The sequence below is a fragment of the Pezoporus occidentalis genome, unplaced genomic scaffold (genome assembly GCF_034315485.1).
Source record: "Pezoporus occidentalis ecotype Australia unplaced genomic scaffold, CSIRO_AGI_Poc_V1 ctg319, whole genome shotgun sequence".
Classification (NCBI taxonomy): domain Eukaryota; kingdom Metazoa; phylum Chordata; class Aves; order Psittaciformes; family Psittacidae; genus Pezoporus; species Pezoporus occidentalis.
The window spans coordinates 110,046-182,134 of NW_026915147.1; positions in this window are offsets into that span (position 1 = coordinate 110,046).

Sequence of the window (72,089 nt, forward strand, 5' to 3'; positions counted from 1 at the left end):
ATGAAGATATTAAATCAGGGTCACCAGCAAGAAGCAGGGCTCTTGAGATTTCAGCTGGGGTCAGAAGCCTGGTGCCTCTGTCCTCAGTTCCCTGAGTTTCCTACAGGTGTCCCATGACCTTCCTCTTCCCTGCAGATGTTACATTCAGATAGCTGGATCTGTTGAACTCCCTGGTTGGTGCTGCCCATCCTCACAGGTGACCAGGGCACTATGTCTATGTGTCCTGGGTTCAGCAGTAGCAGTCATGTTTCTCCTTCTGGTAGCTGGTGCAGTGCAGTGTTTTGACTTTCGGCCTGGGAACAGAGCTGATAGGAATATTTTGGTTTGGCCAAGGACTTTGTGAGCCTCATGCTCTGCCAGAGAGGAGGGGAAGCCGGGAGGAAGCAGAGACAGGACACCTGACCCAGACTGACCAAAGAGGTATTCCATACTACAGCATGTCATGCCCAGGATGTAACTGGGAGTTAGCTGGAAGGGCTGGGAGTCTGCAGGGTTGGAGGAGGTATCGGTCGGTGCTTGGTTGGGCTTGGGGGGCGAGTTATCGGTCAGCTGGTGCTGAGGTGTTGTATTCTCTTCCCTTGTTATTTCCTTTATCATTATTATCATTGGTGGTAGCAGTAGTGATTTGTGTTATACCTTAGTTACTAAACTGTTCTTATCTCAACTCGTGGGAGTTGCATTCTTTTTGACTCTCCTCTGCGTCCCTCCGGTAGTAGGGGGAGGGAAAGAAGGGGGGGAAGTGAGTGAACAAGCTGTCTGGCTGGGTTTGAGCCACGACAGTTCTTTTTGGCACCCAACGTGGGGCGTGAAGGGTTGAGATGGTAGCGGATCGGACTGGATTGATAGTCATTTGTCGCAGTGCTGATTTGTTGGCTCTCGGGGTTGTTCCTCTTGGTCTCACGGTTTCAGAGTGTAGTGCATTGCTTGGACCCGGTGTTTGCTGTGTTGGTGTTTATCAAGTGTGGGGCCTGGGCTAAGGTTCTTGTCTCACTGTGCTTTATGGCAATGGCTTATGGTGCGGGTGGGCTCCAGCGGTGGGGCGGGACGGACGTGGCCGTTGACTTGTACCTGGCCGTCCGGCTGCTCTTCACCGTCCTGGCCCTCGCCCTCGCCTCCATCTTTGTGAGGCCGCGGGGAGCCGAGGGGGAGCGGCCCCGGGAGCCAGCGGCTGTGGGAGCGACCCGGGAGAGCGGCCCCGGGGACCGAGCGGCGGCGGGAGAGGGGCCGGAGGCTGCGGGGGGACGGCTGCCGGTGGAGGAGGTAGAGGAGCAGAAGGAGGCAGCTGCGGAGCAGCGGGAGAAGGCGGCGGAGGAGCCGAGCCCCGCGGCCGAGCCCAGCCCCGCGACGGCCGAGAGCGTTTCCCGGAAGCCGCCCGCCGAGCCCCAGGAGGATGCAGGAGACCACGCAGCATTTCCCAGCAAGGCAGAGGAGGAAGAGCTGGACTCAGGAAAAGAGAAGCTGGCGGTGGGAGAGCCGACAAGCACAGCAGCTACACCAGCCCCAATGAGAAGTACAGCAGCATCAACTGAGAGTTCTGAAGGTTTTGAATGGCCTTTGGGTATCCTTGGGACCTGACTGCTGATTGTGATGGGGATCAGCATGTTGGCACACACACAGGCTGTGTTCTACCCACAACCATTTTGTCTGATATCAAAAGTTAAGCAGAGTCAGGTTTGGGTCTTGTCTGGGGTTAGACGACAATATAGGGTGACCAAGAGATTTTCCCCAAGGCTGGACAGTGATGAGTGGACAGGGTGTGTGGCACAGTATGGGCAAGTATCTAGTCCACTGGGCCCCTCCAGTGCTTTGGAAGCGTTGGAGATGGAAGGCAGCTGTATGGAGTCCCCAGCAACAAGCTGCAGAAACTGCTGAAGGGGACAGTGAATTATTTTGAGCCTGGTGGGCCCATGGCACTTCAGGCCATCAGGGCAGAGATGCAACACAGAGATGGACTCATGAACGAAGGGTGGACTTAGCAATGGACACTATTGCCCAGGTTATTCACAAGTGTAAACACTGCACACAGTCTCTCCTGCTCTGAAAGACTGTTACAAGAGATGGAGCCTGACATCATGGACCAGATGGATGCAGCAGCTTTATAGCTACTGGTCCATGCACTTTGATAAGAGTGATGGTATATTGAAAATGTGGGATCTGAGCATGACGTGAATGGTATGGAATAAGGGGTGGATAATGTCCTGGGTTCAGCAGTAGCAGTCATGTTTCTCCTTCTTGGTAGCTGGTGCAGTGCAGTGTTTTGACTTTGGACTCGGGAACAGAGCTGATAGCGATGTTCTGGTTTGGCCAAGGACTTTGTGAGCCTCATGCTCTGCCAGGGAGGAGGGGAAGCCAGGAGGAAGCAGAGACAGGACACCTGACCCAAACTGACCAAAGAGGTATTCCATACCACAGCACGTCATGCCCAGGATGTAACTGGGAGTTAGCTGGAAGGGCTAGGACTGCAGGGTTGGAGGAGGTATGGGTCAGTGCTTGGTCGGGCCTGGGGAGTGAGTTATCGGTTGGCTGGTGGTGAGGTGTTGTATTCTCTTCCCTTGTTATTTCCTTTATCATTATTATCATTGGTGGTAGCAGTAGTGATTTGTGTTATACCTTAGTTACTAAACTGTTCTTATCTCAACCCGTGGGAGTTGCATTCTTTTCGACTCTCCTCTCCGTCCCTCCAGTAGTAGGGGGAGGGAAAGAAGGGGGGGGAAGTGAGTGAATGAGTTGCCTGGCTGGGTTTGAGCCATGACACTATGCTGAAGCTGCAGGTCTGCAGGTGCAGTAGGAATAGGCTTCCACCATCACCTGCATAGCAACTTCTGGCTGTCCTTGCTGCCTGCCCACCCCAGCTCTGGATCTGCACCCTGCCACTACCCTGGTTATCTCCTCATTCTCCTGGTGATGCACACCTGGGCCCACAGGTGCCTCACAAGCACACCAATATGTTTCAGTTTGCTCCTTGCAGAAGTCACAAACACCAAGGCTGTACAAGGGCTTTCTCTAGTGTCAGTTTGTACTTGCGCCATTGTGTCTTACCAATGTGCTTTGTCCTCATCCTACCCAGGTGGAAAACAGATTCTCCTTGGTGATCTCTCCAGCCAGCTGCCTGCACTGATTTGCTGGCTGGGGTCTCTAGCACGTTTGCCTGCCCAGAGGCTGTGCAGGGGCACCAGGCTGGAGTGCTACTCATGACAGCATTTGTAAGTACTAGATTTCATAGTTTTGAGGAATATCTTCAGTTCGCAGAAGTTTGCTCAATTAAGCTTTTTATATCCAGCGTTACTGTGGGACTTAAGAGCACAACCCAGCCTACAACCTTGCAATCATGCAATCATAGAATGCTTTGGGTTGGAGGGAACCTTAGAGCTCATCCAGTTCCACCCCCTGCCATGGGCAGGGACATCCTTCCACTAGACTAGGTTGCTCAAAACCCCATCCAACCGGGCTCTGAGCACTGTCAGGGATGGGGCAGCCACAGCTTCTCTGGGCAACCTGTGCCAGTGTCTTGCTGCCCTCACAAGGAAGAACATCTTCCTTCTGTGCCATTCGGAACGGTTCCAGGGAGATACCCCCCAAAAGGGCAAGGACCCCCTGCCCTCTCACACAGAGGGGGATGGCCCGAGACAGCCCCTGCCCTGTAGCTGTTGCACAGAGGTAGGGGACCAAAAAGACGACGAGGGTTGGAAGCGAGTTCCTGTTCGACGTCGTGGGAAACCCTCCCCCCTTCCTGCCCTGCTTCCCCAGGTGTCCCTCCGTAATAGGTTCGAGGCCCTGGATCTTGAAGGAAAGGTAGGTGAGAATGTGGGGCAAGGCCAGCCCACAAGGCCACATAGGAAAAGGCGATCGACTTCTCACCTCAAGACTGCGTCTGATAAGAAAGAAAGAAGGGTCATTGTAGTAGGGGATTCCCTTCTGAGAGGAACAGAGGGCCCGATATGCAGAGTTGACCCTCATCATAGGGAAGTGTGTAGTCTGCCTGGAGCCCAGATCAGGGATATCACTGGGGTGCTCCCCAACCTGGTGCACCCGACAGACTACTACCCGCTGCTGGTCTTCCAGACAGGTGGGGAGGAAGCTGCTTCCCGCAGTCTGAGGGGGATGAAGAAAGACTACAGGGCCTTGGGGCGGATGGTGAAAGAGTCTGGGGCTCAAGTGATCTTCTCCTCACTCCTTCCATCTTCCACTGATGATGTGGGAAGGAATGGGAAGATTCAGTTCATAAACGATTGGCTTCGAGACTGGTGCTACAGGCAGGGCTTTGGATTCTTTGATAACAGCTGGTTTTATAGGGCACCAGTCTGGACAATGACAAGTGAGAAAGGTTTATCTCACAGAGGCAAAAGGATGCTGGGGCGCGAATTAGCAGGGCTCATTTGGAGAGCTTTAAACTAGATTCGAAGGGGGATGGGGTTGTAGCTGGGCTTGCCCCAGTGGGGCAGCGCTCCAGAATTAATGAAGACTGGGAGGCCTCCTATAATCCTAGGGTGAAATCGGTGTGCTCAGCTCGCTCCCTGGAATGTCTGTACACCAATGCGCGCAGCATGGGAAATAAGCAGGAGGAGTTGGAAACCTGTGTTAAGTCAGGAGACTGTGATCTGGTGGCAATTACAGAGACGTGGTGGGACAGCTCACATGGCAGGAATATAGTCATGGAGGGCTATGTCCTTTTCAGGAAGGACAGGCCAGCCAGGAAGGGTGGTGGGGTTGCTCTTTATGTACGGGAGCAACTACAATGCACCGAGTTCTGTCCAGGGGCAGAAGACGAGCGAGTTGAGAGTCTGTGGGTGAGAATTAAGGGGCAGGCTGGCAGGGGCGATACTGTTGTGGGTGTCTGTTACAGACCACCAGATCAGGGTGAGGAAGTTGACGAGGCCTTCTACAGGCAGCTGAGAGCGGCCTCACAGTCACAGGCCGTGGTCGTCGTGGGGGATTTTAACTTCCCTGATGTTTGCTGGAAGGACCACTCGGCAACCCAGCCGCAGTCCAGGAGGTTCCTCCAGTGTGTGGATGATAACTTCCTCCTGCAAATGGTGGATGAGCCGACCAGGAGAGGAGCGCTGCTGGATCTCATCCTCACTAACAAGGAGGGTCTGGTTGAAGCAGTAAGGGTTGAGGGCTGCCTTGGTTGCAGCGACCACGAGATGGTGGAGTTCAGGATCTTGTGTGGTAGGACTAGTAGAATAGCAAGTAGAATTGCAACCCTGGACTTTAGCAGGGCAAACTTTGGCCTTTTCAAGCAATTGCTAGGGGAAATCCCGTGGGCAAGGCTGCTTGAAGGTAAAGGGGCCCAAGATAGTTGGTTGGCATTCAAGGACTGCTTTTTCCGTGCTCAAGATCAGAGCATCCCGACACGTAGGAAGTCAAGGAAGAGGGCCAAGAGACCTGCGTGGCTAAATAGGGAATTGCTGGGTATGCTTAAGTGGAAGAGGAGAGTTTACAGGTCATGGAAGGAGGGGCTGGCCACTTGGGAGGAATATAAGGATGCTGCTAGAGGATGTAGGAAGGCAGCTAGGATGACTAAGGCCTCCTTAGAATTAAACCTGGCGAGAAGGGTCAAGGACAGCAAAAAGAGCTTTTTCAAATACATGGCAGACAAAACTATCACCAGAGGCAATGTAGGCCCACTGATGAACGGGATGGGTGCCCTGGTGACAGAAGATACAGAGATGGCAGAGTTACTGAATGCCTTCTTTGTCTCTGTCTACTCTGCTGCAGGCAGTCCTGAAGAGCCCTGTACCCCTGAGACCTTAGATGAAGTCAGGTCAACGGAGCGGTTTGCCTTAGTCGATGAGGAATGGGTTAGAGACCAGGTGAGCAATCTGGACATCCATAAATCCATGGGTCCAGATGGGATGCACCCGCGGGTGCTGAGGGAACTGGCAGAAGTCATTGCTAGACCATTCTCCATCATCTTTACCAAGTCTTGGGAAACGGAAGAGGTGCCTGAGGACTGGAGGAAAGCAAATGTCACTCTGGTCTTCAAAAAGGGCAAGAAGGAGGACCCGGGTAACTATAGACCGGTCAGCCTCACCTCCATCCCTGGGAAAGTGATGGAACACCTTATCCTTGCTGCCATCTTAAGGCATATCAAGGATAAGAGGGTTATGAGGGGCAGTCAACATGGCTTCACCAAGGGGAAATCATGCTTGACCAATCTCTTAGCCTTTTATGAGGAAATAACACGGTGGATGGATGATGGCAGAGCGGTGGATGTGGTCTACCTTGACTTCAGCAAAGCATTTGACACAGTCTCCCACAGCATCCTCACAGCTAAATTGGGGAAGTGTGGACTGGATGATCAGGTAGTGAGGTGGACTGTGAACTGGCTGAAGGAGAGACGCCAGAGAGTTGTAGTCTATGGGGCTGAGTCTAGTTGGAGGCCTGTAACTAGTGGAGTGCCTCAGGGGTCAGTACTGGGACCAGTATTATTTAATATATTCATCAACGATTTAGATGAGGGAATTGAGTGTACTATCAGCAAGTTTGCTGATGACACTAAGCTGGGAGGAGTGGCTGAGACGCCAGAAGGCTGTGCTGCCATCTAGCGAGACCTGGACAGGCTGGAGAGTTGGGCAGGGAATAACTTGATGAAATATAACAAGGGAAAGTGTAGAGTCCTGCATCTGGGCAGGAACAACGCCACGTTCCAGTATAGGTTGGGAAACGCCCTGTTAGAGAGCAGTGTAGGGGAGAGGGACCTGGGGGTCCTAGTGGACGACACGATGACCATGAGCCAACACTATGCCCTTGTGGCTAAGAAGGCCAATGGCATCCTGGGGTGTATTAGAAGGGGGGTGGTTAGTAGGTCGAGAGAGGACCTCCTTCCCCTCTACTCTGCCCTGGTGAGACCCCATCTGGAATATTGTGTCCAGTTCTGGGCCCCTCAGTTCAAGAAGGACAGGGAGCTGCTGGAGAGAGTCCAGAGCAGGGCAACGAAGATGATTAAGGGAGTGGAGCACCTCCCTTATGAGGAAAGACTGAGGGAGCTGTGTCTCTATAGTTTGGAGAAGAGGAGACTGAGGGGTGACCTTATTAGTGTCTATAAATATATAAAGGGGGAGCGTCACGAGGATGGAGCCAGGCTCTACTCAGTGGCAAACAATGATAGGACAAGGGGTAATGGGTACAAACTGGAACACAAGAGGTTCCACTTAAACTTGAGAAGAAACTTCTTCTCAGTGAGGGTGATGGAACACTGGAACAGGCTGCCCAGGGAGGTTGTGGAGTCTCCTTCCCCGGAGACATTCAAAACCTGCCTGGACACATTCCTGTGTAACATTATCTAGGTGTTCCTGCTCCAGCAGGGGGATTGGACTAGGTGATCTTTTGAGGTCCCTTCCAATCTCTAGCATACTGTGATACTGTGATCTTCTTAGATCTCATCTCAGTCTCCCCTCTGTCAGGTTAAAGCCATTCCCCCTTGTCCTGTCCCTACAGACCTTTCCCCAGGTTTCTTGTAGGTGCCCTTTATGTCTTGTAAGACTATTATAAGGTCTCCCAGGAGCCCTCTCTTCTCCAGGATGAACAAGCCCAGTTCTCTCAGCCTGTCATGTATTTATTTTTTTTAAATGAATTTACATTCATAAAACCTCCCAAGGTCAGGACTTAACTGGAGGTTTTACAAATTCTCTGTGAGAATAAAGTTGGTATTTTGTGTCCATGTGTGCTTTATCCCAAATGTTTTGAATCTCATAGCTCTTTGAGAAAATGCTTATTTTCTGAAGCAGACACTCTGGATAACACAAGGAAATACCAAAGCAATTCCTAGAAAAGGAGAAATTTCCTAGAAAAGGAGAAATCTCCTAGAAAGGAGAAAGCCTGAAGGACTTGCTACAGCAAAGCCAGTGACTAGTAGGAGTGTTTAGAAACAGAAAAATATTTTCTCAGCTTTTTGAGCTTAGTTTTTAAATCTTAGAATGTGGAAGATTAGGAATAAGGTAAGAATTGCTGAAAGTTGTGATTGATTTTGCAAAACAGGTAAACCAAAATCCTTGCTGTTCTTCAACTTCACCAACAAAAAGGAAGGGAATGTACAGGGAAAGAAAAAAAGCTACTATCCTGTGAACTTAAAGATTTGGAGAAGTCTAGGCAAAGCCCTAAAACTGGGTTGAACCTTTTTGTCTCTCTTCTTCTAGGACAAGAGTGCTGAAAATAGGCATTAATCTACAAGCAGTCATGGAGGAAAGTCTCGAATATGAAAATTGCTCCATGTGGGTTGGAAGTAAAACTCAACTGAGGGTTTTCAAATTAAATAATCTAACCTTTTCCCCTGACCACTAAAAGAAGCTCCTTATGTTTCTTCACCACCTTTGTAGGTGTGAAGTTGTGAGTGATATCACTGTTAAGTGATAGTATTTCAGAAGAAGAGCACATAAAAGATTCGGAGCCCTTCCCCGCATTTTCATTTTCCTTAAGAAAGTGAAGATTTCTGAGTAGTTTTAAAGCTTTCATTAAAAAAAAACAAAACCTTCAAGGACCCTTCTAAATTATAGTGTCTTGTAAGGAAAAGAGCAATAATAGCATTAGCCTGTTCTTAGCTGTTTAGAAGTTTAATAAAACCTTTTAAGAAAAGGGAAAATGCAGGCATAGAAGTTGTTGACTATGGATTCAAACACGTAACAAAACAAAACAAATCACAACACCCCCCTCCCCCCCCAAAAAAAAACCCAAACCCAAACCCACCCACCTCATGGACTTACCTTAAAAAAAATGAAAAATTTCTGTGAAAATATATTTTTTAAAAACTTTTAGGTGGTAAAAGAGGAAATTACATTGCCCTGCTCTGAAAAGGAAATTCTCAAGTTGGAGGAAAGTTACAGGTAGAATTGTTCAGAGGTCAGTTCTGGGAAGAATATAGTTTAGTATTTTCATTGCAGTCTTTGACAGAAGAGTGCTAATGAGGCTTGCTGATAGAATAAAGCTACTCAGCGCTATCAAAAAAAGGGATCAAAAAATGGGTCACCTTGGGGAATGGTCTGCAAAGTATGAGATGAAATTTAGTAGTGCAACTGCTTGGTCATATCTTTAGGGAGAGGTAATAAGAATGTTCATTATTAACTGAAAGCTATTTAGTTGGAAATGATAAAAGATGAGAGGTATATAGTGCAACAATTTGTAACAGAAAAAGCATGTCATAGAGCCAACAGTCATAGAAAAGGATGTTTTCAAGAAAAGGGACAATGAGATCCCAGGATTCCTTGCTAACATACCATGTTTTTTTTTTCCTAGTATAGCAGCGTTTATTAAGCAGTGTTTAAGAAAAAGGAATTAATGTCTGACACAGGTATGGGTGATGTGCAATCTTCTGTGAGCAAACATGAAAAATTTATGCATTGTTTTTTCTGCTAGCAAAGGGAAGGTATGACCTCTAGAAAGGCAAAAGGACTAGTTAAGCTATATAAAAATATTAGTAAATGAGCAAATAATCTAGGTTTAGAAAACCAGGAAAAATGTCAAAGCAGCAGAAACAGTGGGAAATTCTAAAAAAAAAAAAAAATTCAGTAAGGCTGGCGGGGGTGTGGTGTTGACAATCTAAGTACATTTTGGGCATTCTAATTACCTTGTCACCCAGCAGAAGGTGTTACAGACTTTCTAAACATGATGAAGTACTACAAGAAATTTTTTGTTCAGGCTTTACATCTATTAACTGATTTGAGCTTTGTGGAGAACCTGAATATCCTCCTAAAAATGTTGCTGTAGTTGTTTCTGTATTTATAGCCATTTTCACATATTTTCTTTAATGGTAATTTACTTATTACCTACTTTTGTACTTGTGGATGGATTCCTTTTTCTGCCCCAAGAGACTAAAGTCAAAAAGATGTCAAGAGAACCAAATCAATGTATGCTGTGCTACATTTTTGACATCATAACTGCTCTTGAATTCCTTTTTATAATTTTTTTTCTGTTTCCCTCCTCCTCCCTTTTCAGTGACATTCTTCTTGCTTTTTCTTCCACTAATCTAGTTGCTGCTCTGATATGTTCATACTTCCATTTTTCTCATCTCTTCTTAACAAATCAGCAGTGAAATTGTTAAAGTCTCAGGTTTTACAGGTTTTGCCCTCAAGAGAAACCAGGCACATCACATCTTTGAACAGAATTTTTCATCTTGTTTGAGGTCATGGTGAGTCTATGCTAGTTCACACTTGGTTTACATAATAAATCAATTTTTTTAAACATGAAGATTAGGTATTTTACTTTGCAAGCAATAGCTCAGTTGTTTAAAAAATTGTGGCATGTACTTAAACAGTAGCAGCAGTTTTTCTGATCGTAGCAATGCTTTTTGCCCAGTTGAAATTCATGAATCTACACTATATGCTACTTCTAGATCATACATGAACAAATCAAAGTGGGTGAAGTTTTCAAATATCACAGAAGAGTAGTATACATCCATCAGAGATGGGATCCTGACTTTCTGGAAGTGGCATTCAGAACCTAAAGTATCTCAGACTGGTGGTCATTTTACTATATGAATAGCCCTAACAGATCCCTACCTTTCCATAAGGCATTCTTACAATTTATCTTTTTCAGACTGACTATAACTCTTCGCTTGCATTTTTGGAGGTTAAAGATAAAAGGAGATATTTTAAATATTCAGCAGCATCCTCTTTTGGTTAAGAGAGATAGCATTGGAGGGATTGACAAGAACTATGTTTGGGCAGTGCTGTCTGTCCACCCTGACATGCTGAACTAATAAAAAAAATATGGAAGAAGAGATTAAAGGGAGCTAAATGGTGCATGCCAATTCAAAGAACACCAAAGAGTTACACTGGCCATCAACAACCATTTACCTTGGAGGATGGCATTTGATTTTCATTCATATGGAAAAGAATATGTCTCTCAAAAAATTGTGATTTTTCTCAGCATGATCATGGAAGAAATAAAACAGCTGACACAGCTGCTGAGCTTGGTACTGAAGGCAGTGATTTAGGGAAACAGTCAGCATTTAGAAAGAGAAAATTAGAAAATAAAATAACTCTTGTTGTCCCATATTTTTTTATGATATACTACTGTAGCTCTGATATGCATGGACATGATCTCATTTAAATCTGGGTTGTTTGAATATTGTTTACGCCTTAGCAATATGCAGGGTTCTTTTTCCTAGAAGTACTTAAATGCTTTTTGCATTTTGATAATAAAACACTGAGATTTTGATAATAAAACACTGACTTAAAGCTTATAAGAATGACTATAAATCTGTGCTAACATACTATACTAAGTTCTGTAAATCCATGGGCTCTAGGCAATGAATCTGTTAGTGAGAATACTGTTGAATGACTGCATATTCTAGTGTTATTCAGAATTCTGAATGAGGATATGCTGACAGTTGTTGGCTGTTGAATAATTCAAAATTCTGGTTGCATATGTCATTCATTCTGATGATCTGAAATAGTTTGCAGGGATCACACTTTTGACTTGATGTGTCTCTGAAAATACCAAGGAAGCATCTCCTTCATATTAAGATTTGTAGGTTTCCTCTTGACCCAAGACAATCTCTATTGACTGCATCTCTGACCACCATCTGAAGTCAATGGGAGATTTGCTATTGGTTTATGTCAACAAAATACAGAACACAGAGAAGAAAACTCTGCACAAATGTCTGACATTGTCCATTCTCCTAGTGGTCTTTCATCAATGGGAGGCAGTTTTTTCAGACCTCATAAGGTCTTTTTGAAAATTGAGGGACTGAAACCTAGCTCTATTTAGAGTTTGTAGGAGTGTGCTCAGACTCAGTAGTACTCACTACCTCAATGGATTCTGGAATAAAATATTTCTTTGAGTGAGATTAATGGAGATTTTGCTATTTTTAATAAAGTAGATGGTTGAATAACACTGCATATTGTATAATTATTTATGATGATGCAGTGATAGCTAACTATTTATAAATAGGAAAAAAAAGCTATTGTTTTCTAGAAAATACACTGCAAAATAAATTCCAAAGATGTTCCTTATCTCCACTGGCATTCTTTCAAGGCCAATAGAAAGAAGTCACTGTTTTTTTCTAAACAAAAATACAAATAAGTTCTTTTTTTGTTTTCTTTTTAGAATGTGCTCTCATGAATCAAGATTCATGAAGTATTTGGAAATGTTATTTAAGTTGTCCAGGCTGCAAAAACAATCACTCTCAAAGTATTTTTTTAACCTCTTTCTTTCTTGTTTTCCCTGAAACTAATAATTGATGTGCTATTATCTCTGGAGAACAAGCAAGACCTGCTTTTCATTTTCAAGTGCTTTTTTCCCTGAAACTTACTGGCAGTTTTGTTGGCTTATTGCAGGCCTTTAAGATGTTGTTTGGGAAGGAAGGTTGCATTTCCTTTAACTGGTTGATAGCTTGAAATCCTGTCTGCTAAGAGTTTGTGAAGCATTTTAAAAGGAACCGGGTAGTGCTGTTTCCAGTGGTTCAAATGAAGACCAATTACACAGGATTACTATTTTTACTACTTAATATGAAAAAGTACTTACAACAGTGTGCCTAAATGAATTAGTGAAGAGAGAAAGAAGCAAAAATATTTCAACTTACAAAGTGGTGCATTAAGCATAACCGTCACATTTGGACAAGGAAGATGCTTAGGGATGATAGAGGACTTTGTCAAGATTGCCCTAGCAATCTGACAAACCTGATCTTCCCACTGAAAGCACACACTTGGCTCCCCTCCTTTGCTATTTTCCATCAGCAGCTATTTGCTCCTTCTTCCTCTCCAGGCTTTGTGACAGTTAGTTCCAGATGACCTAATGCATCAGAAAAACTCTTCACTTTTGACACTGTGAACAGCAGTGGCATGGTCTCTGTAGGCCGCTTCTAAGACATCCCTTGTAATTTTGTAAATTAGACACACATCTGCTCCTCAGGCTAAATTGTTATCTAGGAGGTTATGACTGCAGAAGAAGCTGCTGTAACGCCTGGGGCCAGATCCAACATTCAGCTTGACTCTAGTTAATCGTCCCTTTTCTGGAAAAATGCCTTCTTCTTTTGAGAACAGAAAATCTCTCCTGCTGCTCCTGCTAACTCATTTCATTTCTGAAGACCATGTCTGATCCAGGCCACAGCAGAACTGTAATCTTAGGGACTCTGTTTCCTTTCTAAAACTGCATATTGAATAATGATTGTCTTACATTTAATGCTTGCAATTCTAGGTATGAGGAACGGATGTTATTTCCAAGTATATCCAATGGATGCTATACTAAAACGTGGGGACACTTTTCTAGTGAACCTCAAATGCATAATTTTACAACTCTATTTTACATGTTTTATACTTTTAAATTGTTAGAACAAGAAGAAATGCTACTTTTTATATCTTTTTCACTCAACACAAGGAATGTATTATTTCTACGCAGTGTGACTGTCCAAATACTCTGTGTGAGAGCAAAATCAAAGGCAGTAAAACGAAAACTGCAACTGTGTGTTGCAGAACATGCAGAGATGACAGTGAAAGTATTAACAGAATCCTGTATTTTTAGAAGGCCAGAGACGTGACTAATCACAGACCATTTTTTGCTTTTTATGGAAAAGACTTGTTACTCAAAAACAAGAATCATGGCATGGTGATGGAATAAAGTGACAGGTGAAAATTTATAGGAAGAAGGGGGTTGATGGATATATTGATGGTTGGACACGTTTGTTACTGCAGTTGATGCCCCTTCAGCTAATCAAGATTGAAACCAGGGAAAATTACATAATGATATCAATAACTATAGTTAATTTAACACATTATTTCGGGCATGCATGGAGGAGATAAGAACGTTTTATTGCCACGGGTTTAGAAACCTATGTTATACCCAAATGGCAGCGCCATGAGTGGGCTAATTCTCTCAAATACATGCTGCTAAGCTCCTGTTCACATAGTACTATATATTAAAACCTTAGCATATTGCTTCTCAGATACAGACAAAACTTTATTACAGATAAGTGTTGTCCTACTGTTCTTGTATTTCCCGTTATACACTCTCATAAATTCTCAAGGTATAGTTGTTGTAGGTTTACAAGATATTTTCTAAGTGTTGGAAACCACTGTTCAGTTTTCCAAAGAGAAGAATTAATGCTGCAAATGGCTGAATTTTTCAAGATCATAAATTCAGGTATAGGTGCGTGTATGCTGAGTTTTTTCTGTTTAGATACCCAGCTTCATTGTTGACCACTTCCATAACCCATGGGGTGTTCAGAATTGAAACAGGAAGCTCCGTGACATCAGAAACCCAGAATTTATGAGGAGCTTTACCTTCAGGGTTGCTAAAGGCTTTCAACACAACCAATAAATAACACTAATATAAGGCCTGAACAGATTTCATGGATGTCGCTTAAGTCTTATTGGGATGGGAAACAGGCTGTCAGGGCTAGAAATTTAGTTACAACTATACATACATGTGCTAACTTTACAGTTGCCTGCTTTATAACAATTTATGCAATGAAGGATCCCCTCAAGACACCCAAGTCATCATAAGCTAATATTTAAACTGTTTTTTAGAACTAAAATGTTAAGTAAAAGTTTCCAATGTGCTTTTTGTCTAGTTATTCTTGGGATGTAAGTGGGATGGAAGGAGGCCTTTAAGCAAAATGCAGTCTACACTGGACATTGAAATTAAGAGTTTTCCTAAGGCTAGCAAAGACTGCTCCATTAGAAGATCAGTCTAAACACTACATTTGAGAATGTAGAAAGACATTTATGCTACCTGTGTGAGCCTAGATTTAGGGTTTGAATATATTTAATGACTTGTTTAGTCAAATGTAATTGATGAAAAGGAGACTAACTTCTGTAGTAGTATTTAGGAGTAGAAAACTTTAAAGGGACCCAGTTGAACCCATTATTGCTACTTATTTTTAGCAGAATGTTCTTGTCCCTTTCCCCTTGTTTCCCTCCTTTCTCCATGCTTGCAAGTTACATGAGCTATAAGTCCCTCTCATCCCTATGTCAGAAATTCCTGTGATGGGAGCTGTCCCATAACAACTTAGCCCTAAGCCTTCTTACTGCGTAACAAGTGAGTTTTCCTTCATCCTTCCCTCTACCCATCAGTCTCCTTGCCCCAGCTTCGTGTTCTCCCAGAGAAGGACTGAAATTCAGATTTCAAGCTGCAGGTTCGTTTTTTTTTTTAATGACAGACAGATGAGCAGCTTCAAGCCTGGGCAGGCAGCCAACTTCCCTTATCATTGAAAAAAAAAAGAACACCTGGTCCAAAGGAGAGGAGAAAACTGAGAGAAAGGAAAAGAGACAACTAGGCATGTCATCAATTAAATGTCCTGTGGATATACAAATGGAGTGCTAACAGACCTAAAAGATCCCAGGAACAGCTAAACATGTACAGATTTAGAACCTACTGCCAATCTTTGTCAAACTTGGCAGCTATACTGATGACTTGATGTCATCGACAGGTTAAGTTGTTGAAACTGCAGAAATTTGGTCTTGCTAGATATGCTCTTAGTATCTCAGTACAAGAGCAGTATCTGACTTTGGTATCTGATGCTGACAGAAAATAGTAGAAATCATGTCTAAATAATATGTCTAAGCTTCACAAAGGACAGTGTCTAAAAGAAGCACACTATGTATGTCCCAGCTCTGATTAGCTCAGAGAAGGTTATGGGAAGAACTAAGCAATGGAGCAGAAATGTATCAGATCTCACCAGGAAGAAGAAAAGAACAGCAAAAATTTATGTAATAGCACTGTCTTTCATGACACACTTTCTGCAAGTTGTCAATATACAGTGAAACCATACTGGAAAATGTTCTGAAAGAGGCAGTGTTGTAGCCAGTACTGAAAGGAGATGAGGCTGGTACTCATCTGAAATACATGTTCATTTACTGCTTCAGAAACTCAGAAATTTTTCTCATAGCGATCACTAGTTTTAACACCATGTATGTGATGGGTTAGGGACAGCAGTGCAGCAATGTAAAAACCGGACTCAGCCATATCCTCTTGAGCTGAAGCTCACATGCTTGTTTGGTTAGAAAAGCTGCAGGAGGGAGCTTTTAGAGACACACCTTATTTGTGCATAATGTCTTCCAGTCAGCACTGATTCTCTTACTGCCCTTTGTCATCCACAGACTAATTTGAAGTCAGTTTTATGCCTAGCCATCAATATTTCCATCAGTAAACGTATAGTCATTTCTGCATGGCAATTATGTGGTTGTATTTCACATCTGTTTTAGGAGCTGTAAATGTGAAGAACTGATTAAATGCAAGTACAAAATATCTCAGCAGTGAGGAAGCTGATATACTTGAAATTGCATCTCAGTATAGTTTGCAGAAAAGGATACCCAAAGGCCATTCAAAACCTTCAGAACTCTCAGTTGATGCTGCTGTACTTGTCACTGGGGCTGGTGTAGCTGCTGTGCTTGCCGGCTCTCCCACCGCCAGCTTCTCTTTTCCTGAGTCCAGCTCTTCCTCCTCTGCCTTGCTGGGAAATGCTGCGGGGTCTCCTGCATCCTCCTGGGGCTCGGCGGGCGGCTTCCGGGGGATGCTCTCGGCCGTCGCGGGGCTGGGCTCGGCCGCGGGGCTGGGCTCCTCCGCGGGGCTCGGCTCCTCCGCCGCCTTCTCCCGCTGCTCGGCAGCCGCCTGCTTCCCCTCCTCGACCGCCCCGACCTCCTCCACCGGCAGCCGTCCCTTCGCAGCCTCCGGCCCCACTCCCGCCGCCGCTTGGTCCCCGGGGCCGCTCTGCCGGGCCCCTTCATCAGCCGCCGGCTCCTGGGGCCACCCCCCCTCGGCTCCCCGCGGCCTCACGAAGACGGAGGCGAGGGCGAGGGCCAGGACGGTGAAGAGCAGCCGGACGGCCAGGTACAAGTCCACGGCCACGTCCGTCCCGCCCTGCTGCTGGAGCCCGCCCGTATTACAAGCCATTGCCATAAAGCACAGTGAGACAAGAACCTTAGCCCAAACCCCACACTTGGTAAACACCAACACAGCGAATACCGGCTCTAAGTAAGTTACAGCATTCTGAAACTGTGAGATCAAGAGGAACAACTCTGAGAGCCAATAAATCAGCATTGTGATGAGTGACTATTAATCTGGTCAGATCTGTCGTTATCTCAAGCCCTCGAGCCCCACGTTGGGTGGCAAAAAGAACTGTCATGGTTTAAACCAAACCAGACAACTCGTTCACTCACTTCCCCCCATTCTTGCCCTCCCCCTAGTCCCAGAGGGACAGAGAGGAGAATCAAAAAGAATGCAACTCCCACAGGTTGAGATAAGAACAGTTTAGTAACTAAGGTATAACACAAATCACTACTGCTACCACCAATGATAATAATGATAAAGGAAATAACAAGGGAAGAGAATACAACACCTCACCACCAGCCAACTGATAACTCACCCCCCCCCCCCCCCCCCCCCAGCCCGACCAAGCTCTGACCGATACCTCCTCCAACCCTGCAGTCCCAGCCCTTCCAGCTAACTCCCAGTTACCTCCCGGGCATGACGTGCTGTGGTATGGAATACCTCTTTGGTCAGTTTGGGTCAGGTGTCCTGTCTCTGCTTCCTCCTGGCTTCCCCTCCTCCCTGGCAGAGCATGAGGCTCACAAAGTCCTTGGCCAAACCAAAACATCGCTATCAGCTCTGTTCCCGAGTCCAAAGTCAAAACACTGCCCTGCACCAGCTACCAAGAAGGAGAAAAATGACTGCTACTGCTGAACCCAGGACAATTTTGTATGGCATTATGGGAACATACCTGAAAGTCAAATTAGTTTTAAATTAAAATAAGTGTATTTTAAAATATTTCTTTGTTGAATTCACTTCAGAAAACTCTCACTGTAGTATGTAATAACTTCAAATGTGATTTATCTCAGGCCTTCATAAGTAGAAATGCCCACCTTGTTTAGCATTTTGACTAAGTTGCTATATAGAACACAATATTTTAATTTATCTAAAAATTAAATAATGGAGATGCTATTAATTTGTGTCTAAAATCACACAAATATGTCACTGAAAATTCAGAAGTCTGAAATAAGAGATTTATAGAAGAGGCAAAGGCTTTGGTTCTATTTAGAATTTTACTGTGACTGTAAGATATATATCCTTTTTCTAACGTACAGCAGCTATTTTTGAACTATGTTTGAAATTGAACAGATCGCTTTACAAATGACTGCACCTACCAAAGGAAAATGAAATACTTTGTATACTCCTGGAAAGGCTCTTCAAAAGTATGCCCATCTGGCTTTTTTTCAAACTTTTATCCTTAGAACACTGATCACACTTTGTGCATGTTGAACAGTCTTTTCATGAGACCCAAAGACTTTCACAGATAGTCTTTCCCTTACATTTTTAACCTCTTTTCTTCTTAAAGCGTGATATTATATTTCAGTAGTAACGTGGGATCTTTTAATGTCTATTTGTTTAAGGAAATTGCTAATAGGCCATCAAGAGTAATGTAAGAATTCTGTTGTTACCATGAAGAGACAGACTTCTACAGCTACTGTTTGCAAAGACAAATATGGTGGTGTGCTCTTTCTACTTCCTGCTCTCTTTTTGATGGTCATTCATATTGGTGTACTCAAACTAAAATATAGACTTCTTTTTCATTAATCCACAATGATTTTTTTTAGCTTTGTTACGGTTTTATTATCAATTTTTAATATTTAGTTGCTAATGTGATCACTAATAGTATGTATATTATCAGTGTCTGTGTTAATTTTATTATTTGGACATTCAAGCCAGAAGAGGGCAAAGTTAATCTTGTTGCCAACACCTAAAGTTATGTTTAACTGCATGTAAATAACTGTTTTCTTTCCCTTAAACGTTATGTGAATTATGTACCTTTGGGCCCAGTCCTGCTTTTGTGTAATTGTGTGGCTGATCTGCTGATGTGCACAGACTTACACATCCAAGCATGATCTATTTTACTCATGCAATGGTAGGGATGGCTTTAACTGTGTATTAAAGAGACCCTGCTCCTCAGAAACATGCAGAGTCAGGTGTGTTTACATACTTAGGTTACAGTGCTTTCAAACTCGAAAGTGAAATAGTAGCCTTATTAAATGGGAGTGCTAATTACTGGTCTTGGTTGAATCAGGTTCCCACCAAAGTTCTATGTTAAAAGTGAAATTCTCAGAGGCATTAATTCTCTTTGCACGCAGATACAGGAGTCCAGTAATCTATGACTTTCAGAGCAACAGGGAACCATTCACAGATTCCATATAACACAAAAAGGTGAACTCCAGTTCAATACCTGCATGAATTCTTTGTTGCTTTGTCAGTTTATAAACCTAACTATAATTAAAAAAAAGCTACATAGAACATTATTTTTGTGAAAATTGTGTCATTGTGGAACACATGAATAGGCTTGAAACAATATGAGCTATTATCAAGTTCATGGTATGCTGAGTGATGAACTGGCTGAAGGGTAGAGCTCAAAAGGTTGCAGTAAATGTACTTGCATCTAGCTGGTGACCAGTCATCAATGGTGGTCCTCAGGGCTCAATTCTATGGACAGTTCTTTTCAATATTTTTATCACTTGGAGGCAGGAGTTGAATGCTTGCTAGTAAAACAAAGCTTGAGGGTGCAGTTGACTCCGTCAAGGACCTTGCAGAGGGATCTGGGTAGACTGAGCATTGGGCAACCATCAGTGACATGAAATTTAACAAAAAGAAATGCAGAACTCTGCCTCTGAGATGTAGGAATGTTGGATACAAGTGAAAACTGGGAGATAAGTGGCTGAAGCACCCCTGCAGAAAGGGATCTGGGGTGCTGGTCAACAGCAGGCTAAGCATGTATCATCAGTGTGCCCTGGCAGCCAAGAGGGCAAACTGCACTTTGGGGTGCATAACACACAGCATGGCCAGCCAGCCAAAGGAGGTTATCCCACTGTATTTAGTGATGTTCTGACCTCATTTTGAGTGCTGACATAGTGGTCAAACATTAAAAGGCTTCCCAGAGATGTGGTCAATGACCAGGCCTATTAGTGCTTAAGACACATTTGGACCACATTTTTACATGTTTTTACCACACAGTAAAGCATAGTAAAACTACACAGTTTTATTTCCATCTTTTCTCTCATTCTGGTAAAAAGAATGTTGGATACTTTGAAAAATGAAAGTTATGACAATAGGACCTTACTCATCTCACCCTTACAGGCTGTCAATGCCTACAGCTGAATAAGTAAGGGAGGACAGGTTTCAATTCTTGAAAATGTTTGCATGTTGATGGAATTCGGATAGTCCAGAGTAGCTCTGCATATTAAGTAAATTCAAACTTACCCCTGAAGATCCATTATAGAGAGGATGTCAAAACAGAGCCCAGAGCTGTGTACCTACAGCAATTACACATTCAAAACTTTTCCAGCTCTGGTATCTGAGACTGAATTAATTTAATATTTACCATTTCTCACACAATCTAGACTGTGCTGAAATATAAGAGCTCCATGCACCACTCAAAACTACAGATGGATTACTGAAAATGCGACACATTCAGCCTTTATTTGTAACAATTGTTTCATTTTGTTTACTTTAATTTTAATCTTCCTTTACTCTAAACACTCTGCATGTGCTATTAGCTCTATTTGTAAGTAATAAGCATATTTCTGTCCCAGTGCCCACTTTTAGAATATCAGGCTACAGCCAATATATTTATATGAGACACACCATGCAGGATGCATAGGTGCAACAAAATTAATGTTTCAGAAACACAGAGCATGCAGGCAGAGCTCTGAGAGTGATTTCAGATGCCAAACCCAACAAGTCCATCCTTAATGATAGAGCAATCTATTTTGAAGAACATAAATTGAAACTGACCTTTCTTTAAGGGAAAAGGGAAATTTGTTAGTGAACTCAGTGTGCTCAGAAATGCTTTCTGCCTCAAACAGTCTTTTTTCCTATCAGATTTAGGTTGACACTAGATAAAAAACATACAATATGAAAACTGACACATAGTTAATCTTTTTCTATTTCGTTCCCTCAAACTTGATTATTTCTTCCCATGTATTTTTGTCATTCCAGATCCTTCCCATTTCACACCACTCTCTAATCCTTGTGTGCGCATTATCACTTCACAGGAACAGGGCTGCTGCCAAAAGCTTTAATCCTTAAGAATACAAGATATTAGAGACCTCGACCCCATCATGCAATGATGCAGAAGGTGTTAAAATCTGTCAGCTACAATCAGAATTCAGCTAAGCATGGAAAGCTTTGACAAAATGAGTCAAGCAAGCAAGCATTTTCTTCAGTTCTGCATAATGGAGTGCAAACTGTCTTTGATAAAGCTATAGAATATGATACATAATTATTTTATAAAATATAAATTATCATACAATTTTTTGTAAAGTAGAATATGATGCATAATTTCTACAATTTCTTTCCTGCAAGACATGTTTGAATAATTGTGTGGGCTAGGAAGAGTGTAATCAATAAAGCCACATCTTTGCCCTCACTGATATTATATGCTATTTGGTGACTTGAGTATTCTGTGGAAACAACCCATTTGGTTAAAAGGATTAAATCTTTCATCGTGCACTCATGTTTCACTGATCACTCCCTACATATTTGACTTAAAAACTTAACTGGCATGGAACTGGGAATCACACTTGAGTAAAATAGTTGGCTTATTTATAATCTTGAGTAGCTGTAATAAGTTTATTAGCAAGTTCTTCATCCTTTTGTCAGTAGCATGAAATAGAATCTCAATGAGTCACAGTAAGAACTTCTCCTTACGCAAGGGAACTCATCAAGCTACCAGAGGAGCTCTGTCAGTTCCAGTACTGGCTCCTATATACATACTTTATTGACAGATTCTGTTTGATGCTCCTCTAAGCAGGAGGATGCTGTGGTTAGGTTTGCTTGGAAATCATATTTAAGCCTTGTAACTATACCAGTTGTTCTAGCTCTTCTCAACCTACTGCACTTTTTTTTTAATTTTATTTTTGAGTTCTTGGGACACCTGAAGATTTTATTTCTTGTCGTGGTTTAAGCTCAGCTGCAAATCACACAGTCGCTCTCTCAATCCCCCCCCTTTCCTTCCCCCACTCCCAGAGGGATGGGGAGGAGAATCGAAAGAATGTAACTCCCACTGGTTGAAATAAGAACAGTTTAATAGCTAAGATATAACACAAATCACTACTGCTACCACCAGTAATAGTAATGATAAGGGAAACAACAAGGGAAGAGAATACAATACCACCCACCAGTCGATAATACCCAGACCTACCCCAGCAGTGATCCAGTCCTTCCAGGTAACTGCCCCCAGTTTATATACTGAGCATGACATGCTGTGGTATGGAATACCTCTTTGGTCAGTTTGGGTCAGATGTCCTGTCTCTGCTTTCTTCCGGCTTCCCCCCTCCCTGGCAGAGCATGAGGCTCAGAAAGTCCTTGGTCAGACTAAACATTACTGAGCAGCAACTAAAAACATTGGTGTTATCAGTGCTGTTCCCAGGCTGAAAGTCAAAAACACAGCCCTGCACCAGCTACTAAGAAGGAGAAAAAATGACTGCTACTGCTGAACCCAGGACATTTCTTTTTTTCCTTATTTCTTTTTTTCCTTTTCTCTTTGTTATGGATAGTACAACTGATGTTCTTCTGTGAAGATATTTCTAAACACGTACAGACATAAATTCCTTTTAATAAACTAAAAATTTTACAATTGGGAAAAACCAGAGAAAGATAGTGAAACTATTTTTAAGTGTGTCAGCATGACTTGGAATGACCTTTGATTAGGTTATCTTTAAGCCATGTTCTCTTGTCTTCTATTTGTCTAAAGATAGGGTGGCAAAGATTAGCTTGGAACACATCATTTTCAGGTGGTATAATATAGACATATGGGTACTTCAGTCTTCTGTTTTTATCCTTAGTGTAACATAAATATCCAAATTGTGCTCTTTTGAAAAATTTCCTCTGTTGGAGGTGCACAGAAGAGTGAATGAGTCAGTGGCTTATTAACAGTGCCTTCATGATGATTGTTTGCTGCTGGGAAATCATGGATCTCACATCACAAATGTTAATGTGGTAAACTATTATAATGACTTTTATAATACTTGGATAAATCAAAAGCTACTGCTGGTGCACTGCACTTTAACCATTCTTAGTGCTAGATGCTTAATGGCCTTTCCATAAGGAATAGGGAGAATGATATATTGGGCATTTAAATGACAGAGTTTTAAAAGATTTTTTCAACTGTTTAGAGGAAAAGCTAACTGCAGTGCAGAAGCTGACTTCTGTTGCCAGTAGTGATGCAGTACAATTGGTGATGTAGTTTTGTGATCAGTCAAGACACTGACACCTTGGAAAACTCTCGATTCATTGAAACACAAATTTCTTCCTAGGTATGTACAATTTTGAAAAGCTTTAAGTGGCAATACCAAAATTTTTGGTCAAACTTAAAGGGCAGTGGATACTGCAAAAGAGTAAATACCATCGTGGCCTGAACACTCAGCAGGAATAGGAGACCTACATTTAAGTCTTTGTTCTGTCTAATTCAGAACAGTTACCTGTACCTTTTTTTACCATTATTGCAAGTGCGGACTTTGGCTACAGGACTGTTACGTCACTTGTGAATCTCCCTTTTTGTTTCTGCCATTTCCTAAAGGTGCTGGTTCTGTTTCTGTTTCTGTAAAGAACCCTAATGTTTTTGATGGTTTGGATGGGACTTAGAGCAACCTGGTCTAGTTGGTTGGGGGTTGGAACTGGATGGGCTTTAAGGTCCCCTCCAACTCAAGCCGTTCTATGACCCTATGATTTTCTAATAGCAACTGTGGGTTGCTGGGGACCCACATTGGAGCAATCTGTTCCTAACAGAGTGTACCCCACGGTGAGGATCCACGTGGGAGCAATTTTTGAAAATTTGCAGCCCATGTGAAAGACCCACAATAAAGCAGTTAGTAAAGAACTATATCACATGGGAAGCACTCCACACTGGATATATGTGGGTCTCTTCTGGAAAGTCTTGGGAAGGGCTGGCAGAAATGCAAGTGTGTTCTTGACCATGAGAAGAAACTCTGTAATGAGTGCATTAGATCTGGAGAATATTTTTGTCTTCCTCTTGAACTAATGTGGTGTCAGCAACGTTCTTCTCTTTCCCATCTTCAAATTGGTTGACTGCTTTATTTAGGAGTGTACTTAATCTGTTGGGATTCCTCTTCTGTCTTTCACTCTTTCGCCATGAACTCAAAATTTGGGTGAGTTCCTCTGGACTTTTTCTGGCTATCCTATAGTTCTGCATTAAGATTCATAAACAGCAAATACCTTGCTTGCCAAAATTCCTGTGCAGCTTGAATGAGGTGTATTAAATCAGATAATAAAGATGTTGCCTGCAGACTGCCTAGAATTATCCCCTGGAAGTGCCAAAATGGTTATTGCACAGTGCAATCCCTCCTGAAAGACTTGATCTCTTTCTGCAGCAGAAGCAATGAATGTACCTCCTCTCACACACTCAATTCTTATCAAAGTTATGGCATATATTTATGTTTGGCAAAGGTTTTTTTTCTAGAGGATGGCCTGGATGTTACAGTTAGCCGTATTTTCAGTGTTGAGTAAATATGACATCTGAATTAAAAAAGAATAATGTGTATTGTTTTGTGCAGCCATTTGTTTGAAAAAGTATTTTGATTATTGCTTAGCAACTAGCGCACTAGCAATATGATCCCTGTGGCTGCAATCTCCTTATCACTGTCAGCTCCTGAGGTCTCCCTTTCCCGTATTTCAGTCAGATAGCTGGTGCAAAAACATGAGACTAATGCAGTGCTGTTCTGTGGCTGCTAGCTAAGACTGCTTCAGTCCCTAGTTAATGAAACACTTTATAATAAATGTCTATGGGTTAATCAACTTGAAGATGTTCAGCCTCATACCAGCAGTCTACCACCTGCAGTCTAAAGTTTGATATATCATCATTGGAAGATTGAAATTTCTCTCATGCTGCATATGGGGCAATGCAATTTTGAATATGACACAACAGATACGAAACAAGTGTCTGTTGTCTGTTGTTAAATCAAACCAGGCAGGAAGATGCAGCAAAAGGCAAGCCTAGAAAGTGTATGTGGTGGAGTAGTTTGGCTTTCATTCTGGAAGCCACTGTCTCCAGCTTTTATCACCCTGAGCTAATGGTCCATGCATAGCTGAAAACCTCTTTTTCTGGTCTTCTGAGGAGTCACATGAGCTAGCAGGCTTAAACATACTCTGTCACCATAGATGTTAGTGTCAAGTGAGAATTTATGGCGCTGCTACACCTGAAAATACAATGTTGCAGAGAAGAGATCGCTTTTCTTGGAATAGCCAGCTTTGCATAGACCACCTAAAAGTCTTTCTTTCTGAAAAAGAAGCAGCACATAAACATCTCTCTTTCAGATGGGCAGCAGAGGTGTATAAAATAGTGTCCTGGGTTCAGCAGTAGCAGTCGTGTTTTTCCTTTGTGGTAGCTGGTGCAGTGCTGTGTTTTGACTTCCAGCCTGGGAACAGTGTTGGTGAAGCCGATGTTTTCGGTTGTTGCTAAGTGATGTTTACCCTGACCAAGGACTTTGTGAGGCTCATGCTCTGCCAGGGAGGAGGGGAAGCTGTGAGGAAGCAGAGATGGGGCGCCTGACCCAGGCTAGCCAGGGAGGTATTCCATACCACAGCACGTCATGGCCGGGGTGGGGGGTAACTGGGAGTTACCCGGAAGGACACGGGCTTCCGGGTGGGACTTGTTTCTTGGCGGGTGGTATCGTATTCTCTTCCCTTGTTATTTTCCCTTATCATTGTTTTAGTTGATAGTAGCGGTGGTGATTTGTGTTGTACATTGGTTGCTGGACTGTTCTTGTCTCAACCCGTAGGAGTTGCACTCTTTCGATCCTCCTCCCCGTTTCTCCGGGAGCGGGGAAGGGGAGAGCCCCTGGGGGGGGGGTGGGGGGGTGGGGTGGGGGGCTGGGGTGGGGGAGTGGGGTGCTCAATTGCTGTCAGCCCGGAACCACTCACTGGGAGTGAGTGAACAAGTTGCCTGACTGGGTTTAAACCACGACAAATAGTACCAAAGCTATAGCATCTTCCTTCTGTATAGAGAAACAGTCAGTTTCTAACTGACTTACATATTAAAACTTTAGTATCTATTACAAGAAACCTGGAATGGGGTGTTTGACAAGTGCCTGTAGGGACAAGACAAGGGGGAATGGCTTTAACCTGACAGAGGGGAGACTGAAATGAGATATTAGGAAGAAGTTATTCACTGTGAGGGTGATGAGGCCCTGGTGCAGGTTGCCCAAAGGGGGTGTGGCTGCCCCATCCCTGGCAGTGCTCGAGGCCAGGTTGGACAGGGCTTGGAGCAACCTGGTCTAGTGGAAGGTGTCCCTGCCTGTGGCAGGGAGGTGGAACTGGATGAGCTTTAAGGTCCCAGGCAATTCCATTATTCTATGATTCTGTGATATATGAAATCATTTTCAGAAAACTATGCAGGTTGAGTAATCACAGACAAGTACTACCACATGGTGCAGTTTTCATAGTACAATCAGAAGCCCTTTTCATTCTTTCATCTTCATAAACTTTGCCAGGACAATTCTTATTCTTACAGCAATAAATAAATTCTTTCTCTGCTGCATGCAGTAATCAAACCAGCCAAGATATTTGTGTGAATTTTTGACTAATTTCTTCCTCGTTCTTACATGAAATACTTTTTAGATACACTTGAGGTGTGGTTTAAAATGAATCATAATAAAAAATAATTTCCAGATGAGCTCTGGAAGTTAAAGTTTCAAAGTCTAACTGTACAGGACAATGTTAACTTATATAACTGTTTCCCTGTTCTCATGACAAGTAATATCTAGTATGAAAGGGATGAAAAATTACTCAGAAATCCTGATTTGTTTGCCTGTTGACTGAAAGAAAATTGGCCCTTAATACTTAGTTGTCCATTGGAAATGTTCATAACTGCAGAATATGTGGGCAAAATCACAGGTTGGAAATAATAATTGCCTTAAATACTTACAACACACAGTCTAAAAGAATGTTAGGCCATTTGGAATTATTAAATTCCTTGTAGGTTAGCAGTCCTGCTGTGTGTAAGTGCTTATTTTTAAAAATAGGCACTTGTATAGCACAGCTGGATATGAAGAGGAAAAAAGACTTTCATGTTCTAAACAACCTAAAATTTCTTCCCTGTGATTTTCTGAATATTAATTTTTTGTGTGATGGATGTTGTATAATTTTTTGATGTAGCTCCATCACTTGAAATACTGCAGCATGAATAGGCTTTATAGTAACGTGATATTATTTGCAGCATTACTGGGGTCAGAAGTATTTTATAAAAGGAAATTATTGTAGACAATTAAAATGTGCTAGGGATCATACTGAGGATGGAAAGGACATATTTTCTTTCAAATTTTCCCAGATTTTATTCTGTGAAGGGTACGTAATGACTAGCTACTGGATGATGAAGTCATTGCTTTATATCAAGTTAGTCACTATGCCACAGGACTTGATGGGCTTTGGACATCTAGATTGTCCTTATGAAACTAATATCACAGTATCACAGTATGCTAGAGATTGGAAGGGACCTCAAAAGGTCATCTAGTCCAATCCCCCTGCTGGAGCAGGAACACCTAGATAATGTTACACAGGAATGTGTCCAGGCGGGTTTTGAATGTCTCCAGGGAAGGAGACTCCACAACCTCCCTGGGCAGCCTGTTCCAGTGTTCCATCACCCTCACTGAGAAGAAGTTTCTTCTCAAGTTTAAGTGGAACCTCTTGTGTTCCAGTTTGTACCCATTACCCCTTGTCCTATCATTGTTTGCCACTGAGTAGAGCCTGGCTCCATCCTCGTGACACTCCCCCTTTATATATTTATAGACACTAATAAGGTCACCCCTCAGTCTCCTCTTCTCCAAACTATAGAGACCCAGCTCCCTCAGTCTTTCCTCATAAGGGAGGTGCTCCACTCCCTTAATCATCTTCGTTGCCCTGCTCTGGACTCTCTCCAGCAGCTCCCTGTCCTTCTTGAACTGAGGGGCCCAGAACTGGACACAATATTCCAGATGGGGTCTCACCAGGGCAGAGTAGAGGGGAAGGAGGACCTCTCTCGACCTACTAACCACACCCTTTCAAATACACCCCAGGATGACATTTGCCTTCTTAGCCACAAAGGCACAGTGCTGGCTCATGGTCATCCTGTCGTCCACTAGGACCCCCAGGTCCCTCTCCCCTACACTGCTCTCTAACAGGGCGTTTCCCAACCTATACTGGAACCTGGCGTTGTTCCTGCCCAGATGCAGGACTCTACACTTTCCCTTGTTATATTTCATCAAGTTATTCCCTGCCCAACTCTCCAGCCTGTCCAGGTCTCGCTGGATGGCAGCACAGCCTTCTGGCGTGTCAGCCACTCCTCCCAGCTTAGTGTCATCAGCAAACTTGCTGATAGTACACTCAATTCCCTCATCTAAATCGTTGATGAATATATTAAATAATACTGGTCCCAGTACTGACCCCTGAGGCACTCCACTAGTTACAGGCCTCCAACTAGACTCAGCCCCATAGACTACAACTCTCTGGCGTCTCTCCTTCAGCCAGTTCACAGTCCACCTCACTACCTGATCATCCAGACCACACTTCCTCAGTTTAGCTGTGAGGATGCTGTGGGAGACTGTGTCAAATGCTTTGCTGAAGTCAGGTAGACCACATCCACCGCTCTGCCATTATCCATCCACCGTGTTATTTCCTCATAAAAGGCTAAGAGATTGGTCAAACATGATTCCCCCCTGGTGAAGCCATGTTGACTGCCCCTCATAACCCTCTTATCCTTGATATGCCTTAAGATGGCACCAAGGATAAGGTGTTCCATCACTTTCCCAGGGATGGAGGTGAGGCTGACCGGTCTATAGTTACCCGGGTCCTCCTTCTTGCCCTTTTTGAAGACTGGAGTGACATTTGCTTTCCTCCAGTCCTCAGGCACCTCTTCTGTTTCCCAAGACTTGGTAAGGATGATGGAGAATGGTCTAGCAATGACTTCTGCCAGTTCCCTCAGCACCCGCGGGTGCATCCCATCTGGACCCATGGATTTATGGATGTCCAGATTGCTCACCTGGTCTCTAACCCATTCCTCATCGACTAAGGCAAACCGCTCCGTTGACCTGACTTCATCTAAGGTCTCAGGGGTACAGGGCTCTTCAGGACTGCCTGCAGCAGAGTAGACAGAGACAAAGAAGGCATTCAGTAACTCTGCCATCTCTGTATCTTCTGTCACCAGGGCACCCATCCCGTTCATCAGTGGGCCTACATTGCCTCTGGTGTTAGTTTTATCTGCCATGTATTTGAAAAAGCTCTTTTTGCTGTCCTTGACCCTTCTCGCCAGGTTTAATTCTAAGGAGGCCTTAGTCATCCTAGCTGCCTTCCTACATCCTCTAGCAGCATCCTTATATTCCTCCCAAGTGGCCAGCCCCTCCTTCCATGACCTGTAAACTCTCCTCTTCCACTTGAGCATACCCAGCAATTCCCTATTTAGCCACGCTATATATATTAGTTATAGGTGAGCTTCTTTGTTGTTCACCAGGCAGAAGTAATATTCTGAGAAGGATGCATTATTTTCAGTATGTTTTGGTTTTCACTGTTATTCTTTCAGTGTGAGGGTGTAAAATCTAACAGCATCTAGAATGAAAGAAAAGTAAATGGTTTTATTTCCTAAGTATGATTATATCAGATCTTTAGATTTACATGAAAAAGGTGTGCTTACACATGTACTTATGTTGGCAGCACTGGTGCCATATCCTGACTATTCTAGAATTTCATCATCATTCTTGCAGCCAACAGTGCTGTTGTTTTGTTTTCGTTTTAAACCTCTTCTGACAGCCCTAACACCTCATTTCTTTAAGTAGCAACTTCACTATTTACACATTCTCAAAGAGCTGTGGCTGTTAGAAATTGCTTCTTCCTGGCACTGAAAAGCCCTAATGGTTCAGTCGCGCAACTTCGGTTACAAAGGTGCTTGTCTTTTATCCCTGCCCAGCAGATGGCAGCATAATCAGTTCCAGTAAGGTACAAATAATTTTCTAACCATATGAACTGCAATGTGCATGTTTATTTTAGAGAGCATACGGAATATTTTTAACAACTTGATCTAGTAGAAATTTTCCCTTCCCATGGTAGAGGTGTTAGAACTAAATGATCTTTAAGGTCTCTTCCAACCCAAACTGGTCTGTGATTCTGTGATTCTGTGATTCTAGGATAACATACTCCCGTCTGCCTGTGTAATCCCCCTATCATTCCAGAAATTTTATTCTTTGTACTGCAAAAATACAGAATACTGCACAGTTTTCTCCTACTTTAAATACTTCTGATGCCAGAGATACAATATTTTAATGAGTAAGACAGGTTTACCTTTCTTATTTTTCATTGGGCCTTTTTCTTCAGTTATGAAGAAAGATGAAGTAATTACATGTACATTATGATTTTTTGATGCCAGTACTGATAGTATTTTGCCTTTTGGGCTCTTTACCCTCAAAGGTCTGCCTTTGTTTTCTCACTCAGATGCTCCCCGTTATCATGTCTACCTGTTTTTTTCCCTACTCTTTCTTTTTGGACAGTTCCTATTCTGCCACTTGCTCATATTCCTGTTCACCCTGCCTACCTCAAAACAAATAATCTTAAGCAGATGTCAGTTTATCTGTTTATCTTTGTAACAGTTTATTTTGTGCTTTGATTTTGTCTCTTGCTATTAAACAGCATTTCTCTCCCCACTGAATGCTGAGCAACCACTCAGCAATTGTTTTCCTTTGCTCTAAGTAAGTGTGACTTTGGGCCCAAATTTATGGGATTACAGAATTTTTCTATATGTGCCTTAAGATGAACTCTCAGAATAAACTTATTGTCAAGCTCTGCAAAATGACTTCTTTTGAGATTTCTTGATGATTCGTTCTTAGCAGACACTGAGAAAGTAATGTGAGAGATCACTCACTCCAACTTTCATAAATAACAGATTAATACAGTCATAGAAGCATAACTTGGGGGAGTGAACACAAGGAAAGAAATAGAGCACTAACTGTTCATTATACACCAAGAGGGGTAGTTTTCAGCATTGAAATTAAAAATAAAGGGTGTATTTAAGACTTATAGAGAAAAACTGACGCTTTGTTAAAAGAACAGATACATGAGTAGAAAAGGGAAAGATTTTTATAGAATCCACAAATATTGAAATTTCTTAGAAATTGCCTGAAAAGTAAAGCTGTAATTGAGAACTTGGACAATACTGGTTCAGCCAGCAGGGACTGCTGATCAGAGACTGTATTAGGAAAGCTTCCATTTTCATAAAGCCACAGAAATCAGAATTGGAAAAGGGCTCTTAAGTCATTTAGTTGCCTCCTGTCAATACTCTCTAATGTATTCCTGATCTTGACTGCTTTCTCACATCTAATTGGAAAAGATTCAAGTGACAGAACTCTCACTGCTTCCCTGGGGGTACAGGGTTTAATTGATCTCATGGTGTGAAAATTACTTCTTAGGTGCAGGAAGCAGTTCTTAAGAATGTGTCTTGGAAACTGATAGAGATTTGCATAAAATCTCATTGAGAAGGCAAAGCTATTTAATGTAATTTTGCAAATTCAGTACTCATGTTTCCTCTCTGTTTCACTTTTACCAGGAGCTCAAAGCTAGCATTTTAATTGAGCTGGCTCTATTATCTTACGCAGTCTCTAATATGTGCCATCTTACCCAGCTATTTTAACACTCACTTTTGCAGGAGGACAGTGGCACTATTTTGTCAAGTACAGAGGTATATACCATAAAACCATAGAATGCTTTTAGTTGCGAGGAACCTTAAAGATCATCTACTTCCAATCCTGTTGCCACAGGTCCATTTAGATTTCCAGCAGGGACTAGCCAGCTGCATGCTGTTAGGTTTTGAACTTAACTAAGCTCATGCTAGAGTCTATAAATTAAAAAACTGTATCACACTGCAATCACATTCAGTCCTTACTGAATGCAGTGTATTGCAATTTATTAACATAAACTTCTACTCACTGATTCACCTATGGAGAAAAAGAGAATACACTAACAAAACAAAACCAAATAAAAAAACTCCACCCAAACAATTAAAGAAACACTTAAGGAGATGGATTTCCTCCCTTTTTCCCGGGCTCAAACATCAGTCAGATGTTCAGTCAAACATCACCCCTTCTTAGTTTCATGTTCCCATATCTTCACCATGTGTTACACTTACCTATCCCAATCCCCATGATGTGGCAACAAGCAGTCTAGGGGGCTGGGGTTGCATGTGTATGTGTATGTATGTGTACATGACAGTCCTTGCTTCCTACTCATTTTTCTCTTCTTCAGAAAGGGTTATCCATGTACTGCAGTTCCTCTGTGGATGATGTAGAAGTTCCGGCTCCATTGAAGGCACACTACAAGCATATTTTCTACTATATTATATACGTATACTACAGCATATATCTGCTATGACACATGGAATTCCAGTTCATATTTGTAGTTGAATTGCTTTGAGAATGTCAGTGTTGTTTGATGTTGATAAGTTAATTAATTCTAATTATATGAGTGACTTCCTCATGTCAACTAAGAAGTGATCACTCCTTAGGTTTCAGAATGTCTCCCTTTTTTAACTGGCTGCTTCAGAGACCTACTTGGTGTTTCAAAGATTACGCAGTTGAAGGGAGATTTTTTTCTCTTGAACTGGTGTCTGTGGCAGTAGAACCCCTAAGCTTGCACTTTGTCTTAGCTTCTTAAAGACCAGATCATGCAGTATGATTTAGTGTAGTTGGTTGAATCTCAGCCTGCTACTTGCAGAAGGGCCATTATGGTTTTGATTTCTTTTTAACGACATTTAGAACATTTTCAATTAAAAGAAAAATTTGGGTTGATTTTGTTTTCTAATAAAAGTAATGGGTGTTTTACAGCTAAAATACAAAGAAGTGAGCAGCCTGGATCTTCCAAACCTCACTGATCTTATTGTTCACCACACACTGAACTTTATAGGCCTGTTAAAAGGGTTAGCAAAAATCAGTTTATATCCACTTTAGATACCTACTGTAGTGCAGATACTGGATATATATATATGTAGTTCTGATGCAGTTCTGATGAGATGATGTGAAGAGCTCATTACCCTCCCAGCCAATTGATAAGTGGTTAGTTCGTATTGTTGAGATGCCTGTGCAACTTGGTACCATGTAGTTTGTTTTCTTTTGAGAAATGTGTTGCATACAGTGGGATGTCAGATACATACAAATGACTGTGTTTTCTTCAAAGTAATGCTGATGAAGAAAAGCTGCAGCACATTCATACCATGATAACCTGTGAATCCTATGACTCGTGAAGGACTGGTCACGCTTGTCTAAGATTTTCAAATGCATAAAAAGGAATGTCCCTGTTAAATTTCTAAGAATTTTTATGCATTTTTTTTTTTTGTTGTTAAGTGGCATGTTGCCAAATAAACCAGTTCTTGTGGTTCTGCAATATCATGCTTTGAATATAAATGTCTGCTAAGGTAATGTATATCCATTAGGTGGGATCTGTCTATGCATCTCAATAGTTTTTCAGTATGATAAGACTGTGCAAAAGTGGGATTGTGATCAGCAGGATGCTGTTCTGATATTTCAAGAATTACACTGTGCCTTTTGGCATCAAGCAGGACCAGACTACAGTTTTCCTGCCAAAGCGCTGAATTCACTGAACAGAATCGGCATGGGATATGGACAAAAAGACTGCAGCCTCCCATATGATTAATTTATAGTTCTGTCTGACCTGACTGTCTGTCCTTGGGTAATTTAGAATTAGGAGATTTTCTTGCACTCCTTTTCTTGCAACAGTTTAATAAAAGATATTTGCTTGTGCTTGTTAATTTAGAACCCATATTGCTTAGCTGGTCACATGCTTTATTATTTATCCCTTTAACTATTTTCTTGATGATCTCTCAGACCTCCCTGAATTTGTGAAACTTATCATCTCAAAACCTGCAACAACCTAGCCAGAGAGCCTAAACTGATAAACTCAATCTGTGTTGCCTTATTTTATACTTCAATGTGAAAAGTGACAAAAAAAATACCTGAACCATGTCTTCATTATGTACACACATGGAGAGTTTTGCAGACTTTCCGAAAGAATAAGAAACCCCTCTGGCTGAAACAGTAACTTGTAAAGTCTGGCTTATCATTTAACACAACCCCGCCCCCCCTCCCCCTTCCATCACAATGTTCGTATTTCACTGAAAATACACTGTGGTCAAAAGAAATCTTTTCCACAGGTCTCAAGAAAGTCTTGCTAAAATCATGTAAGGAGACGGCTGACAGGTGATCTTTCAGTACCATAGAATCATACTCAGCTGACAGTGGTTAGAACAACCCAAAATATGGAGAGAATCTGCTTTGTGAGGGATCATGAAGGTTAAAGGCAAGAAAGAGAACCTCTCTGGCTGAGCACCATATTGGAAATATCCTTATTGCCTGATCTATACTTCAGTTTTCTTCTTCCCACTTTTAGTGGTAACAATCTGGACTAGAAGATATGTGACAAGAAATGACTGAAATTTGGGGCTTTAAAAAATATTGCTTATGATTTTTTGGTCTTTCTGAGTTTTAGTGATATACAACGTTATTTTTCTTCTTTAGAAATGCTTCAGATGGAAAAAAATACTGGCAATGGCTGGCAGTAAGAAGAACAAAGTCTACTGAAAGCTTTTTCTTCAGTTGCAGTTCAGGGAGGCTGATGTAATGCATAAGAACTCCCTCTCTCCTGTAATCACCTCAGCAGTTGTGCAGGTGCAATCATCTGTGGGGCTTTGCTAGCATGATTCGCATTAAAAGTAGTCTCTTTTCTCTGTGTTTGATGCTGCTTTTTTTTTTACCCAGATAATTTCAATGACACAGCTGAACGTGTCATCTTACCCTAACCATTTCAGGGACTGGTGGGCTGGGAGGAAATTTTTTGAACTGGTGTTTTATGTTCTTTTTGGCCAGCTTTGAATCAAATACATGTCTGGTACAACTGCATAGATCTCTAAAGTGATGTATATAGGAGACTGGTTTGGACCATAGTCATTTCTTTCTCTGATAGTAAGGAATCATAGAACTTACCTTGCTTTTTGTTATATCAGAAAGTTCTTTAGTCTTTTAAGTCATCTTTCCTTTCTAATAAGTTGTTGTACTTGTTAAGAACTAGTATAAATTTCTTTTCTTGCACTATTACAATGCCAGTGTAACATAATCTTGGCCATAGAGATTAGTGGAAAGACTAGCTGCCCTGAGTACATACAGCTGTGTATTACTGGTTGTGTGCGTTGCTCATTATTTCCAAAGTTGAAAAATTTTGAATAGAAATTAAATCACCATGAAAACTGGGGATAAGTTGGATTTTGGATTCGTAAGATGATGTCATTCATGATATGGTTACCTCTGATTCCATGTTGAAGTTATGGGATGTTCTGTCTGTTTTTTTGCCCTTGTAGTGCTTGGTGATTGACTTTCTTGAACTGTATGTTTTACTGTTTGATTGAATCAAACTGTGTTTGATTTGGGTTCCAGTGCTTCACCACACTCACAGTAAGGAATTTCTTGCTTATATCCAACTTAAATTTCCCCTTTTTAAGTCTGAGCACATTACCCCTTCTCCTATCAGTCCTGATGAAGACACAGTTAGTTTCTGGGCTGCAAATGTACACTGCTGGTTGCACATGTATGAATATAGAATGTGTTACAAATACAGCATGATCTCAATGCTACTGATTTCAAATCTCTTTACAAATACAGCATGATCTCAATACTACTGATTTCAGATCTCTTTACAAATACAGCATGATCTCAATACTACTGATTTCAAATCTCTAAGGAACTTGATTCTGTGTTTTAGTTATTATTGTTAAATATAACAAATGGCCAAAACATGGGTTTAGCTCATGAAAAGAAAAGCAGATTTCATAGATACTGAGGATCATTTGAGGAAACTAATATATACTCATCTTTGATAGATTCCAATGCCAGTTTTAAACAGGCATATTCCCCCCTTCACAGTGAAAGTAAATTGTAACAGAAGTTTTATTGTCTACATAATAGCAGAATCTTTTGATCTCCTACTCTTTTATGACAGTATTAGCCCCTTCCTTCATATAAAAGTAGTGGTAGAACTGCCTAGAGAAGTGAAACATAGGATAAAAGTAACATTTTGGAGTTGGAGACTGAATTCCACCTACATATTGATCTGAAAAAAAAATAAAATAAAAGGATCTGAGCAGAGTAATTTCCTGCAATAAGCTCTGGAGACATTTTTTCTAATAATTTTGCTCTATGTATCAAGCAGCAATATGGAAGAGGAGAGCTCATGTCCTGCTGAGCATAGTCTGTATCTGATATTCAAAATTTTCCATTTTTGAAGATTCAAACTATTAAATGAATACAAGCAAAATGGTCTTAGCTAGCTGTGGTAAGTAGATGCCTGCAGTAATGCAGAATATGAATTTAAGAAACCTGAGATTCAGATAATTCTTATTTACCCCTTTATTGGCAAACCCAAGATCAACATATGTTAGTGCCTCTATAAAACATTCCTGTAATATGCAGTGCTGACCATATGTTGTTGTCAAAGAAAATGATCTCTGAATTTTCAGCTGAGAGGCTCAAACTGAGTTTGCTGATTATTATAAGAGTGCTAACTTGCTTCTTCAGCAGAAAGATGAAATACAGCTGTGCAGGTCATCTAAGCTATTGCAAGTTCTAAACTGTGTAGCAAAAAGAAAGGAAAAAAGAGGCAAATTGCTTATGTTGTCTGCTTCTCTCACATTTTAGGTATGATTCAAAGCTTAAAGGAATAGTAAGTACCCCATTGACTTTCATGAAATTTCATCCAGTGGTATTACAGAAGTCACATGAATTTTGGAAAGTCAAGGTTATCCATCTCAACAAACTGTTTCATGGACAATAAGACCAAAATAAAATCAGAATGTTAATTCTTCATGGAGCAGATTAAGCTCCATGGAAGTATTGCTTGTGCTAATATGGAGGAAGATTGACTACTTAAGTTTGTTAATTACTGTATTTGTTATAAAGTGTTAATTTTTTTGAACAGATTATGTGTAAAGTAAAAAAAGAGAAACTTTTGTATAAATATCTTTCCTGATATAAAATCTTCTATTTCTATAAAACTTCTGACACATGATTGAATAGTAAGGCAAAACCAGCTGATACTGTAACAACCTTTTTGCACCTTCAAAACCAAAATGCATATATTTGCATGCTGTGAAATACAGCACAAAAACTACATTTTTTAATTAAATTAGTTTTATGACTAAAACAAATACCTCAGTGTTCAGATGCGCTGAAAATTAAGTAAAGGAAAGAATACATTTAAAGTCAATTAGCATACCATCTCTAAGCATAGAAACTAGGTTTCGGGGACTAGGTCAGTCTGGGTTACTGAGAAAAAAGGCAGAGAGGAGGAACAGTACTTTCATTTCTATGGCCAAGGTGCTTAGATAGCTGCATATGTATAGCTTTGCTCTTGAAATGTGATAATGAAAATTTTCTTTTGGAAGACCTAAGCTCCTCTTCCAACTGCTATTCTTCAGTTCTCTGTTTTATTTGATAATATATATTTCATAATATAAATAATTTTTTTAATACTTGTCCTTTTTATACTCCTCCCAGTCCAGGATAAAAAAAAGCTTATTTACAGAACAACCCTGGAACTTGTAATTCTGTCTGAGAATATACATCCAGTTTATGATGGGCTAAGGGCTCCTGCCCATGGAGTCCCATAATTCTGTGAAAGCGAGTATTATCTAGCCATTTTTTGAGATGAAACAGTAAGACATTATACACCTGTTTCAATTTTCTTATGCTTTCTTTCTGGTTTGCCTATTTTTATTTTTTTTTTTCAGTCATTAGGAGATTTATGGTGTAGCAAAAACTGCTATTTATTTTCCTTCTTTACCCCTGTCTTCCAGAAGACTCATGCAAAAAAAAAAGGCTGGAGAAATTAAGATAAAATTGCCTTAATTAATCAGGTATTACCTTAAGATAATTTCCAGTTTCACTAAAGTAACTTCTGCTCATGAGATACCACAATTGCACTGGCAGTGTCTTCTTACTATCAGCTATATTCTTCTATGGCTAAATAAGATTTATGCTTGGGAATATCATAGAGTCATAGAATCACAGAATGGTTTGGGTTGGAAGGGACCTTAAAGCTCCTCCAGTTCCAGCCCTCTGCCATGGGCAGGGACACCTTCCACTAGACCAGGTTGCTCTAAGCTCCGTCCAACCTGGCCTTGAACACTGCTAGGGATGGGGCAGCCACAGCTTCTCTGGGCAACCTGTGCCAGGGCCTCACCACCCTCACAGGGAATAACTTTCTAATGTCTAATCTCAATCTCCCCTCTGTCATTTTAAAATCATTCCCGCTTTTGTTATTACTACAGACCTTTGTAAAAATATGGATTTATATAACATCCTGGAGGTCTTTTATTTCATAAACCTTACTCAGCAAGTTTTTGCTGAACAGATGTTCAACTTTTGCAGTCGTATTCCCTGTTACATTAGAACAATTTTCCCCAGAATGAGTGCCTGAAACTTCTGAGGGTAATTCTCAGTGTGAATCTACTAAAATAGGAAATTTGATTTCATACAATCCTGTAAGCAAAGCATATTGCAACAATATTCATCACCTTTTTTATTAATGTTTCAGTTTTCTTAGCCTGAAATCTCTATGAATGGCTACTTAACACTCTAGAGGTTATCAGCTTGCAAACCCCACCATAAACATTTCACAAATATGTGATTTGTGGAATATTCTAAATATGTTGGAGTACATAAAAATGTACAGTACCTGTGATGATGCTGTATTTAAAGATACAGACATAAAGAATTTTGCTTAGACAGTGTGTAATTTGAACTTATTTTTTTTTTCCTTTTTCTTCACCTAATTCTGGCTAGTCTTCCCAGTCAGAGCTGCAAATAAGGATCTGCTTTATGGAAATCAAAGAGTAGCACTAAATAGAATGGGAAACACATAGTAAAACTTTTGTCTTAAGCACTCTTCTTCAGCTGCAAAGGGCAGCATCTGGCTGAGTGTGCTCATGTCTGCATTGCAAATTGTACTTTAGGGACTTCTTTATTAGAATTTATCATTCCAGGCACAGGGATAAACATCCACACAGGGCACTGAGAGTTTCATGCACAAGCTGCATTTCATTAAAAATTGCATCTTCAGCTCCTCATAGTTCACTTTGAAAATGCATGTATAATGTAACCTTGTGTCATTGGCTTCACACAGTATGTCATATCAACTGTTTCAAATGGGAATTGTAAATAAAGGTAAAAGAAGACAGTATTGTGGTACATTTGTTCAATGCCAAATACTTTCAACATTTGTCTATGTTAAACCTAGGGAAAGCCAAGCTCAGAAACGTAACCCTTAGTTAGCAGAAGTCTGGAACTATAATTCAGGACTGGATAGATGTATTTTGCAAATTCTGCAGATTGAAATCTTGACACTGAATTGTGATGTGCAGCTTACTAAAAGTCCATTTGTGGTGGCAGTTCACTATAGGATGTTGGCTGGGCCTCACAAGCCCTTCTGGGAAAATACTTCTTACTGCAATATTTTCTTTTAAACAAATCATTTCCTTTGAAAGGCCTAATACCAGTCCCTGAGGAGCACAGTTCATCACTGATCTTCATTTGAGCATTGAGCCACTGACCGCAATGCTTTGAGTGTGACCATCCAGCCAATTCCTTATGCAGAGAGTGGTCCATCTGTCAAATCCATGCCTCTTCAGTTCAGAGACAAGGGTGCTGTGCAGGAGAGCGTCAAATGCCTTGCACAAGTTAATGTAGTTGGTGTCAGTCCCTCTTCCCTTATCCACCAGTTCTGTGGCCTCATCATAGAAGGCTACCAAATTTGTCAGGCACACTTTGCCCTTAGGGAAACCATGTTGGTTGTCACCAAACAGCCTCTTATTGTCCTTTGCACAGTTTCCATTAGGATCTGCTCCATCATCCTGCCAGGCACTGAGGTGAAACTGACCGACCTGTAGTTCCCTGGGTCTTCCTTTTTTCCCTTTTTAAAAATGAGGGTTATGTTTTCCCCATAAATCAAACTTGCAGTTTCTTCCCAGTGTAAATTTCTTATAATACTGTGCTTTTCAGAGGAAGGATTAAAGTGGGACCATGACAAATGTTTCCCTGAAACAAATTTTCTTCCCCTTTGAGGTTAATCACTAATTATTTTTTTTTGTTAGGTATTCTATGAAGTCATGTCTTCTTCCAAATGAAATGCTTTCTCTAAGGCAATTTACTCTGCCATTAAATAATTCCCTGTAAGAATTGTACTGTAAGATATTTATAGCTTCAGCTGAAATTGTGCTTAGCTACTTTTGTTATAATTTACTGTGGTAGTCCTTACATATATTTAAAACTTACCATGATTATGAGATTTTCAGGTTTTTTAATTTTTTTTTTTTTTTTTTTAGGCAAACTTCAGGGTTATTGAAGTATTAGGATTATTTCCCTGTTTGTGAGTAGAAAATATATGAGATGATACCATAGTAGTAATAGTGTCTGGCTTGCAAAGAAAGATTAACAACATCATTTAGCAAAACAGGATTTTGTATAATCAATGCATCCCTTACCTTGAAACACCTTAACCTTGAAAGAAGAGCTACAGGGCTGATAAAAGGGGAACTCCTGCCCCAAAAGACAATTACTAGACAAACAAGAAGGCAACAAAAGCAGCAGTACCTGGGTGAAAGATGAAGGTGGCGGGAGATCAGACCAGTGACTCAATTCAGGACCAAAAAGGCACATTTAGGAACTTTTGACCAGTGAAAAGTAATTCCTTTCTTTTCTCTGAAATATACATAACCTTATGTGTGCAGAACAGAGGTGTGCTAGCTTTTTTGGAGTTCCAACCTAGCACCCTATCTTGTGCAAAATGCCAGAAAAATAAAGTACCTCGACTCTGTGTATATATTGGCATTTTGTGCACTGGGACAATAATAAGGTTATTTCCAACAACTTCTAGCTGTTCTCCTGCCAAATTCCCTAGACATTTTGCTAAAAAGTCCTTTTAACCTGCACATCTGCACATAAACCTGCAAAGACTTTCAATTTCAGCAGACAAATCATTTTGCTATTCAACTACTTTGTTCCCAAATGCTCTTTATTATGGCTTAATTATTTTTGGTGATTCTTATGCCACACTTTCATTTTGAACTTATCTAAACATAAAATTTCAGATTTTAATGTAAAATAAGTTACCTGTCTGTCTTGCAATAGGAATGGCACATCAAGGCGTCCTGGCACATCTTACAATAAATATATGCTTCATCTTTATTGTAACCTTGCCAAACTGTCAAAGCTGGTCCTTAAATATATATTTGGGCTGCCTGATTTCTTCAGACTGATTCTCTCTGTTTTCTCCTTCTGTCTTTGCCTCCTAGGGTCTCAGTGCAGAAAGATGGCTTTTCTTGGAGCAGTTTACACTCAACCATCATATGTCAATTTTGCCTATGTGTAAAGCTGTGTGACTGTTTTATGTAATCCCTCAGAACTTATATCTTTAGGGAAGTATGTGATGGGAGGGTGAAATATCATTTCATGCTTGATAGAAGCTCTTGGGCCTAAAGCTCTTTGAAGATACTTTAGATATATAGATACTGTATATCTCATATATAGATATAGGTTATATAGATACTATATATAAATAGATATATAGAAAGTATTTTGAACTACAGATAGTTTTAAAGATGGTATTTTCTTGTGTTACCGTTTAAAAGTTGTCAATCAACAGAAAAAAACAGGTCTAAGTATGCCTGTTTAGTCTTAATGTATTCCCATTTGTATTCCAGTCTTTAACTAGAAACTGGTTTCTTTTAGATGGTAACTCTACTTGGAGCATAGAAAAAACAAAGTGAGAAAGTTAATGAGCAGCTAAAACCTGATTTAGCTCACTGTCTAAATGTGTGATGCCATGTTTTCTGTGCTGACTTTCCAATGGGCTTATCTGTCAGCACGATTCACAGATATTTGTTTTCTCTTCCACATGAAGAAAGAGACATTGTCCTCTGCCCCATTTTTAAGATTAGGAATTGAGACAGAAATATAAAGATCAGCAGTATTTGCTAAACTTCGATGCTTCAATTTGAGCCAAGGAGGACCTGACAAGTCACAAATTCTTTTCCAAGTTTGAATCATAGCTTTTCTTCGTCTCAGTACTTCAGAAATTCAGGTTACAACTTCACAGGTCAGGCATTAAGAGAAAGTAACCCATAGCTACTGACAATTTGAGCAGAATGTCATGGATGTGATTTACTTAAACTTTTTTTCTTCCCTCTTAAGAACTTCTCTCTCGTTCACTTTTCTGATTAATCAGAGAGTAAAAAGTCATATTCAAAATGCTGACAGGGGTTATAGTCTGAATTGAGCTTCTTCCCAACTGGCAGAATTTGCTGCCCTGAGAAGAAAGATCTGCAGAAAACAGGAAATTGAGCAGGGACCTTTGGAGTGTCTCACACTCAGATGCTGTCTGAAAAGGTGAGGCAAATGCTGGTGATAGAAAAAGTCAGAGAAAATGTTTGATGTATCTTGACTCCTCTGTTAGCAGCAATAACAAAATGGCAACAGGGTTAAAGGCAAAGTGTTGGGCCATGGTAGTTTCCTCTCCTCTTTGCCTAGTTAGGGAAGGTTCAAGTCTGGAAAGATGCTGGTTCCAACAAAGAAAAGGGGTTTCAGTTACGTTAACGTGAATTTGTATAATTCACTGATTACTTAGCCGGATCTTTAAGTTTGCTCAGTTGCCTGCCTGTCTGATTTCAAGGAGCTGAAAGGTTTTTGTTGGCATGAAAATTTAGATGCATATTTACATCCTATATGCACATCTAAGGTATCAGGATTAAAAGGCCAACATTTTGTTTTGTTTTGGGAGGATGTTTTTCATGTCTAACTATTGTACCTTCCTTCTAGTCCATAGACAATTTTTATTCACCTAAGAATATTAAAATTTTTCTAGATTTTAAAGAAAATCTCTGGTTTCATATTTGGATCCTGGTTTGACCCTCATCACCCTCAGATTAGTGAATTTTTCACTTGTAAGAATCCACTTGAATATACAGATAATGATAATAGCATTCCAAAATCAGGTATCATTTATGTAAGACACTGCCTGTTACTGATGATCCATTTGTAGTACATGCCACATACTGATTCAATTACAATGAGTTGGAAGGAAAGCTATAGGACTAGCCAAGTAGGCAGCTAAGTAAGACTCTTCCCACTCCCCCCCCCGGTCCCCTCCCCCTCCCCCCCCCCCGACTTTTCCCCTCTTTTTTACTCCTTAAATGCTGGCTTTACTGATGGCTGCTGTTGTAGTATAGATGAAAATGTGATAACTAATTTGAAAGCTGACTATAGGTTTTGAATGTAAGCTGTTAGCTAGGGAGTCAGGTACAATTAACTGTTCTGCATAGAACTGTTAGTAGCTCCGGGGGATCTGGATTAGACCTTTTGTATTTTACTGAAATTATTGAGAGGGAGGGGCAAGAAGCTTCTATGAGGAAAACCACATAACTTAAAACATTTCTCTAATACAGCCAAGGCAGATGATAGTCAAATTCTGAAAAGCATATTTGTTAAACAACCAGTAACAAATATTCTGTAAGCTTTATCGAATGTGACTATCAGGTCAGATAACTATTTGATAATAGCAAGGTGTGAAAAGAAGTGCATTTTCGAGAGAGCAATAATTTTCTGAATTTAGATAAACTGTCTATGAATTCAATGTTTATATGTGTTTCTAAGCATGTTAAATTCTTTTTACTTTATTTGTGAGAAGTGAAGTCTTAAAAATTTACATATGTTCAGATGTTTCACAACTATTCCACATTTACCCTCTCCTCTAGTTTCTTGGCAATATTATGAGGAATAATTAGCTTTACAATTCCTTGGTGATTTAAATTATGAAACTATTGGGTGACTTAGAGGAAAGTGATGCACTTGAAACTATGAGAAGTTTTTTCTTTACGGAAAGACAGGTGTTTAAATACTCAGATCACACCAGCACTACTTACCTATTTATACTCGTGATATTGAATTTGTTTAGACTCAGGGCTGGAAAACTGGTACTGCAAAAATAACTAGCCGAACTAAGCAAAGAAGCGACAGGGCTTCCTGGTATAATAGTGAATGAGTAATGGCTCAGTAAGATTAAAGCTAGCCTACATTACAGATGCAAGGTAATCTTACCCAAGCTTCATCATGGTCTTAGTTGATTGTAAAAGGAATATATTTTCTTATGTGAAACCCAAAGCTCTCAAAATTCTATAATGAAGAAAGTTTGAGGGTGATGCTGGATGATGTCTGGGTAGACAGGTTTTAACAGGGAGACATGAACAGTGCAAACCTTGGGAGTATACAGAAGCTGCAGATGAAACATGACTTTCTGCACCGTGGCCACAATCTTCTGTGTGCCCAGGTAAAGGCAGTACAACTTCGAAGATGGGTGCACCAAATGAACATGTTTACTGGACAAGCAGAGTCCTCTTTTCCCAGCTGTTCTTGAAGAAATGAACACACGTGCTCATGTCCATGGAGAAATGCCCTTGCATAAATGTTGGTGTAGCTGAATGATCATGGAGGAGGAAACCCCACTGTGCATTCAAAAGCATCTGTTGCATTGAACTGTGGACACTTACTGTTGCAGGCAAATTTTGCCAGCAGGAACGGATGGATTCCTAGTCATCTGGATGGTGACTAATACAAGAATGGAGATGTTGCTTCAGGATCTGATCATCAAGACAGTGGGTGCTACAGGGTGTAAACAGAGAGTTGCACCTCCAAAGCTGGTGAGAAGATCAGGCCCGTCAACACATAACCACCCTGTCCTGTAAGCCACGGAAATGAGACATACGCTGCAGTAACAAACGTGCCATCTGAGGAGCCGTGGATACCTCAGTGGAATAAAACCAGCCACCTTTGTAAACTCCAGTACCACTAGCACTGCTGTGAAGGGGCCAGCGCCCCGTGTCTGCAACAGTGAGGCACCCCTTATTAAGCTGGGTTAAATAGGGCATACCTGAGAGGGCTGAAAAATAAATTAATTCCTCACCTTCAGGGCAGTGAGGAGCTGTGGAAGCAGTATCTGTGCCTCCAGGGAAACCTGATAGATGTACCCTCTATGGCAAAAATAGGACAAGATACAGATCACCTCTGCAGTGGCACAGGAACCTTCTTCTACAAACTTTGTGTAGAGTCTTTTAGAGTCTCTGATGTAGGCTGAGCAGGGATGAAGAAAGAGTGGCTAAAGTGTGAGATTCCACCCAAAACACTTCCACCATCACAAGTTAGAAGGTGTTGTCATCCTAAACCCTGTATCCTCCAGCTCTTGCTGACTGAATCTGCTCCAAGGACTTGACCCCTAATGGGATAAAAAAAGAAAGTTGACCTTCATGTTGCCACTGGGAAAAGAAGCACCCAAGCCCTCCAAGAAAATTTCCATAAAAATGCAAAAAGAGAGAGGTCCCTATCCCCAGTAAATCAAGGAGGGAGGGACTAAGCAGACAAGGGAGAAAACCCCCACCATGCCAAAGAAAAATACCAGTGGGAGAATGGAGAGGTAAAGCACTGCAGGTCCTCGCTTGGACTCTGCACAAAGCCACGGTTGCCATGGCTTGAATCTTCTCCCATGTCTCACAAACCTCCTGCAGCTTGCACTGCTCTGCACTCCCCTGCAGAGCTATCAAGGCACCCTCTGCAGACACATCCGCAGGTGTGTGGGTATGAGAGACACCTTCATGCAGGGTTCCCAGCAGGAGGGCTGTTGGTGCTAGCTGTCAGGTTGGGCCCTAAAAGAGATACAAGGACATTAAGAAAAAAAGGTTATAGCAGGCAATAGCTTGAAGAAGTTGAGGTCTGCCTCAGTTTTGTTAGATCTCCTGATAATACACCAAAGGCAGCCATTGGTATAATATTTATAAAAATACTGTCGCTTTGGAACATATAACTGTATAACTCTGACACAGATAATGAAGTTAAGGATGTTTAGGAATAAGAAGAAATGCTTCTGTGTCTAGTAAGTACTGTTCACCATGTTATTACAGATACAGACCTAGTGGTGCTTTAAATTTATTCAGGCTAACAGAAATGCAAAGTAATAAGCATTCCAACAGCTAGCCTGAAATTTCAGCAGGATGGATTTGATTTCTTGTTGGAACAAGACCTTTTGTGACCTTCAGCAAGTAGTTTAAAAGTAGATTCACAATGGGACTGACTCGCTGTACATCAAAATGAATTTCTCAAAATTTTAGATCAGCAACTGCTTGCTTCTGTCAGGAGCCAATCTTTATACACTTTGTTTTTCACTTATAATTACTTATGTGTCTTTAAAAAAAAAGAAAATGTCAAGAGTAGATTTGTTTTTTCCCATTTTTTTTCTTTTGATCAATAGCTAGGTTCACCTGTAATCAAATGTACATTTAAGTATTTTCTCTGTTTAGGGTTTTTCTTGGGGAAGGAGACTGGGAAGGGTAATGGCCCTTCGCTCTGAAGAAGTCCCTAACCACTCAACTAATATCTGTTGTAGAAGTCTTGCTGTGCTTTATTGGAGCTTGTCTGCTTTCGAATGATTCTTCAGAATAGAGTTGAACCTGATTCTCCCATGTTTAAGCCTGAAATATCTCTAGGAACCAGCAAATTAATATATTTCTGTTTTACTATCTGTTGTGAGAAAAGACTTCTCTGAATTTAGATGTCAAGGAGGAAGGTGCCTCTCTCTACAGTTGGGCGTACTATCCATAGTGTGCTTATTGTAACATTCTTTAACTGCATGACAGGTACTCTATAGTCAAATGTCTGTTTCAGTGTCATGGGCTCCAGTATGCAGAAGAATTACTGGCTGTAATACTGAATAACAAAGAAACTTAATGTCTAGAGCCTAGATCCCTTAAGGCCTTAATTCTCCTTTAATAAACTGGCATTGCCTTGCCTCGTATTTTTAGACAGAGGTGCATGTAAATGCAGCATAGATCAGTATTATTTCTATGTGTGTACATGTAGTAATATATGCTGTGGTATGCTGGAAAATCTGTGGTGACAATTTCAGAGTAGATTCCTAAAATAGAAGTAATGTAAAACTGATTTAGTAATATTGGGATATTGAAAAATAAATTTTGTTAGACTTATTACAAGCAGCTTCAGTCATCTGAGGGAGAAACAGAAGAAGCCTGCTGAGTGAAATGTTGGGAGTGGGAAAAAAGATAGCATAATCACCTGCACTCTCAGCAGTTAGGCAGAGAACTGTCATGCAAAATATTTTTGTCAAAGAATCCAACCCCATGAAATCACTGACTGTCAAAGGAATTATTGTTAGCATAAGAACTGACACATAACCACCGGAATGGTTATATGAGGTGCTTTATTGCAGCGCTGGGAAACCAGGGGCATGTGCCCAAATCTGGCTTCAACCCCGTTACATTGCGCTCACAATTTATACACTGAAAATGTCGTCACTAATACATATTCAACACAGATTACATCATTGACTAATACATATGCATCAAGGAGTGCCACATCAGTCTATTACGACATCAGCCGCTTCTGCGCTTGCGCAGCCCCCCCTCTGGTGGTCGTCCTGATGAAGTAAGGAGTCTTCCTTGGATGAAGTAAGAAGTCTTCCTCAGGTCATCCTGTTCACTTTTCTGTTCCTTGGACATGTCCCAGTCATTATGTGGACGCCAGCATTCTCTTGTTTTCACTTGACTACTCCTGGTAGCTTCGTGAGTTCTGCTTCGGTAGAGTTTCACAATAATCCCCTGGATCCACCCATCTACCCTTCCCCATATATGGCTATGTTAATTGCTTATCATTATAGCTACCATTGCAATATTTAGTTATAAAGTAACTAAGATACACAATAGCAGAATTTCAACTTGTTCTTAATACAAAAGAAACCCTCTACTGATTAACAGATTTTCAAATATAATCATCTTTTTTCTGTGTTATTGTTTCAACACACAATTTCACCTATTACTAACATTATGAATGAATAACATATTTTGCAGTATAAAACTGGGGATGCCAGACAACAATGAAATAATGAGTTGTAGATTTCTTGTAGACAGTAATAATGTAGGCCCATTGAAAACTTTTTTGAAGGTGTATGTTTACAGTTTCTAAATCTTTGTGGGAAAGAGTATTCCAACTAATTTTGGAACTGATATTATTAGAGATTGAAGAGGAAAGTGAAAAATTGTTAATTGTAACATTTATATTTAGTTCTTTTTCAGACTCTTATCCCCTCCAACTTGAGACAAGGAGTCACAAAAGCACAAAATGGAATATAAACCTTTGTAAATAAGTGGAATCAGTTCTAAGTAACGATGGCTTTGTAATGGAAAATAACTGAGGATGAAGATAAACCCTTGTAGTTGACATAGTTTTAGGTCCTTATGACCTTACTACAAAAAGTGCAAGAAAAACAGGATAGAAAAACAAGACCTGGGGATGGGGAGTGTCTGGGGCTAGCAGATGTCCAGGATGGTCGCAGTTAAACTAAGGGATAAGTAGAAGGGCAGGATGATTGTTATGTTTGTGGTGTTAATGAATCCATTAAGCTGGTGTAAACATCTACTGGGGAGTATCAGGGGCTAGCAGGTGTCCAGGATGGGAGCAGTTTAACTGATAAGTAGAAAGACAGGAGGAATGTTATGTCAGTAACATTAATTAAGCTGGTGCTTCAAAGGCTGCCAGAAGTTATGAAGACTGTTGGAAGAAGTAAACGACCCTCAAAGACCACCACCACATTTTTGTACACATGTGGGAAACTTTCTGGAAAATGATGTAATTCATACATAGCCTCCTGAATATGCATGTATGCCCAGTGACTATATAAGGACGGCTTGTGTAGCAATACGGTGACACATGTTAGAAGGAGCTATCCCCTGTGTCTCCTGGCACCGCAATAAAGAATACCTGCTTGTCAGCTTGAAAACTTTTCTGGTGAGTTTGTTCCTGGAGTTTTCTCCGAATCAAACTGGAGAATATCTTGCTAAATTATTTTATGTAATACAAAACAGTATTAGTCAACAGCTAGGTAGAACTAGCTCATTTCACTAACATTTGCTAGGAATTAACATTTCTCTCTCCTATTCTTTGACCAGGATTTATGACCTCACTTGCTATCCACTATCGAAAACAAATGCAGTTCATCATTAAACATATGTTGAAATGAAGATGTAAACTTTATCCTCTAAATCTTAGTCTTACTGTTAAATCTTAGTCTTACTTCAAATTGTTGCTTGAATTATTATGCCTCCATCAGCTTTTTTGTGTTGAAACACCTTAAACATCTGTCTTGGAAACCAAAAAAAAACTGAGACAGGAAATCAGATAGTTCAGCTACACAGAGATTGTAAGTGATAATAGTTTTACATTCTTCTTATTGGACAAGAGCACCAATTTTAACAGCCACAGGAATGCATAATTAGACTTCTAAGAATTCAATAAAAATGATTTTTTTAATTATTAAAATGAACCATCAGTGAAATAATTTGTTAACTGTGTAGAGGTAACCCTTATTAAGTGTCTGAAATGTTTTCCCTCCAGCTTGGCTCTCTTGCTTCATGAAAATCAAATTATTATTTCCTGGGAAGAACTCAGAAATAGTAATTAAAATAATTCATCAATATAAACTATAAAATCAGATATGCTCGAAGGTTATCTAGCCACTTTCTTGACATACCCTTAAGTAGTACTACAGTATAGTATAATTTGAATCTAAATCATAGATGGTTTGGGTTGGAAGAGTTCCAACCCCATGCCGTGGTCAGGGACACCTTCCACTAGTCCAGGTTGCTCCAAGCTCCGTTTAACCTGGCCTTGAACACTGCCAGGGATTGGGCAGCCACAGTTTCTCAGGGCAACCTGTGCCAGTGTCTAAAAAGCATAATTGACAGTAGAAGGCTTTTTTGCTCTCTGGTGTGATAAAGAACTATTACAAGTTATAAAGTAACATTAGCAATCACGTAAGAATAAGGAGTTAAAGTGCTTTCTTCATTTTACAGGATGTAGCTGCCAGCAGAACCTCCTTTAGACCAGGTTTGATTTTGACATCCTTGTATGTAAAAAAAAAACAAGATGAGAGGACAGGAAAAAAGTTGAGTTTTTCAGTGTGAAATTCTCAGGGTTTTTTTTTGTCATAGATTTTGAAGGCAGCAGAACAAGTCTCAATGTGATTCAGCTCAGTGTGAGATACTGAATACTGGAAGCATAACTGTGAACTAATAATTCCAGAACTGAGCTTTCAGATTTTCTGTAGACTGCCTAGACTGCTAAGAACTGTGAAATGTTAAAAGCACAAATTTTCAAGTCACAACATGAGAAAGAGCTTGAAAGCATTCCCAGCTTTTTCAGAAACAGGAGATTTTAGGTTTGGTTTTTTTTGACCATTGCTTAAAGTCCTTGCAGTGACTGTGAATATAGTGATGATAATCTATTTAAACTTGAAATATGGGTTAGATCTTTGCAAAAATTACATGCTAATTTAAACAGAAAGACCATGGTGTTATATAATTTAAGACATGTCTTCCCTGTTGAAAGAGAATATTCAGTGCTTTTGGCATTATTTTCAAAGGAATGACAAATATAATGGCTCTTATTATATTTTAAATAAAAGGAAAGGCAGGATAGAACTTTATATGGAAGCAATGAAACTAAAAGTCTGGTCCCAGTTGTAAAATACTTTTTAGTTGACTTAGACTCTTATGATTTTTGTGAAATATTTGGTCATATAAGGATTTCAGGACTGTGAACACACTGTGCATCAAAGCAGAATAGTAGATGAATACATTAAAAAGCATGTTAGATTAATGAAGGTCAGTGAGAAAGTTTTCTAAAGTGGAATGTTTGCCAATATAGCACTGTGCTCTTGTTTTGCAGCTATATAGCATTTGGAATAACCCTGATACCCCTGCCCAAATCATGGCACAAAATTTTTCAAATACAAAATGTCAATAGTGTGCCTGCTGTACTTTTGTGGGTTGCATTAGTGTTGTTGAAATTGGAGTTGTTTCAACTGAAGATATTTGTGTACCTTAAAAAACACTGTGATCTTGGAATACTGCTCAGGTGCAATCCAAATGTAAACCAGTCACTTTGGTACACATGTTTACTGCCCTTCTTTGAATAAACAATAGAACCTTTCTTGTATATCAACAGTACCTTAGAGAGCCAAGGAACTTGACAAAGAAAAACTGGTTTTATTTTAAACATTTATTATATTCCTAGCTTGTATATGGAAGAACTCTTGAAGGGGCAGCAAAGAGAAGAATCGAGAAGGCATGTTGGGAATATGACAAACAAAGTAATAAGAGAAATAATAGCCAAGGCTACACATCTGGCCTGGATTTTGTAGAACACCTGACTGTGTTCTATGCTCCTCCACTGATTATCCATGCTGTGTGAGTCCTGAACCAACTCCAGCCCAACTGATTTCAGTCAGGGTTTTTTCCCTAAGCTGAAGCACAGCCTGTGTAGCCACAGACATTATTCAGCAAGGCTAATGGCTGAAACTTGATTAGATGGCAGTCCTTAACCTGCTGCTGGATAAGTCACTTGGTTTCTCTCTTGTGGCACGTGTATGCCTTTGTGCATATAAATTCTAATATTATCTTTGTTTGGATAGAAGTTCAAGACATTGTTATGGTTTACGATTTTTCAAGTACATGGATTTTTTAAAGTGCTGAAATATGTTGACCATTGTGGGAAAAAAATAATGCACATATTTGGCAGACCTGCCTTAAATATCTGATGCTTTCCATGTGCTTCGATACTAATAGTAGTATGTCACATTTTGTTATTTAAACATAAGAAATTCTTCTCTCAATGAACATGATATGAGAATAAAAAATGTGCAATATGATTTCATGAAACAGCTATCTTTGCAAGCTGACTAAGTGCAAAGTGGCTTTAATGGATTATAGTGTAACACTTGTACTACACAGGCTTGTTTATTAGATTTTGCATGCAACATAACTGCTAAAGGAAAGCCTCTCTGTATTGGTCTGAAGTCTCAAGTAAATGGTCATACAGATGAATGTATATTGGAAGACTTTAGAAACCGATTCTGATAAGATTTATTAAGCGAACATACAAGTTAATCTATTCTGGTGAATTAGAAATTCCGTGTCCTTTCAGAAGCAAATAGTGCCATTTTGTTTTGTGAAAGGAAGCAGCATTGTAGCCACTGCACCTCTGCATTGATTGAGACCAGGTGCTTGGTAAAGTAATAACTAGAAAGCTAGATCTCTCTTTCATTATCCCATTTAATCCAGACCTTTGGATCAGCACAAAATATTTCTTAAGGGTGCTTTGAGGATGTAATCTTGCCTTTCACATCATATTCAAAGTGTAAGCTCATTGAAACAGAGAGTCACCTCCCATTCTGCCCTAATAACTCTGACACCTCCTGGACAAACACTTGTTTGACTGACAGTGCAGGCATTTTCAGTATCTAAGAATACTGAAGGTTACCTTCTGTAGAATGTAATAGCTTCTTTGTGACAAGGCTGTGAAATACAGAGTATTGTCATTGGAAAGTTGTGCCATTTAATTTTCCCTGTGCAACACAGTGTCATGGTGCTAAACTCAAGGTTGAACTGTAATTTTCAGTCTCTTCAATTTTCTCAAGTTTAATTGTATATTATATGCTGCTTCAGTGGGCCACAATGTCATGATACCATCATTCATGAGGTGATGCACTTCTTTAGCCCTCCCAGGAGCTGATGGAAATTCAGATGATTATTCCAGCTTTTAAAGAGAAATTGTCCTCACTAGGCCCTTCCTGTTTGAAATCACAGAAATAAAGGTGTATGTTAAAGAATTGATTTGTTTCAGTTTCCAGAAGATCATACTTCAATTGGTGGTCATTAAAGTGTCATGTGTATTTTATACAAGTGTGTAAATAGACTAATAAACTTTGGCATTAGAGGCATAATATCATATAATCATAGAAGAGTTAGGGTTGGAAAGGACCTTAAGATCATCTAGTTCCAACCCCTGTGCCATGGGCAGGGACACCTCACATTAAACCATGTCACCCAAGGCCTTGTCCAACCTGGCCAACACCACCAGGGATGGAGCATTCACTACTTCCCTGGGCAACCCATTCCAGTGCCTCACCACCCTTCTTCCGTATATCTAACCTAAAATTCTTGGTTAAATTTGAACCCATTACCCCTTGCCCTATCATTACCAGTCCCTAATGAAGAATCCGTCTCCAGCATCCCTTCAGATACTGGAAGGCTGCTATGAGGTCTCCACGCAGCCTTCTCCATGCTGAACAGCCCCAACTTTCTCAGCCTATCTTCATATGGGAGGTGCTCCAGTCCTCTGATCATCCTTATGACCCTCCTCTGGACTTGTTCCAACAGTTCCATGTTCTTTTTATGTTGAGGACACCAGAACTGCACACAATACTCCAAGTGAGATCTCACAAGAGCGGAGTAGAGGAGCAGGATCACCTCCTTAGACCTGCTGGTCATGCTTCTTTTGATGCAGCCCAGGATATGTTTGGCTTTCTGGGCTGCAAGGAAATTATTTATTTGGTTCTCCAAATGTAAGGTGTATCTACCCTTGAACTTTATTAGTTATCCTATTATGTATAACTTGCATGACCTGTTGTAATAAAAAACATGAGAATATTGACTGTTCAGGAGCAGTACCATCAGCATGTCAGGAAAATTAACATTGAGACATTCTTTTCTACTGATAACATTGCTAATTTGCAAGCAGTTGAGCTGCTGTAATTGAGCCTGAACTCTTGTTTTCCATTGCTGTAGACTTAAAAATAGATAAAACAATGCACCTGAATGATTTTCTCTTTTTCTTTCCCTGCATGGGTTAATTCAATAAATGTGGTAGAATTCATGCAGCAACATATGCTGGGGAGAAATCCAGCTGGAAAGAAGCTTGGCAGAAAAGGACATGGGGGCCCTGATGGACCCCAGACTAAAGATGAACCGCAAAGTGCCCTTGCTACAAAGGTGGCTAAGGGTATACTTGGCTGCACTAGAAAGTATTGCCTGCAAGTTGAGGGAGGTGTTCCTTTTCCTTTATTGGTCGGTGAGGACACACTTGGAGCACAGCTTCCAGTGCTAGGCTCCCCAGTTCAACAGAGACATGGACATACTGGAGAGAGTCCAGTGAAAAGCTGCAAGGATCGTTAAGGAACTGGGGCACCTCACATATGAGGAAAGGCTGAGAGAGGTGGGACTGTTCAAACTGGAGAAGGCTCAGCAGAGCTCAGGGGCAATGGGCACAAATTGAAACATAGGTGCTTCCATCTGAACACAAAGACACTTTTTCACTGTGAGAGTGATTGAACACTGGGACAGGTTGCTCAGGGCGATTGTGGAGTCTTCATCCATGAAGTCGTTAAAAACCCACGTAGATGCTATCCCGGGCAACTAGCTTTATGTGGCTCTGCTTGAGCACGAGGATTGGACAAGATGATCTCTAAGACGTCCCTTTCCAACACAAGCATTTTATGATTCTGAGGGTTAAAAAAGATGCAGGTCAGTATCAATATCTACTATACCATGTTAATACTCACCTCAGCTCATCATTGTCAAAGAGACTTCTCATTCAGTAATAAGACATCATTCAAAGAGGAGAAAATGTGGTCATGCAAACTGCTGAGATGCTTACATTACCTATGAATGTGGGTTATGGATGTGGACTGAATGTTTTGGAGTTGATAATATATATATTTACTTGATGTCAAATCACAAATCTTTAAAATACTTCATCTCATTGAATTCTGACAAGATTCCATAAGCAGTAAAAAAAATAAACTCAGATGCAGCTATTGGGCCCATTGGACTGTTCTGTGCTGTTAAATCATATTTTTATTTGGAAATTTAAAAAGACAAGTGTTAAAAAGGGAATCTATTTTTTTTTGTGTATAACCTCAATGTCTGAGACATTTCACAGATGATGTGTGGGGTACAGCTTCCTGAAATCTGCAAGATTTATCATTTGCTAAGATTCTTCTTTTTCAGTGGAAAAGTATTTCCTATCCTTGCATTTAAAACTTTCTTCTAAAATCTGGCATATTGTTTGAAGTATAGTGGGGTATCAAATGCATTTAACTTCTGAATTCTTTTGGAGTGTATCCTGGAAAATTATGCCAGCTCTAATATATGTAGCTGACAAATTGGCTGAAAAGATAACTGTAATTTGGTCTTTGCAGAAATCCTCATTTTATCTATATCTTGTCATATAGGGATCTTAAGGGAGTTTTATTTTTATCTGTTAGAGTATCTGCCAGGTACCAGTCACCCCCTTTATCTTGGCATCACAGGTGAAGAAGGCAGAAAGTACTTGTAAGAACATAAAATCGTTTTTTGCTAAGGTAGCTAATTATGTACATATATAGATATATATCTCTCTATATAGATATATCTATATGTATAACTTCAGTGAACTTCAGTTCTATATCTATATGTATAACTTCAATGAACTATAGTCACTAATTGCTAGAATTTTTGGTATTACACGTCAGAAAATAAAGTTTTTCTTTTTTTTTGGTAAAGTTTTTTGCAAGATATTATTTAAGTATGCATGTATTGTGTTCTCAACAATCAGAGAATTCTTGAATAAGACTTTGTAAGTTAACAGTTTGGGTCAGTTAGTTTGGTAGAAAACACAGCAGATGTGCAAAGCTGGTATATGAAAAGCTTGGAAAGTTCTTCATTAACACAGAATGTATTTTCATTTAATTTTTTTGTTTAGTGACTTGGATCATATTTGTTGTTTCGTAGTCTGGTGATAGTTTATCCTGTTACTGCAAAACCATTAGCTGCTTTGATGGTTGATATTGGCTGAGACAGCATTTAGGGCTTTTTCTGCTTCTCCATGATTTACCAACTTCTGTGGAGAAAGTACTGTACAGTTGTTGTCATATAGTGTTTTCTTTCTCACAGGTTCTGCATCTTTCATTCTCCCATTCTGTCCAGAATTTTGGATCATTTTGAAAACATTTAAATGCTACTCTGGATTATTTTATTAAAGCTGAAAATACTCCTGGAGTTCCATGAGGAGGCTTCAAAAACTGGTTTTTGTTTTTGCAATTTTTACTGGAATTATTGCAGGATAAGTTCTAGTCTCTGTATTTTAGTACAAAATATTTCTTAAGGGTGCTGTGAGGATACAATCTCGCCTTTCACATCATATCAAAGTGTAAGCTCGTTGAAACAGAGAGTCACCTCCCATTCTGCCCTAATAACTCTGACACCTCCTGAACAAACACTTGCTTGACCGACAGTGCAGGCATTTTCAGTATCTAAGAATACTGAAGGTTACCTTCTGTAGAATGTAATAGCTTCTTTGTGACAAGGCTGTGAAATACAGAGTAGTGTCATTGGAAAGTTGTGCCATTTAATTTTCCCTGTGCAACACAGTGACGTGGTGTTATCTAAACATGATAAAACTCTTGGAAATTAAAAGAACAGTCCATAGTTTAATTACTTTTATCATATCAACACACAGTTGGAGATACTGATTTTGTGTTTCTACTCAACTTGTGAATTTTGATTAAGTGATTTTATTCAGGCTATTCCACTATATCAAAAAGCTATTTGCTGTTTTATAGTATCTTATGATTATCATGTGACTTTTTGTTTTATCAGGAAACCTATGCTTATAACTTCTTATTTTGGGGAGCTGCATTTTCTTAGACACTGTTTTTCTGGAATGTTTTCCTAGATGATGCTAGTAAATATATTAACCATATGAGAGAGAAGGATTCTTGTTTGAAAGGTAAACTGACATTTAGTAGTGGGATTATTCACAATTAATGAGGGATTAATTGACATTTAGTGGTGGGATTATTCACAATTAGTGACAACACACATGCATAAGCCTAATTTTAAGTGTATGTATAACACCATTTACCAAGGAACCATTTGTCTGCCCTACCTAAAGTCTTTATTTATGTCTGAAACCAGATTGCTCAGAGAAATATTTGTGTATAGGGAGAAGGTCAAACATGCAGGCAAACTGTAGATAAAGTACCTGATACAAAACCAAGCAGCTCTTTTGATGTGTTATCTGACAAAATCAATGTTCAAACATAACTCCCAAATTATTACTTTCCATTTAGTTTACTTTGAGAAGAAAAAAAAAAATTGAATCCCTAGCCCTCTAACAAAATTGCTTTTCTGTTGTTTTATTTAGATTTTTGCTAAGATATATTGGTAGTCAGGGTTTGTTAAACAAACACATACTTTTGTCCTGAACTGCTTATGGAGTTTGAGAAAATCCCATAATCTTTGTAATGGGCTCCCTGGACAAGTGTTTGACAGGTATAAGAAACTAACAACCACTGAACATTTACGCTTGACATCATCTGTTAATGGCAATCCTTTGAAGCTTAGCTGCTGAAATGCCATCAGCTTCAGGAAACATGAAATGCAGTAATTCCTGAGGGAATCTTATGTGAAGCCTTTAATAATGAAGCTTGACTTAGAGCAGTTATTACTGAATATTGCATCGGCTGTGATAAAACATAATTTTTTAATTCGGTTTTATTATTGTCTGCAGCTAGTTTCCAAAATGTGATTCATTCCTTATGGAGAATACCAACTGGACAGCTTGGAGTCCAAAAGGGCAAAGTCTGTCTGCAATGCCAGTGTCAAAGGTGACTCTTGGCACTGCAATGCCTGAACTGCTGTTAGATATTGCATTTTATATAGTCACAGTCTTTCTCTTGCATATCCTCCCACATGTGGTTTGCACCTGAAAACCTGCATATATTAGTAACTCTTTATGAATGTGTTATTATGACAGTACTCAAATAAGGCTCTTTCCTAGAAGTATCTTTTCACATTTCCTTCACTACCAGTGTATTACTTGATGAAAATGAATGATAGTGCTATTTCCTGTCTTTGTTTTGAATTCTTTTTATTATTTTTGCTGTAGCATTGATGACCATTAGTGTAGGAAGTGACTCTATTCAAGTTTCCAGCTCTTTCCAGCTATTTTAAACCTCGGAAAACAGAAATGATAATGAACTCATAAAATGGTTCAGTGACATGTGATTTTAAATGAGTCTGTAATCTTTTGGAGGAAGGGGTGCATGATATTGAGGATATTATTTTATGGTACTGCTAAACTGAAAGGTGACTTGCTTCCTCTTCTTTTTCTCCTCTAAGGTTTCATTCTGCTTTCACATCTGTGGTGCTTTTTGAACTGCTTGATGTGCCATTTAAGCTTGTCAATATTTTTTCAAGAAGTCAATATTTTTTCAAGAAGTCAATATTTTTACATTGGGTCAGCATACTGAATTAGTTCAGCTAAAGTTCTGGTAATCATCAGAGAATATATGATGGAGGGAAGGAGAAGGTAGCAAGAAATGTCCTTTCAGCAGATGCAATCGAATAGGTCAGCAGCCAGTTATTTAGCTATGAAAGATAATCCACCACTGACCCAAGCCTGCGGTTCACATTTTATACTGTATATTGTATTACAGTCCATGGGTCAGAACCTGAGATGTAAACAGTGCCATAGTCTTTAAACTGGCAATGTTTAGTTTCCAGTAATCTTGACCCAGGTTTTCAAAGACTGCTACTGTCCCAGAACATGTCAGAGTGCTCTCACAATTGGAAAAGACAAGCCTTAGATTTGTGTACTCCAAGTACATAGCAGACAAATTCTATATCTGCTTTTCCTGTGAAGACTTCCCACTATTTATAAACAGACTTTATGTAGTTCCCCCTGGTTTACTCTTGTGTAGCACTTGGTCCTTAAACATGCCATTAATCACCTAACCCTGTGCCAACCACCTCAAGTACTTTAAAAGGACCTTATAGGTTTTTAAGTTATATGTCGGCAAGTAGGTGAAAATTAGCTGTAGATGTGTGCTTGAAACTGTGTGAAAACACAACATAAATCAAACAATATTCTTGCAGTAAGTGGGGCTGGCCCAGAGTTTTGTCATCTGCCTTTTTCCTGGAATACAGTACCTAGGAAAACCCCAACACTCTCTTAATTAACTGATTAACTGTTTGCTAATTTTAATTAGTTGCAGAACAACAGAATCAGTTGATTTTTATTAGTATGTTTTCGTTTGTATTTTTGTTGTTTTTTTTTTCTGTATGTAATTGCAAATTGTTAGCAATACTAAAATAAGGCTTGTCCGTCATTTCTCTGCTTAAGTGTGGACAGCTAGGGGACAAAAGCAATTTGAATGCAGCTATATCAATCTCCTAATTGACAGCCTGCAGCTACCTTAAATAGCACAAATGTTGTTTGTTTTTTGGTTTGTTTTTTTTTTCTGATATGAGTGGTAGCTGAGATAGCTAAAATGACAAAAAGGGTTTCTTTCATTATTTACTTGAATGTTTTTCAAACTACACCTACTTCAAGAGCAGTTGCAAAAACTAAATATCCAGCTTCTAGGCATTGTTATCAAAGCAAAATGGCCAGAAATTGTGTCTTATATGGTATGAAAAAAGAAAAAAAATCACTGAGAGGAAAAGCTGTGCATGTAATTCAAAATTCACATGCGTTTTGCTTGATCTCTGTTAAAATGTCTATGCTTCTTTTCTTTTTTTTTAATAAGTCTTAAATACCTGAAAACCAATACTTTTAATACAACCTGTCCTGGGTTCAGCAGTAGCAGCCATTTTTTCTCCTTCTTAGTAGCTGGTGCAGTGCTGTGTTTTTGACTCTCAGCCTGAGAGCAATGCCAATAACACTGGTATTTTTAGTTGTTGCTAAGTAATGCTTATTCTGACCAAGGACTTTTTGAGTCTCATGCTTTGCCAGGGAGGAGAGGAAGCCATGAGGAAGCAGAGACAGGACACCTGACCCAACCTAGCCAAAGAGGTATTCCATACTACAGCACCTCATGCCCGGTATATAAAGTGGGGGCAGTTACCTGGAAGGCCTAGATCTCTGCTCGGGTCTGGCTGGGTATCGGTCAGCGGGTGGTGAGCAGTTGTATTCTCTTCCCTTGTTATTTCTCTTATCATTGTTATTATTGGTGGTAGCAGTGGTGATTTTGTATTATACCTTAGTTACTAGACTGTTCTTATCTCAACCTGTGGGAGTTGCATTCTTTCCATTCTCTTCCACATCCCTCTGGGAGTGGGGGGAGGAAGGAGTGGGGAGTGAGTGAGCGGCTGCATGGTTCTGAGTTACTGGCTGGGCTTAAACCATGATACACCCACACAGCATTCCTTGGCTGAAATCTATGGTTAAAATATCATTGTGGTTTAAACTCAATCAGCCACCCAGTCTCTCTGTCACTCCCCTCCTTTCTAGGAGAAAAGGATGAAAGGGAAAGGAGAAAAAATAACCGCTACTGCTGAACCCAGGACAAATATCTACCTATATTGTGTCAGATAAGTACTTTTTAAAGTATAAAGTACTTTCAATAATTCATAAATTTATAAATTATTCTCATCATCTGTTCCTCCTCCCAAACTTTACATCTTCCAAGTAGGAAACAATAGACAACTGTTGATTTTGTTCTATCCAAAATACAGATAGACCTTGGAGCGTCATTCCAGAGATTCTTCTTTCTTGTTAAAACACTGTTTGCATCTAAGGCCACTAATTAGTTCATTCAAAGTATCTTCATCACTAAGAATGTCTGTTCTTTTTAATTATAAATGATATGATAAATATGTGTATCCCCAGTTTGATAATATTGATTTCACTAGCTATTTTGTCAAAACAGTTGAACATCCTGCCGAACAAAATTTTTCCGTTTAACATTGTTGTTACAGTTAGATCCTTTAAATACGTTTACACTGATGTGACTATTTTGCTAATATAATGAAATTACAGATGTGGTTGCATTGTTCAGTCCCAGTTAAGTTTTTTATTTAATTCAGATGCATCCAGGAGAAAAAAAAGTCCCTCCCAGTTCCTAAACAAAACACTCTAAAAACAAAATAACAGCTAATAGTGTTTATAATAGTCACACTTACAAGAGATATGTTTAATGACCTTTTTATATAGAGGAAAATTTCTAAAAAACGAATGCCGTTATTTTGTGGTACACCCAATACTTCAATTGTCTTTATATATGTTACATTAATAGTTTCTTCCAAGAGATAACTGTATTAACACCTTTCCTTTGAGGGGACAGAGTATAAATTTCCTGAATCACCTCTATTAAACACCATCTTGACTGCAAGTTATGGTTATCAAAAAAACTTCTACCAATTTTATATATTTCTTTCATAGCCACAGCTCTTGTGTCATGGCTGAGTTAAATTCATTGCAGGAAGAGATATTCAAACAGGTAGCAAAACTGTATGCTTATTTGTCCAAAGCTTTCTTTTATTCTCTGATGGTTGTCCTGGGTTCAGCAGTAGCAGTCATTTTTCCCCTTCTTGGTAGCTGGTGCAGTGCAATGTTTTGACTTTCAGCTCGGGAACAGAGCTGATAACAAGCGATGTTTTGGTTTGGCCAAGGACTTTGTGAGCCTCATGCTCTGCCAAGGAGGAGGGGAAGCCGGGAGGAAGCAGAGACAGGACACCTGACCCAAACTGACCAAAGAAGTATTCCATACCACAGCACGTCATGCCCAGGATGCAACTGGGAGTTAGCCGGAAGGGCCGGGGACTGCAGGGTTGGAGGAGGTATCGGTCAGAGCTTGGTCGGGCTGGGGGGGGCGAGTTATCGGTCGGCTGGTGGTGAGATGATGTATTCTCTTCCCTTGTTATTTCCTTTATCATTATTATCATTGGTGGTAGCAGTAGTGATTTGTGTTATACCTTAGTTACTAAACTGTTCTTATCTCAACCCGTGGGAGTTGCATTCTTTTCGATTCTCCTCTCCGTCCCTCCGAGAGCAGGGGGAGGGCAAGAAAAAGGGGGGGAAGTGAGCGAACGAATTACCTGACTGGGGTTAAACCACGACAGTTCTTTTTGGCGCCCAACGTGGGGCACGAAGGGTTGAGATAACGACAGATTTGACTGGATTAATAGTCACTCGTCACAATGCTGATTTATTGGCTCTCAGAGTTGTTCTTGTTGATCTCACAGCTTCAGAATGTTGTAACTTACGTAGAGCCGGTATTTGCTGTGATAGTGTTTATCAAGTATGGGGCCTGGGCTAAGGTTCTTGTCTCACTGTGCTTTATGGCAATGGCTTGTAATACGGGCGGGCTCCAGCAGCAGGGCGGGACGGACGTGGCCGTGGACTTGTACCTGGCCGTCCGGCTGCTCTTCACCGTCCTGGCCCTCGCCCTACTCTCCATCTTCGTGAGGCTGCGGGGAGCCGAGGGGGAGCGGCCCTGGGAGCCGGCGGCAGCCGAACCGGCCCGGGAGAGCGGCCCCGGGGAGCAAGCGGCGGCGGGAGCGGGGCCGGAGGCCGCGAGGGGACGGCTGCCGGTGGAGGAGGTCGGGGCGGTCGAGGAGCGGAAGGAGGCGGCTGCCGAGCAGCGGGAGAAGGCGGCGGAGGAGCCGAGCCCCGCGGGCGAGCCCAGCCCCGCGACTGCCGAGCCCAGCCCCGCGACGGCCGAGAGCATCCCCCGGAAGCCGCCTGCCGAGCCCCAGGAGGATGCAGGAGACCACGCAGCATTTCCCAGCAAGGCAGAGGAGGAAGAGCTGGACTCGGGAAAAGAGAAGCTGGCGGTGGGAGAGCCGACAAGCACAGCAGCTACACCAGCCCCAGTGACAAGTACAGCAGCATCAACTGAGAGTTCTGAAGGTTTTGAATGGCCTTTGGGTATCCTTGGGACCTGCCTGCTGATTGTGATGGGGATCAGCATGTTGGCACACACACAGACTGTGTTCTACCCACAACCATTTTGTCTGATCTCAAAAGTTAAGCAGAGTCAGGTTTGGGTCTTGTCTGGGGTTAGACGAGGATATGGGGGGACCAAGAGGTTTTCTCCAAAGCTGGACAGTCATGAGTGGCAGGGTGTGTGGGACAGTATGGGCAAGTATCTAGTCCACTGGGCCCCTCCAGTGCTTTGGAAGCATTGGAGATGGAAGGCAGCTGTATGGAGTCCCCAGCAGCAAGCTGCAGAAAGTGCTTAAGGGGACAGTGAATTATTTTGAGCCTGGTCAGCCTATGGCACTTCAGGCCATCAGAACAGAGATGCAACATGGAGATGGACTCATGATCGAGGGGTGGACTTAGCAATGGACACTATTGCCCAGGTTATTCACGAGTGTGAACACTGCACACAGTCTCTCCTGCTCTGGAAGACTGTTACAAGAGATGGAGCCTGACATCATGGACCAGATGGACTCAGCAGCTTTATAGGGACTGGTCCATGCACTGAGATAAGAGTGGTGGTATATTGAAAATGTAGGATCTGAGCATGACGTGAATGGTATGGAATAAGGGGTGGATAATGTCCTGGGTTCAGCAGTAGCAGTCATTTTTCCCCTTCTTGGTAGCTGGTGCAGTGCAATGTTTTGACTTTCAGCTCGGGAACAGAGCTGATAACAAGCGATGTTTTGGTTTGGCCAAGGACTTTGTGAGCCTCATGCTCTGCCAAGGAGGAGGGGAAGCCGGGAGGAAGCAGAGACAGGACACCTGACCCAAACTGACCAAAGAAGTATTCCATACCACAGCACGTCATGCCCAGGATGCAACTGGGAGTTAGCCGGAAGGGCCGGGGACTGCAGGGTTGGAGGAGGTATCGGTCAGAGCTTGGTCGGGCTGGGGGGGGCGAGTTATCGGTCGGCTGGTGGTGAGATGATGTATTCTCTTCCCTTGTTATTTCCTTTATCATTATTATCATTGGTGGTAGCAGTAGTGATTTGTGTTATACCTTAGTTACTAAACTGTTCTTATCTCAACCCGTGGGAGTTGCATTCTTTTCGATTCTCCTCTCCGTCCCTCCGAGAGCAGGGGGAGGGCAAGAAAAAGGGGGGGAAGTGAGCGAACGAATTACCTGACTGGGTTTAAACCACGACATGGTGTTTAAAAATATAGGGTATTTTTTACTGCTTAATTTTTTTTCAGTGTCAAAAAAAGCCAAAGTTAAATAAAGTATGTCATTCAGAATCCTGGCAAAGAGTGAACTTATTCCAGAACAATCTTCTATTTAGTACCACCACTTAATTTTCCATCCTATACTTAAAAGGAAATGAAGTTTGTTTCAAGGAAGGATGAGCTGTGGATTTGTGGAAAGAAAGAATGACCTGACCAATCATAGTGTTTAAAGAATATGTCAAATGTGAAACTGTTATAGGAAGGTTCAGAATCCCTAATGAGATTTGAATTGATGGCAACTTAGCCGATGGCTTCATGATACAAATTTACAAGAAGTTACAAGGTTAATTGTTTCATACAGAATGACATTCTGGGTGGAGAGCTGCTTACATTATGTTTGCATTCATTTTCCTGTAAGGGCAGTGTGTAGGATTGCTTTCTCTCACAACATCTGTATGGCTTCTGAAGATCTTTTAATTCCAAGAAAACAATTTTAATAATTTAAAAACCAAGGGGTAAGTACAAACTCAACTAATCTGCTATAAATAGCCTGAAGTTGTAATTATATAAAAGTTAAGAAGAGGTGGTGTCTGTTCAGAAGTACATACAAAACTCTTTTTTTACATAGTTTTAGTAGGAGTATGTAAAACACAAATCAGGGTAAGTTCTGCATTCAAATGTAAAGACAAAAATAGTATCTGAAAATGCAGGAATTATTTATCTGGCTACCAATTATGTAAGCTTCCTAAATATGTCTAAGCACATCATATTTCTCTTGTGCGATGTGTTATCTTGCATATTCTGCCTGTGTTAGATTCTGCTCTGGTATGTAAAAAACAAAACTGTAGTCGGTTTTGCTGGATTCTTTTAATAACCATTGCCTCTGAACATTCATCTTCGCAAAGTTTGATGCTAAACAGCATCCATGGACGTATGTTTTTAAATAATTTCTTGTCAGACTACCCAGAGAAATCACAGTTAAGCAGAAATACATGCTTTGGTGGGTTTAAAAATGGTAGAAATATTTTACAGGATAGAAATATTTTATAGGTAATAATTTCCAGTGTGCATCTTGTACTACTGTTTCTTGATCTACAGGAATGTGAATACTCTATAAACGTGTTTCTAAAGAATATATATGTGACAATGGCTTTCCTGCCATTTCTGAATATTAAAATTAAAAATTTCATTTTAGACCATATTACTTTACGATTTATGATATCAAGTGATAACTGGTGCTTAAAGAAAATGAGTTTGTGTGCAGCATCACTGTATTAATTTCAAATTTTTACGATTAATCTTGTAATAATTCCTTAAAAGAAACACCATATGTCTGTCAGAATGTCTCTGAAGCAGCAATAAATCATTAGGTAAAAAGCACTTCAGTATTTTTAATCTTGATGGATACATACATCTTTTAGTTGTTTTAACTACATACTCCATTACAGGCTGCCCACGGAGGTTGTGGAGTCTCCTTCTCTGGAGACATTCAAAACTCACCTGGACACATTCCTGTGTAACATTATCTAGGTGTTCCTGCTCCAGCAGGGGGATTGGACTAGATGACCTTTTGAGGTCCCTTCCAATCTCTAGCATACTGTGATACTGTGAAGGCCACTGATATAGTACTGGCTGCAAAAGAAATGCTAAAATCCACATTCATTTAATAACAATTTATAAACATCTGTCATCTGATATTTACAAAACAGTCATATTTATGGGAGACATTTAATAACTTTGGTGTTTTGTTGATGGCAGATTGGAGAGAAAAGAACATTGTAGGAACTGAAAACAATTTTAATGATTGTTGCTGCTATTTTCCTTGCTGACTTCTTTGACATGAAGTGTTCCACAAGGTTTTGACAGCTGCTGAGTTGAAGGAAAAGCAAACAAGCACCAAACAGCCACAGAAACTCCACCCAGAAATGTAGTAAGTAGGAGGAACAAACAGCTTCCTGTGGAAACACTGAATTAAAATTGGCATCCAAAATGTCTTTAAGTAAAAACTTCAGCAATCAGACAGCAAATAACATGGTGACTTGCATGTCTGCTTCTGGAATCTGTAAGGGGTATTATTTTACCATTGCTATGACTTCCTTCTCAGGAAGATTTACCCTCCTGACAGGCTGTTTAGAGCACATCTTTCCAAGCAGTGTATTGCAGCCAGGACTGACAGGCACTCTGAGGTCTTTGAATGAACAATGTCTGTGAAGTTATTTAATGTTGACTATGTCTGAAAAATTAGGATGAACATTTTGACCTGTGATTACCAAAATGTTAAAGGTTGAAAAATTCAGATTTGTCACTGTACGATTATTCTTAAGGGAATGTTACTAGCAACTATGAAAGTTTGGGATTTTTTTGATTTTAGAAAGCTTTTCTTTATCTCAGTGGCTGGACATGTAGCCTTCATTTGTGCTTGATTAATGAAGGGATTGAGACAGATAGCTAAACAAAACCTGAGCATTATCTAACATTAACCCTATCACTAGTCAATATATTTGTTGCTTTCTCTATTTCACATTTTATCCATACCCATTTATAAAATTAGATTATATTGAGATAGACTTTTATTTGGGGTTATGTTTTGATTAGGTTGCTTTCACTGCCATCAGAGGAAAATATTATTTATTTTTTGAGATCAGGGGGAGAGGCAAAGAGCTGAAGACGAGAACCATCCAGTAATTTGTTTATTGCAAGAAAAGTAACACCTGATTTTTCAGGTTATGTAGAGTTACATGATGTTTTGCATGTTCAAAGCACAGGGAACTGTGAATTAATTACTAGAAGTAGAAAATGAAACAAGGTATTTTTAAATGAAAAGCAGTTCTACCCAGGCAGGCTTTGAAACCTACAATTTTAATTCAGACTGAAAGTGTAAAATTGAAAGGATCCTAAAAATGAATTTCTAAATTGTCTTTTTTTGTGAGATGAAGATATAATTTTGCCATAAACTTTCTAAATTGGTGTTAATCTGATGACAACTGAATGATGAGTGCTGGTGTGGGTCTTTCTACTTGGCTGTTTTGTAAAATTTTTGTCTGGACTTTCACTAATGTTGTCATCTGCTGCCCCACTGGCCAGGTCAGCTATAAAAATCAATGTCATATGATAGTTTTTTGGTATGTTTTTTTAAAGAAATATAGAGAAGAAATAAACTACTTTTAATGTCAAGGTAACAGTATGGTCCTAGATTGTGGTTTTGGATGAGAGATGACAAATTCTCACTTCAAACTCATTTAATGTTTATGCTTAGGTATCTGTGTACTTCAGAATCATGGAAATTCAATTGTATATAGTGTTTAACACCTCTTCTTCAATATTTGTAACTTGCAGGAAAGATCTAGCAGACTTGGAACAAGATAGTCCCAAAATACAGGTCTAATGTGAGCTGAGCACGATATTAGTTGACCTGTGCAGTGAGAGCTAGGTGAGAATAAATGATAAACTTTATTTTAAAAATGAATTATAGGTCCAATATTTTTCTTAGACCTCCTCTTGCTATTAATATATTTTAAAAGCCCTTTCAAAAGTCTCTATCAAAATAGGCGTGGAGTATGCAAGGTTGGGAGAGGAGGGGAAAGGAATCTGATTATTTTTTTGTCCCATTTTGCTTTCAGAAAAAAAAAAAATCCATGTTTGTGTGACTGCTTCAACCTGGCAGAAGTAAAAAGCCACAAAAAGCCTTTCAGGTTGGATTCTGCTGTCATTTGACAGTTTGCCAATGTTAGCTTTTCCATTCCCACAAAACTGAGAGACAGACTGAAAACAAAAGTTAAATAAGCAAAAACCCCACAGCAGTATGATGGTAATTCGTTTGTGATGTGTTTTAGGCAATATGGTGTATGCAGATGTCAGAGTCCAGTTCCCTCTGAGCAGGTTCTTTCAGAAAACTGTTAACTGTGGAGGGTGTAATGTTTAATACCCTTTTAGCACAATACAGATGGAAGCAACAGACACAGCTATTTGGCTGAAAAAAAAAATAAAAATGCCACCTTCTTGTCCTTTTTGTGTTGAGATAAAGTCAGGTTTGGAGCAACAGCTGTGGTCATCCACACCGTGCATTATTTTCTGAGCTTCATGGGCACATCATGCCTCATCATCTTCTCTGAGCCTTTTTCCATGGTAGGGGATAATTGGTGAGTCATAGCAGAAACTAGTATTTTTCCCTCATTAATGCTTTCTTTACTAAGCTAGACAAGCTGTTACACTTTGAATTTTAATCAGCAAGAATAGTAAAGGTACTGTTAAAAATACCAAAGGTCAGGAAAAGATATGAAATCATGACTGTATTTCAGGAAAGAGGTGTAATATTGACAAAAACACCAAAACCACAGAAATGCATGCATAATATGGGATGAAGTTCCTGAATCAGAAGTATGATAAAAACACAGTGCAATGTCCTTTACCTGATTACTGTTGGTGGTGACAAACAGATATGAGTAGCTTTTTGAAATTTGAGATATTTAGATTTGTAGTATCTGTATCTTCTTTCTTGCTCCTTCTAGCTAAATAAAACTGCCTTTCTATGTCTATTCAATCTCGGGTCAGTTATTTGGTGAACTTTATAATGTAAAAATACTTGATAAACACTGATGAGGAAGAAGTGAAGTAGATAACAGAATTTTCAGCATGACAGTAGTGGTTTTCTGCATGAATTTTCAGCTATGAATTATGTATCCAACTATTTAAAGTATTTTGGAGCACAATAAAAATATTATTTTATGTATACACAGATTTTACAGTATCCAATCAGACATAAAAGTAATAAAATCTGTAGTTCTAGAAAAAGAAAAATGTTATTAGATCCCATTAATTAATTTTATGAGCACATCCAAAAACTTGATCTTTTGTAACAGGCATAGATTAGAAGAAGGCAGCACAAGTAGAGGCAGGAGATGTGGGGAATGGAAAAGGAAATATGGTAGAAAAATGTCTTTCTTTTACCTACAACTGAAATCTTGAGAGCTACTTTTTTAAAAGAATCTTGTGTTTGACTGGCTTACAGGAGTGAGGGGAAGCAAATCAAAGAAAAAATGTAATAGTGAATTTTTCAGCCCAGACAGCTTGGTAATGTAAGCTGTAAATAATATTTGCGAAGGTGTTCCAGGCTGAAGGAACTGTTTCAACAGGAAATGTTCTCATCTTTAATCATAACTAAGCATTGTTAATTTTGTGTGTGTGTATGTCTCTATTTCTTCTATGAGTTTATCTTCTCTTTTGATGTCAGTCTGCTTTTATTTCTATCTGATTTGGTGAGTCAAAGTCACTGCATTGATGCTGACAGATGATCAAGAACAATGATTTCTGACCTCTTAATTTAGAAGGAGGACAGACACAGAAAGGACGAACCTCAGGCTCTTAGACAAGTGCCATGACCCTTACTTTTCCAGGTATAAGAAACCTGTCACCTTCAGGCTGTACTACTTCTCTAGGGATCCTCTGACTCATGAATCCTGTCCAACAATATTTTTAATCTTCAGATTAGAAGACAAAGTTCTGAATAAGAAAAATACATTTGCTGAAATTTCCAATCAGACACTGCTTCTGGGGACTCAGCTTTTGTTCTGTGAGGTAAAGTGTGTACAAACCTGCTAACAAGACTGTTTCTAAATCACTCTGTGCAACATTTGAGTTTGTTTTTAAAAAGAACATTGGATTAATAAATGAAGATCAATAGTTTGGTCAGATGAAACTTTGCAAAATAGACAGGTGTGTCATGTTATTCCAGTTTCTAAAGTGAAGGAAAGTTTTCCTTTACTTCCCAAATTAAATGTATTGAAAGATGAACTAGGAGTATTAGAGAATGTGATCTGTCAAGGTATTTAGCCAACCAAAGTGTTGAAATTTAAATGACATAGACTCCAGTAACTTTGTAATGAATTAAAAAAAGAACCCAAAAGCCAACCAAATATAAAAGCTGTTCTTGTAAGATAGGAAATCTTTTTTCCTCTCTTACAAGCAAAATAAATACACAGGTTGTAGTATTTCTTGAATGGTCATGCTAAAGGAATCACAATATGGCTATGCACAACTTTTACCACTGTGTTACTGATTTAGAAAGGAATATATGCAAGTAACTTTGATCTCTTCTAATTAGACAAATAGTAATCAGTGGTCATGCCTTTTTGTTTGCCCAGTCGTGTTCTATCAGACTTCTGTGTAGCCTTGGAATGATTTTCTTTTTTAATGGCCTTTTCTTTAATTTCAGTGGAGATATCTTGAAATTATCGTGAGCCAATAATAATCCTAAAATTGGAACGAGAAGGTTGGAAAGCACAAGGAAAAACTTGCATGTCCTCTGCAACATTCTGAGAGAGAGAAACATGATCTACTGTGAAAAACAGCAGTAACTAATAGGCAATTTATCTGGCTAGTGGATAACTCCAAATATTTCAAAGATAACAGGAAAAGTATAACTCCCACTGACTGATGTGATATATAGATTTCCTCTGTCTCTTTTTCAAAATAAGCTTAATATTGAGAGAAATTCTCTACACCTCTTTATTTATTTTGATAAATATATATGAGTTTTGGCCTATCAGTGGCAATTGTGTATTTTAAAAAAATAATTCTTCAAGTCCTAATCCTCCTTTCTAGGCCCAATTGCACACGTAATCCTTTTTTCTGTTTCCATCTGCTAAATTTTATTCCGCACAGAAGTTCCTAAGTCAATCTGAATAAATTTTTAGTGTGCTTTGTAAAATGTGATCTCAAATGCTTCTCTGTATCAAAGAATGCAATCAGACTCTGCAAGTTTAATCTTTTTCAACATTCAGTCAGCGTGCTGATTGGAATATTTTTACCTTTTCTTCTGGGACAAATTCGAGTGAAGGCATGAAGAATCCTTCTTCATTTGTGTTCCAAAAAGCAAGACAGGGAGTTGGCTTCTTTCTTGCATTCAGCTAAACTACAACTGTCACAAAAATTCAGTAGGCAGCAAAAGTGGCGTTTGATGGATTGTAACTTATGCTCCTGCATCTGCTTCAGCAGCTTACTTTTGTTGAAAATAATCTGTCAGTGGGCTATAATATCAAGGTATGGCTGTAGTTTTCTGTTGACTCAGGACTGTGAAATAAAAGATAGCTGTTCTATGACTAGGAATAATGAGACACTGTAATACTGGTGTTAACTACAGAACAGAAGAAGGAAAGAAGGATGCCAAAAAATTACTGGTTCTCCTCAAAAATAAACAAAGACATAATCAAAAATATTTTTGGACAACAATAAGATTGTACCTTTGCATGTGAGGGAGAATCTCTCTGGAAAATAGGAACAAATGGATATTTGTATTTCATCTTAGAGTCAAGTCAACTTTCTGATAGAGAAAATATTGAAACATAACTTCTAAGGAATTTTGTTTCAATATAAAGATACTGCATGTTGTTTAGAATGCATAGTGGTTTTTTTAAGTGGCCAAGGTTGCTGAGTACCACATTATTTATTAGGATTATTTGACTGCTGAATAAAATTGGTGATTTTTAAGAATCACACCAGAAATATCTGCCTGGTAAGCACCTTCACTGTGTCTAGAGTTTCAGCTACTGCTAAACAATGATTAAGGAAAAGTCTATAAAAAAGCAGGTGTATTTGTTGAGTGAATAGAATATTTCTTTAGTGCACTAAAGCTGAGCATTTTTTAATTCTTTCAGGGAAAAGGCAGAATAATATTTGATCAGATTTTGTCTTGTAAGTGATGTGTGATCTTTAGACCAGGTACTATAACTTGATGACATCACAATTTATTTGTGAAAAGCAGCTCACAGGAATTAAACTCCAATATTGATTCTTCTTTAAAGAGCATTCAGCCTTTACTTGTTAACATCTCAAACTGACTGTATTCAGATATTGTGTACTATTTACTATACCTTTTTTTTCTTATTTAGTAGAAATCTACAGAGGCAGTAAACTTTGTCCATAAGTATCATGTTAACTATTGTTTACTATTGAAAAAGTTCACTTAAATATTAAAAAAAATATTACAGTAAATATTTTTAAATGTTTTGTTGGACATTTAGTCCAAAGTACAATTTTCTTCTGAGGAATTATTTATTATTAAAGAGTTTGAGATATAAAGTGAACATCTTGACATTTTGCTTCATTTTTTACTCCATTTACTGAATTTTACTCAAGCAAACCTCTTCTGGGGCAGTGAAACTCAAGCGGTGATTGTGGCTTTTGCTTAACAGAGAGAATGGCTCATCAACGGGAAAAGAACTTATTCTATAACTTCAGCTTTTACTTCTAGACATTTATGTGTAGTGCAAATGTAAAAAA